The 72,089-nt window shown below is 41.7% G+C and overlaps 4 protein-coding genes across 4 annotated transcripts; all 4 read right to left on the bottom strand.

Annotated features, from left to right (window-relative positions):
• Positions 1 to 17,205: 17,205 nt before the first annotated feature.
• On the bottom strand, positions 17,206 to 24,464 carry LOC139445812 (uncharacterized). Its single transcript, XM_071227038.1, has 5 exons — positions 24,371 to 24,464; positions 21,863 to 21,917; positions 19,850 to 19,882; positions 18,220 to 18,273; positions 17,206 to 17,716 (listed from the first exon to the last, which is right to left on the bottom strand). Exons 1-5 carry the CDS (start codon positions 24,416 to 24,418, stop codon positions 17,517 to 17,519), a joined length of 390 nt encoding a protein of 129 aa, XP_071083139.1. The 5' UTR covers positions 24,419 to 24,464; the 3' UTR covers positions 17,206 to 17,516.
• A 9,018-nt stretch (positions 24,465 to 33,482) lies between these two features.
• On the bottom strand, positions 33,483 to 44,283 carry LOC139445516 (ADP-ribosyl-[dinitrogen reductase] glycohydrolase-like). The gene is made up of 9 exons (XM_071226656.1): positions 43,950 to 44,283; positions 42,914 to 43,039; positions 42,542 to 42,691; positions 40,484 to 40,627; positions 39,674 to 39,825; positions 37,525 to 37,678; positions 35,554 to 35,712; positions 34,453 to 34,583; positions 33,483 to 33,556 (listed from the first exon to the last, which is right to left on the bottom strand). Exons 1-9 carry the CDS (start codon positions 43,959 to 43,961, stop codon positions 33,517 to 33,519), a joined length of 1,068 nt encoding a protein of 355 aa, XP_071082757.1. The 5' UTR covers positions 43,962 to 44,283; the 3' UTR covers positions 33,483 to 33,516.
• Positions 44,284 to 45,404: 1,121 nt separating this feature from the next.
• LOC139446558 (uncharacterized) lies at positions 45,405 to 50,443 on the bottom strand. The gene is made up of 7 exons (XM_071227855.1): positions 50,411 to 50,443; positions 49,480 to 49,623; positions 48,728 to 48,882; positions 47,923 to 48,079; positions 47,459 to 47,617; positions 46,152 to 46,282; positions 45,405 to 45,567 (listed from the first exon to the last, which is right to left on the bottom strand). The coding sequence occupies exons 1-7, from the start codon at positions 50,441 to 50,443 to the stop codon at positions 45,483 to 45,485; spliced, it is 864 nt and encodes a 287-aa protein (XP_071083956.1). The 3' UTR covers positions 45,405 to 45,482.
• Positions 50,444 to 54,897: 4,454 nt separating this feature from the next.
• On the bottom strand, positions 54,898 to 66,506 carry LOC139445202 (uncharacterized protein YegU-like). The gene is made up of 9 exons (XM_071226333.1): positions 66,239 to 66,506; positions 65,328 to 65,453; positions 63,306 to 63,455; positions 62,281 to 62,424; positions 61,070 to 61,224; positions 59,285 to 59,441; positions 57,189 to 57,347; positions 56,939 to 57,069; positions 54,898 to 56,283 (listed from the first exon to the last, which is right to left on the bottom strand). Exons 1-9 carry the CDS (start codon positions 66,248 to 66,250, stop codon positions 56,193 to 56,195), a joined length of 1,125 nt encoding a protein of 374 aa, XP_071082434.1. The 5' UTR covers positions 66,251 to 66,506; the 3' UTR covers positions 54,898 to 56,192.
• Positions 66,507 to 72,089: the final 5,583 nt, after the last annotated feature.

The following is a 72,089-nucleotide window of genomic DNA, read 5'->3' as shown; positions in this document are numbered from 1 at the left end:
ATTGGCAAATGAAAATCTGGAATTGAAATATCAACAGTAGATATGCCGCCATGCAGCCAAGTTACGGTTAAGCAAATAATATCGAATGAATGAAATTCAGTGCAGAGTTGATCTACCTTGTCCTTTAAACTCCTTACATTAAGATGAACAATCTTTAAATTGCCATATTTTACTGGCCCAGGGTTTTGGTGAACATCACCGCAACATAAGACAAGTATCACCCCTATAATAGACTTCTTAGCTTATAGGGGCGGTCGGGTAGCCTAGTGGTTAAAGCGTTGGCTCGTCACACCGAAGACCCAGGTTCGATTCCCGACATGGGTACAATGTGTGAAGCCCATTTCTGGTGTCCCCCGCCGTGATATTGCTGGAATATTGCTAAAAGCGGCGTAAAACCATACTCACTCACTCACTCTTAGCTTATAGATACAACAGGAAGAGAGGAACAGCAAGTAATTTGTAAATTAGCAGGATGCTTTGCTATATAGACGAGAAGCAAATAATCCCACCGCCTGTCTATAATGCGCTATGTCAACCGGCACATTATTTCACAGAATATGTTTGTTTTCAACAGAGGCCGGCGGGGAGGTTACGCGCGAATTACATATTTGCAATGTTGAAGTGAACCAGATATAACCAAAATCTGACAACAGAAAGCTGAGTGAACACTACAGAGAGAAAGAATGTCACAACACTCGCAGACAAAACATGACAAACACGAAATGAATTTTCGAAACATAAACAAAATCTATATACACCACATCACATAACTGAAAAATAATAATAAAAAAGCAGATTATTTGGGTAATCTACATTAGTGGTGTTTTTGTTTCGGTGGACAAACCATCTGGCAACAAACCAGGTGGTACGATCGTGACGGTATTGATTGAGGTCGGTCCGTGTATACCGAGATACACGTGCATGAACCGGCGAGGTTGCAACAGGACAGCCCGTGGATAGCTTAATGACATGTATTACAAACAATGGATATGGATACCCTGACATACACAGGCTTCTGGCAAGGAGACTGTTATGGGTGTAAGTATATTGTAGTACCTGTCATTAAGGTGATAATACTCGTGAATATGTAGAAGATCTGAAATACTGTGTTGAATTACGGCATACATACACACACTGCCTGCCCCTCTAATTCACACTATCATACCGACCAACACACATTTACACAAGCGCACACACGCACACCCGGGGGCACGGGTGGCCCAGTCGTCTAAGGCATCGCGATTCGCTGTGCAGAGTTGCGTCCCTTGGACACGTCAGAAACCTATGATTGTCGGTTCGAATCCCGGTTCGCCCCGATTATGTTTCTAGGTTTATCAGCACCATACCCGTGCTCGTGGGTTTCACCGAAGTGGTAAACGTCTTAGACCTGCATCACTTCGGGCTTTCCTCCCACATTAAGCTGACACGCCGCGATATAACTGGAATACTGTTAAAAGCGGCGTTAAACCTAACTCACTCACTCACTCACATGCACACCCATTCATACATGCATACATACACCCATACATACTTACATACATACATTGTATTTCCCCGCACAATCTTTTTAATTTATTTTCTTTCTTTTTTCTTTTTTTTATCGATCTTAATTTTAAGGAAATAATATTCGAGTAGCCACAGTGTATTAGTCATAACTATTACAGTTTGGAATTTAAACGAAAAATAAATCAAAATCCAAGTTTGTGCAAAATATTCTACTCTGTTGGTTCTGGTCCACTTCTAGGTAGATCACCACCCACCATTTACAACCACCCTCTCCACCCCCACCCACCATTTACCCCCACCCCCACCCCCACCCACCATTTACCCCCACCCCCATCCCCACCCACCATTTACCACCACCCCCTCCACCACCCCCACCCCCACCATATACCACCCCACCCCCCACCCACCCACCATTTACACATTTACAACCACCCCCTCCACCACCCCAACCCCCACCATATACCACCCCACCCCCACCCCCCACCCACACACCATTTACAACCACCCCCTCCACCCCCCCCCCCCCATTTACCCCCCCCCCCCCATTTACCACCAACCCCTCCCCCCCCCACACACACACACCATTTGCCAACCCCCTCACGCCCCCCCCCCCCCCCCCACACACACACACACCATTTACCACCACCCCTCCACCCCCCCACACACCATATACCACCATGTTAAAAATAATCTAAACGCTAAAATAATGAGAAATTTAGATCTTGCCGAGCTTGAGGCGATATGGATAGAGGTTAAATGTAAAACTCGAAATTACTTAATTGGTACATTTTATCGTGCCGATAAATGTCTCCATTATTGGAATTTAATTGATGAATCATTTGGCAATGCTGTTGATCTTGATATGTTTACTATTGTTACTTGTGACTTCAACTTAGATATTCTACGCGAAACCGCTAAAAAGATTGAATATTTACAATCTATGTACGGTTTAAAACAAATAATTACAGATCCTACAAGAATAACCTCTAATTCTAGAACTTTGATCGATTTAATATTCGTATCCTTAGTAAACAATGTGAGGTCTTCTGGTGTACTTGATCCAATCTGTAGCGATCACTGCCCTATCTTTGTTCATATAAAAGAAACTATACCCAGAAACTACGCGTTTAAGAGAAAAATATATAACTATCCCTTGGCAGATGCAGATGGTATAAATCAAGGTATTAATGAGATTGACCTGGATAGCCTATTCTCATCTGATAATATTAACATTATCACTAAACATCTGACTTGTAGCTTTAAACACATATTTGATAAATACATTCAAACTTAGACTGTCACAATACAAACAAAGGATCCTCTATGGATAAATAACGAGATACGCTCTCTTATTACAAAACGTAATCGTATTCACAAAATTGCTTAAAACAGAAATCGACCTTCAGATTGGGTAAAATTTAGGCTTTGCAGGAATAAAGTAATATCATCAGTCAGAATAGCCACAAGAGATCATGAATTAAAAATAGATAACATCATAAATACTTCATATGGTACTAAGATCTGGTGGCGACTAGTTAAAAAATATGTCAAAACGCACACTGAAAATTCGTCGTTTCCGTCAATAGTATCAAATAAGGTTTTATATGATGATATTGAAGATATTACAAATGTCCTAAATGAATTTTTCACTGATCAAGCAAGAGTAAGAAACCCCGATTCTGACCTTCCATCTATTGGACCATTTACAATCGACGATCCATTACTCTCTGTGAATTTCAATCAAGAAGAAGTTCAAGATATTCTTCTTTCTGTAGATACAACTAAGGCAACAGGGCTAGATGGTATAGGTAACAAGTTACATAAATTAACAGCGACTCGTCTAGCTCCGATACTGACAAAATTATTTAACTTATCGCTCAAAAACAAAACCTTCCCGTTAGTTTGGAAACAAGCATCAGTAACACCAATTCACAAAAAGGCGATGTTCATGAATGCTCAAACTATGGACCTGTACCGCTTACATGTTGCTTAGCCAAAAAAAATGAAAAGTGTATATTCAAATATGAGTTTAACTTTTTCAGAGAAAACGAATTGTTGACAAATTAACAGTCGGGATTCGTGCCTGGCGATTCCACATCTTATCAACTCACTTAGCTATATAATTTTATTGCTAGGGCATTAGACGAAGGTAAAGAAATCAGAGCTGTTTTTTGTGATTTCAGCAAAGCCTTTGATAGAGTATGGCACAAATGAATTATTCATAAACCCAATGCTTACGGTATCCAAGGTGATCTTTTGAAATGGTTTAAAAGCTACTTAGAACACATAAAGTCCAAAAAGTCATTAATGGTTATACCTCAGAATCAAAATTTGTACAAGCTGGGGTCCCCCAAGGGTCAGTCCTTGGACCACTGCTTTTTATTGTTTATATAAATGACATTGTCGAAGGTATCGATAGTAATATACGCCTGTTCGCAGACGATACATCTATATATGTCATCATTGATGATCAAATCTCTGCAGCAAATTGTATCAACAATGATTAGGCAAAAATCTCAAACTGGGCCCAAAAATGGCAAGTAGGTTTCAATCCCGATAAGACCAAAACTATAACATTCAGTCGCAAAGTCAATTCTGGTTTTAGACCAAACTTATACATGGAGAGTACTGTTATTGAAGAAGTACAAAGTCATAAACATTTAGGAATTACACTTCAATCTGATTGTTCATGGAAAATACACATTAACGAAATTATTAGAAAAATCAGTCCAATGATCAACTGCCTAAGGAGCTTTAAATACAGACTAACAAGAAATACGCTTGAAACTATGTAAACATCTTTTATCCTACCAAACTTCGACTACTGCTGTCATATTTGGGACAACTGTGCAAATGAAAAATCATTGTTACTCCAGAATGTACATTTGGACGCATTGAGAACTATTTGTGGGGCGGTTCAGGGTACCAGTCATGTTAAAATTTATAACGAAACAAACTTTCAGTCCTTAAAAGAACGACGACACCGCCTCAAACTGATTACATTTTACAAAATGAAAAACAGTATTTCACCTGTATATCTCAACGATCTCATTCAAAGTCCAGTCTCTGATAATAGCAATTATAACCTTAGAAATAGATCTAACATACAAACAATTAAATGTAGAACCCAGACCTATGCTAAATCATTTCTTCCGGATACGATTAATCTGTGGAACGCTCTACCCAATGAAGTTACTAATTCTTGCTCATTAAAAGAATTCAAATCCTTAATTAATCGTTCTGATACAATTATTAATAATTTTGACCTAAAATACTGTCATAGATCATGCCAAATTGTCCACTGTCGCCCTAGGCTCGGCTGCAGTGACCTAAACGCTGATAAGTTTAGACGACATGTATCAGACATATCAGACTGCACTTGTGGGTATCACTTTGAAGACGCAATTCACTTTTTCTATACCTGTCAAAAATAACATAATATCAGAAACACTATGTACATCTACACACATGGGTATGATTTAAAAACAATATTACACGGCAATAGTTCAGCTAGCAGTTCTACAAACATGACTATTCTTAAATCAGTTCACGATTTCATTGTCAAAAGCAAAAGATTCGAGTAGCTTAATTATATGCATGTAGTAATGGAAAACTGCTATATCTTATTTCACAGACGCCACTTATATCGGCTTCATATATTTCATTTGTGCATTTAGTATGTTTATGTTTAGCACTATCTTACATATAATCTGATATATAACCAGTTGTTGTAAAGTTATTACCTGGAGATGTATTTACATAAGCAAGTTTTGCTTGTTTACCGATCCAGATTTCTTTTGAAATAAAAATATATCTAAACCATAACGTTAAACTCATTGAATTTCGTACAGTTGACACTACCAATACCCATAAGAAGATAAAACTGTGTGTTGTCGCATGCATGCCAGATGTTTACGCAGCAGGATATGTGCAAACAGTGAACATTACTATATTCATAAATGTTTAATTATGAATCAGATCACCTGCCTATTTTCTTTAAAGAAATCCTAATGAAGCGCCTGACGAGCACGCTAAACCATTGAAAGAAAAGGTAAACAAGTCGTTCTCATAGTGTACTTTACCTACTGACATGCTGAGTAAACCTTATTATTGAGTCTAACTCAATGTCACACATCGTGCTGACTGAACAGATTACAAATCCAATCAAGGCTTCTTTGAAGTGATGGGCACTTTAATCAAAGTACATCCACTGTTCTTCATCTATTCCGAATTGTTGTTTTAAGGTGTTGTTACAAGATCGCATCCTGAACAACCCAATGACACCTTTTCTAAGCCCAAGCCGAACATCCAGTCACTTGAGTGGCAGATTGCCGGATTAGTTGTCATCTCTCAGAGATTATCTCCCGACAAAGACCCTGATGCAATCACACTGATTACCTTACCTGTGTATATCAATTGTTTTTAGTAGAGGTGAATTTGAGACGGGTATAAATTGGGCATCGAGACCTGTGTTCGTCACATTCACCTCTGAATCACCTGCTTGTACACAAGTATCTGACTGAAAAGGATCCTAAGCTTAAAACAACCATGGAAAACAAGGTAAGTCAGACATATGAAGTCATACGGATCGCGATTTGAATTGTTTTTCATGAACAATTGTCATCGTTGGAGATTGTGTTATCCAATTGATATATTAACTGAATTGATGATTCCTGTCTTTGTCATTCTTTAACTGCCATTATATCTCCATCGTAAACTTTACCTTTTATGTTTTTGTGGCAGATTACTTCTGAGCCAGCCTCAAGGTCAGCAAGATGTCTGTTCCCTGATGATCTAGGGACAGGTCCAGTGCCCGCACAACGTCCCATCAAGCAGGAGCCCATGACACCAGAGAAACGCGTCTCTGGCTTCAACGTGAGCGACATCATCAAGAAGGAGCAGATCGACGAGAGTGTCAGCTCAGATGACAGCGGCACTGATGCACTTCATATTGCTTTTGATGATACAGAGGACAACATCACATCAACTTCTTGTGACACACCCAAAAGTGACGCCATCGAGAACATTGCCAAACAAGCATCCTTATCCGAAGCAAAGATAGTTCCTACACCCCTCATCAGCGAGTATCCACCACCCTCAATGCCTGGCTACCCCTATGGATTTATCCCACCCCATGCCTTGTACCCTATGCTCAGCTCGGGGATGTATCCATCTGTCTACCCAGGATTCATGCCGTATCATCCTCCAGCTCTTCATCACATGATGCCACAGATCCCTTCAGTACCACAAACCACAGCATCCCCTATCCCTGGCGCGCATAGTATGCAAGAATACTACAACAAAGGTATTTACATAATTGTACATATAAAAATATTATATTAATAATCAATATAAGAGACGTCTTATAATCAGTAATTAATAACTAATCATTAACTATGATATAATGATAAGTTCAATAGTTCAAATCTCCACAATCGTATATATTACTAAACATGTTAATATAATTATAAACTAAATTCTGTCTATCGCTTTCAGTTGAGGACAACATGCACTCGCATCGCAGCCCCAGCCCTGCCTCTAGCCATGCTTCCAGTGGTGTGTACAGTGATCCTAGTCCAGCGCCCAGTCCCACCAGATCAAACCCCAGTGTCCCGTCTCCTGAGATGAGCCCTGTCGCACCTCAGAGAATGCGAGCCCCGGGTGGACGCACCTGTTACAACCAGGCACAGGTCCGGGCAATGGAGAAAGCTTTCTCCGAGTGCAAATACCCCGACTACGAAGTGTTTGAGGAGATGTCATTGAAACTCAATATCCCCGCCAAGAAAATAAAGGTAAGCCAATATTGATAAGCTGTAGTAGGATAATATTCCATCATTCACTGACCAGAAGACGTTGGATTCTTATATCAAATGAATAGAATTTATAGATTCGTTTTGCCGTATGACGTCTCTTGTCAGTCTCCATTGATTTTACTCATTTTATTTTTCGTTTCTTCCAGGTCTGGTTCCAGAACAAACGTGCTCGCAGCAAATCCCGTACCCATACGCCTAGTGTATTGACACCCGGGTATGGCTATATGGCACCAAGTCCCATGATGACGTTCCCATACCCAGTCCCCCAAGCTTCCATGATGCCAATGTACCCTGGGTATCCCTACCCATCTGTGTTCGCATCGCCCATGTGCTGAATGAGTTATGTCATTTATCAATGACCATGAAGTGCTACATGTACACATCTACGATTTGTATATTTATTATTATTTATTTGTCTGTGAATATGTGAACATATTGTGTCGAATATGGCTGCTAAGAATGAATTCTAGATGCATAGTCAATTGCAACGATCATCAGTTAAGTGCTACAACTGTTCATGCCTGTACCTAATCTGTATGTGATGAACTGTCTGAAATAAAATATATGAAATATTAAACATTTTGTGAATCTTAGAAACCCTCGATGTCATTATACCCATACAGCAATATGCTGTCTGATTGGTTTGGATGGATCGACTATCATGTGGCGTGTATTTGACCATGTGGCTACTTGAATCACATAGCACTACGAATGATCGCTTGTTTGTTTACACGCTCCCTGAAAGTAATATAGTACATAGTAGGACAACCGTGTACAATGAGTACTTCACATCGATGCGTGGTATTCCTTCTTCTTACATTGTGTGTGGGATAGGATTACACCCTTAAGATTGATATTTCAGCGGCATTAACAGGAAGTTATTCGCGAGGTATGGTGCTGATCCTACCACTGTCAAGGGACGCAACTCTGCAGAGCATGTAGAGCGTATGCCCTCAGGCACCCGGTCGCTCCATCGCTTCCACCGCTCCACCTCCTCTCCCCACTAGCATGAAAGCAATGCCTTAAGTGTCTGTGTCGTTACTGTGTCTGTTGTGAGGTGTTGCGAGGTGAAATGTGGTTTCATTGGCGGTCAAGGGTGTTGTATGTATAAGCGGTGTGTGTATGCTTATACTAGTCCACTGAGATACCATGCCTGACTCATACCAATTATACTCACGCCGAGCCCACCAGACCTTGTCGACGCCAGGAAGAGGACCCAACAAATACCATTTTGGACTGCGGGTATGACGCGGCTGGAGATCGAATCACTGGCCTTCCACCGTCCAGACAGACTCTCTACCACTAGACCACGGATGCGGACCTTTGTACAGATAACACTATAAACACTGACCAAACGTCAGTACCACTGTGTACATACAGTCATGTGAGAACAACTCTCTAAGTACAACAATATAACTACAGCCATGTAAGTACAACCACGTCAGTACCACTGTGTACATACAGTCATGTGAGAACAACCCTCTAAGTACAACAATATAACTACAGCCATGTAAGTACAACCACGTCAGTACCACTGTGTACATACAGCCATGTGAGAACAACCCTCTAAGTACAACAATATAACTACAGCCATGTAAGTACAACCACGTCAGTACCACTGTGTACATACAGCCATATGAGAACAACTCTCTAAGTACAACAATGTAACTACAGCCATGTAAGTACAACCACGTCAGTACCACTGTGTACATACAGCCATGTGAGAACAACCCTCTAAGTACAACAATATAACTACAGCCATGTAAGTACAACCACGTCAGTACCACTGTGTACATACAGTCATGTGAGAACAACCCTCTAAGTACAACAATGTAACTACAGCCATGTAAGTACAACCACGTCAGTATCACTGTGTACATACAGCCATGTGAGAACAACCCTCTAAGTACAACAATGTAACTACAGCCATGTAAGTACAACCACGTCAGTACCACTGTGCATACAGCCATGTGAGAACAACTCTCTAAGTACAACAATGTAACTACAGCCATGTAAGTACAACCACGTCAGTATCACTGTACATACAGCCATGTGAGAACAACTCTCTAAGTACAACAATGTAACTACAGCCATGTAAGTACAACCACGTCAGTACCACTGTACATACAGTCATGTGAGAACAACTCTCTAAGTACAACAATGTAACTACAGCCATGTAAGTACAACCACGTCAGTACCACTGTACATACAGTCATGTGAGAACAGCTCTCTAAGTACAACAATGTAACTACAGCCATGTAAGTACAACCACGTCAGTGTCACTGTGTACATAGTCATGTGAGAACAACTCTCTAAGTACAACAATGTAACTACAGCCATGTAAGTACAACCACGTCAGTACCACTGTGTACATACAGTCATGTGAGAACAGCCCTCTAAGTACAACAATGTAACTACAGCCATGTAAGTACAACCACGTCAGTACCACTGTGTACATACAGTCATGTGAGAACAGCTCTCTAAGTACAACAATATAACTACAGCCATGTAAGTACAACCATGTAAATAAAAGCACATTTCTCTTACTAAATTTCTGTAATTATTACCCTGTAAGTACAATCACATAAACACAACCACGTAAGCACAACAATGTACAGTAAACTACGTTTATAGCGAACACGCTTATAACTAACTGGCGGATATAACGAACTAAAATTAGTACTCCCTTTGAGTTCGTAATAACCGTAGGTTACTGTAAATACTACCATCTAAATACAATCGTGTTACCACAACACAGCAAGTACAACCATTCAGTAAAACCAGGTGAGTTCAGCCAGGTGCATACTACCATATAGTTACACACATGAAAGTATAACCATGTCAGTACAACCAGGTAGGTACAACCATGTAAGTTCATCATGTTAGTATAACCATATAACTACAACGACGTATGTACAGTCATATAAGTGAGTGAGGATGGTTTTACGCCGCTATTAGCAATATTCCAGCAATATCACGGCGGGGGACACCAGAAATGGGCTTCACACATTGTACCCATGTCGGGAATCGAACCCGGGTCTTCGGCGTGACGAGCGAACGCTTTAACCACTAGGCTACCCGACCGCCCCTACAGTCATATATAAAACACAACCTCTTAAAACCACCGATGTAAAACACAGCCCTGTAAGTACACGCATGTACGTAAAACCAGGTAAGTTTAACCATGTGAGTACAATCATGTCAATGCAACTGTATAAAACGGTCACGAGAGTACACTCATGAAACTACATTTATGTTAGTGCAACCATGTAACTACAACCTTATAACTTCATCTTTGTAGCAACAGGTGGGGTGAAACTGGGTTTAACGTCGCGTCCAAGATTATTGCACTTATATAGCGACGTGCATGCACGTGTGTGTGTGTGGCTGCTTGTTCTAGTCCGGACTGATGCCGATTTATAACATGAATACCCCACTCAGACACAGTATACTGACTCCGAGCCGACCAGTCCTTGTTTTAGCCCCTTAATGCCGAGCGCCAGACAACAAGTACCATCTTTGAACGTCTTTTGGTATGACGCGGGGGGATCGAAGCCCGGACCTTCCGCTCTCCGGCCTTTGACATCGCGCCTTTTACGACAAGCATAGTCGCCTTTTACGGCGGGTTGCTGAAGACCTATTCTACCGCGGATTTTCTCGGGTCGCCTTCAAAACGCATTATGTCAGTATGTTAGTTTTGAGATGCACGCGTCTATATATCTCTGGTGTTTTGTGAGAAAAGAGTGGTGTCATCGAGAGTAGATTATCTTTATGTGAATTTGTTTCAAAATTGTAAATCGTAGTTTGCGATCGCTGTTCATGACATGAGGTTTATTTGTTGTGTAAGGCCACACTAAGCAATATTCCATCTATGTGACGGTGATCTGTAAATATTCGAGTCTGGACCAGACAATCAAGTTATTGATATCATAAGCATCGATCCACGCAATTAGGATACGATAACATACATCAACCAAGTCAGCGAGCCTGACCACCCTATATCCCGTTAGTTTTACGACAAGGTTGCTGAAGACTTATTCTATTCACGGGTCTTATCACATGAGACAACAGTGCTGTTGTACTATATCGGGTTAACCTGCTGGCAATTATATTGTCATCCATTCTGTGTGGCTATACACCCAGTGAACCTCGTGCTTCCTGTCGACAATTACACCAGCATCGCTCTTCTGGCTTGACATGCTGACCTCATTGTCTGGTCACAGGATGCAGACACTCAGGATGACGGCGCACTCACCTTTAACTACTATGATCTCTTGTCTAATGAGTTCATGTATTGGCTATTTATAGGCCTAAATGCTGATTATCTGTGGTGTTTGATGTGCACTCGGTGAAACCCAGTAACCATGGCTTCGATGTAGATTCGCTAATGCGGTAATCAGCATGTATAGAACCCTCCCTCAATAACCCCACCCGCTTACCACAATGTTGAAGGTCCAGGGAACAGAGTGGGTTAGAACAGCCTCCAGAACTCTGCTGCTTGTAAGAGGTGGCTTGATTGAATCGGGTGTTGGTCAGCGTCATTGACGTGTCTGCTTGTTCTAAGAGGTGACTGGATCCAATTCATGCTCACACCACGTGTCTGTTAATGGATTCGTTTGATGAATATGTGACACTTGTTTATAAATAACAACCACTTTATTCCTTACATCGACTTTTCAGTGTGCCATATTTAGATTACCAGTATATATATATATATATATATATATATATATATATATATATATATATATATATATATATAGAAGAGAGAAGAATGAATCGTCACCGTTCACAAATAAAGCAGCCACACAACCGCACGATTCCACTCAGTGAACAGAACATGTGGAAACGGCAACCTTTTTGTTATCCCGCTGTATAAGCTAAATTTTGATCATGAATCTACATTGTTTCAAAAAGAGCAACATTTCATTCATAAATAATTTTACAGAATTAATTGTCTCTACTTGCGTTAGTAGTATTGAAAGATAGCCATTCCGCATCCAATTCACCGTAAGAGGACAATCCAGCTAGACGACATTAAACACCAGAACCAAAGCATTTATTTGTTTATAAGTCAGATGACTGTTCCAAGACCAGGCAAAAATACTAAATTAATTATATTGCTGATAAATGCAGGGATTAAAAAGAAAATAGAAAAAAACGAGTTGATCGTAAACACCGATCGGGAATTCGGGGAAACTCCGGAAAGTAGTTCCGGCAAAAGTTCACACGATCAATTTCACAAAAAAATGTTCACATGTTTTGAACTTTTTTGTCCGTTCATAGGTGTGTGAACTCCAAATATCAGATCACGCGATCACGTTAAATGTAAAGGCGTAAGTTATTTGTCCATTCACTCTCCTACCCAGAGTTCCATGCGGCCGGCAGCCAGCCAGCATAGTACCTCTGCCACAGGCCAGCGCCATGTGACGATTCGTCACATCTTTCACAGTCCATTCAAGATATTGCATATGCTTTTCATCCGTTTTATGTTTCACAAGTCTACACATTTTCATAAACAACTGTCAAAGAATGGTTACGGTTCATTAAGAAAGTATCATAATACGTGAAAATCTATTTGTTTTTGCGTAGTTATCCTTTGTTTACATTGGCACGTGCTGTCTTCGAAGCCCAACGGAGAGCTAGCGACACGGTCACTTTGATGTATAAATATATATTGTCCTGAAATTCACTGTCGCAGTGGTAGTAGCATATCTATATAATTATGCAAAACAATATGTTAAGCGCCCCCAAATACTTGACGTCATGTGACGTCATAGTTTTCCTAAATGTTATGACGTCCCGTAACTATATGTTACTACTTCATGTCCGTTATTCAGTTATGACCTGATGAGACTCGTAGCCAATTAAAACTGTGTTCAATCTTACTCCACTTATTTAATTATTACTCTGTTTGTGTGTGTGTGTGTGTGTGTGTGTGTGTGTGTGTGTGTGTGTGTGTGTGTGTGTGTGTGTGTGTGTTTACAGAAGGTTGGATTCATGTACAAAAATAACAATATTATGGCCAAGTTGACTACGATATATACTGGCAACAAACCCAAATTATCCATACCAACATGATATAAATATATTTATTTCCATAAAGTGGAGGGATTAGCAAACAATTGCAAGCACATTTTGCTCATGTGAATGTCTCTCCCTAACATGATACATATACAAGTTACAATGTATTGAAGGTGACATGAAAAATAGCATACATCATATAATTGACTTTAAACATAATTCTGTGTTCTGTAAGTGTCTTATTACTCTATAAACTTTTATAAAGTATCATTTGGAAAAAACAACTTTCTGAAAAAACACAAACAAAACTCAGACAAAATCCCTAACTCGGCAAGAGGATAGATTAAAAGTGTGCAATGATTTCAAAATTTCAACATTTGTTATAGTCGTTAAATGTGAATTACCATTAAAAATTCCATTTAAATCGAGGCCTTTTACGAAATACTAGTGATACATATTTTGCCTTAGTGTACTGTTTAAGGGACACGTAAGAAAGAAATGAAGTGCATCTTTCGTATGATAGCCACAACAACATCTCGGGCTGTCGGATATAAATCTGGCAAATTTGTCGGCGTTAAGATCACTGCAGCCAAGCCTGAGACGAGACAGAATCTTGATCCATAATTTACATCAATGTATATACCAATCTGATCATTGTCTTTTTATAAAACTTTTAAAATTCCCCAAGCTACTGGCATTTGTGTATTCAATGGGTATTGAGTTCCAAATAATAACTGTATCTGGAATAAATGATTTGGCATAATTATTTGTTTTACACTTTATGTTTTGCAGCTGTGAGCAGTTTCTCAAATTATTACCACTTGCATCAAACACTCTATTTTGAACTAAGGATGAGAGATAGTCAGGTACTAGATTTTACCATTTTATAACAGATATTTAACATTTGAAAAAGCATTCTTTCTTCTAATGACGTTAGATTTGTTTCTTTATAAAGTTTACCGTGACTAGTCCCACAAATAGTTCTGAGTGCATTTAGATCCAGTTTTTCTAGTACTAACACCTGTTCGTTTGTGCAGTTATCCCCTATGTGGCTACCTGATTGAAAATTTAAAATCAAATTAGTATTTCTTAAGTAATCAAAAACGTATTTAAAAGAGCATTTTTCGAATAACTTAGCCACACAACACGTGAGAGCTATAGGTCTATAACTACTGCATTCATTGGTATTACCTTTCTTATAAATACCGTCGGGTCCTGTTGCTTTAGTTACATCAACAGACAGGAGAACATCTTGAACTTCTTCTATTGTTAGAATGACAGTTTGTTTGTTGTTTAACGCTGCACTCAGCAATATTCCAGCTATATGATGGCGGTCTGTAGATAGTCGAGTCTAGACCAGACAATCCAGTGATTGGAATCATCAGTATCGATCCACGCCATTGGGATACGATGACATGTATCAACCAAGTCAGCAAGCCTGACCACCCGATCCCGTTAGTCGCCTCTTACGACAAGCTTAGTCGCCTTTTACGGCAAGCATGGGTTGCTGATGACCTATTCTACCCCGGATCTTCACGGGTCCCAAGTTGATGCTTACAAGTACTTTGCTGCATGACTTCGGGCTTTCCTCCCACATCAAGCAGACACGCTGTGATACAGCTCGAATACCGCTGAAAGCGGCGTTAAACCCAACTCACTCACTCATGTACTTTGAGTTAAAAAAATATTTAAAAATACTCTATCGAAGGATTTGCATTGTCCAGAAATGCACAAAATACCGGTATTCGTTCGAAATAGAAAGCGAATTTTTCAAGAAGAGAAGCAAGCTGTCTCTAACACTGAGTGTTTTCGAAATCTTGTTTATCCACTATTCAATTCCGTGGATCAGGATACGTTCCAGCAGTTTACCGAGAACGCATGTCAGAGTAATACCCTGTAATTACCATGTTCACATTTGCTTTTTGTCCTTTGTGTGTTGGAAGTATTTTACCGATACGTATATATAGATACGAGTATATATCACCTTCGTGTCATTAAATAAGATTGCTAGATGAAAGTGCGACATAACAAATGAAAGGCTGATCTAAAAACAAGATTTAGTGGATTGTTCATGCGCACTGTCGATCCACAAAGTGTCAATTGCAACGCATCCGCTGTCCCTCTGTTTCAAGCAAGTGAATTTCGTGCAGCACGTGCACTACAGTCGCACCAGCTCACTATGGACGAGACAATCTTCGATGAAGCAGGCTGAGCTGCGTTATAAAACTAGGGCCGACTGTAGGGCTGGCCTGCGTGTTCGACTCGGATGATAGATCCTAAAATTGGACACCGAATTTCCACATTTGACTGTCGGGGGGAGCTACTGTCAGATTTGGAACTTGTTATTTTTCGTGCTTTGTTTTTTTATTGTGGTGACGTCAACTCTTGTGTTTTGGAAATGATATGTTTCTGTGAGTTGCACACAAACTGAAATGACCTTGGGGATTTAAAAGTCGTCTAAGGCGCCGCGATTCGCTGTGCAGTGTTGAGTCCCTTTGGCACGCCAGAAACCTATGATTATGGGTACGAATCCCGGTTCACCCCGATTATGTTTCTAGGTTTGTCAGCACCATGGCCGTGCTCGTGGGTTTCACTGAAGTGTTAAACGTCTTAGACCTGCATCACTTCGGGCTTTCCTCCCACATTAAGCTGACACGCCGTGATATAGCTGGAATACTGTTAAAAGCGGCGTTAAACCCAAATCACTCACTCACTGGGTCAATCAATCGTTTTATATTCAACCACAGGCCATAAGTACATAGAGAAACGAGGTGTACCTTTAACTGGAATACTGTTTTAAGCGGCGTTAAACCCAACTCACTCACTCACGCACTCACTCATTCATAATCAGCCGGGGTGGTCGGGTAGCCTAGTGGTTAAAGCGTTCGCTCGTCACGCCGAAGACGAGAGTTCGATTCCCGATATGGGTACAATGTGTGAAGCCCAATTCTGGTGTTCCCCGCCGTGATATTGCTGAAATATTGCTTAAAGTTGCGTGAAACCATACTCACTCACTCACTCATGATCAGCCCAGACAATCAAGTGATCGATGAACCAGAAAACCTGCTACTTTTTATTTAGTCACAGTGTAGTAGCAGTGACAAAACATTTCTTATTACCCCAAGAGGTTTAAAGGTGAGGTTAAATGGTTTAACGTCGCGTCCAAGATTATTGCACTTATATAGCGACGTGCATGTACGTGTGTGTGTGTGGCTGCTTGTACTAGTCCGAACTGATGCCGATTTATAGTGCTAGCTCACTGAGATACCATGCCGCAGTTTAACATGAATACCCCATTCAGGCACAGGATACTGACTCCGAGCCGACCAGTCCTTGTTTAAGCCCCTTAATGCCGAGCGCCAGACAGGGTAACAACAAGTACCATCTTTTAACTTCTTTTGGTATGACGCGGCCGGGGATCGAACCCCGGACCTTACCCTTCCCGGGCGGACGCTCTACCACTAGACCACGGAGGCGGTCCCAAGAGGTTTAAAAGTTGCTGTCAATGCCAAAACACCAAACATCTGAATGCGGATAACATAGTGTATGTATAACTGTGTCAAGCGTACAAATTCCATGTAATAATTTTGGCCTATTCATTTTCAGGGTGTGTTCAAGGCTGTTGAAAGGGACAAGGGTGGCGCAGTCGTCTAAGGCGCCGCGATTCGCTGTGCAGAGTTGCGTCCCTTGGGCACGCAAGAAACCTATGATTGTTGGTACGAATCCCAGTTCACCCCGATTATGTCTCTAGGTTTTGTTGTCTAAGGGACGTAACTCTACACAGTGAAAAACATGTAATGCAAATGTATCCAGTGAAAGTCCTTCAAGAAACACACGATTCCTGTCAAACGTACTATGCAGATAAGGATGCCATGAACAAGACACTTTATTCGTTATAGATTACCAGAAACAAACAAGCGAGAAAGATATATATCATAAACCGAAAATATTCGAGACCCCTGTAGATACATCGAGCTATCCGTAGTTCGAGATAAGCGCAGTGTTGAAAAGGATTGTGCCTGGCATTAGAAGACTGCAGTGCTTTAGACAAGATTTCGCCACGGTCAGAGCAAAAGGGGAACACAGCTTTGGCGTTTAAATGAGAAAGGAAAGTCTCACAAATCCGTTGTCGTGCTGTTGTCGTGCCGTTGTCGTGCCGTTGTCGTGTCGCGTCTACTTCCCTTCTGGTGGTCCTCCGTCGGCGTCCGGGGCTCTGGGCTGGCCGGGGTCGTATCTACTCAAGGTGTTGTAACGGGCGTTGCCGATGACGCTGCGACAGTGCGGCTCTGTGATGATGTGAGTCCACCCAATGCGACAGTACCCGGACCCGTCCACCCACAGGTGACACTGAGTGGGGGAGTCGAGGGGTTGGGCTGCAAGGAAACATTTACCCATCGATAAAACCAAACTCACTCACTCACTCACCCAAATCACTATGCATTATAAAACTGTTAACGCCCTAACACATGCATTATGGCGGTTTAGTCGCCAAGGAGATGCACCATTCCTCAAATACTGCGTGCCATTGTGCATTCCCATATCTTGAATACTAGGTCTTGTATGAAAGAGAGAACTGGATTGATAGAAAATCATCAAATTCCTAGATAATGTGTCATTTCATCGCTCTCTCGGCGGAGCGTAGTTGTACGTTCCTAGGTTGAAGGTGTACTTATGGAAAAGTATGTGCCTTCGATGTCCGTATAATTCATTTTGCTTCCTGAGAAAAAGCAATACATCATGTTATCACATCTCGATATCCTAGACGATCCAAACTGTGTGGTGAAAACAGTTACATAATTTTAAACAGTGATATAACATACATGGTAAAAGCGTGTTTTAAGAATATTTTTAAGAATGCAACCTCGAGAATACTTACTGAACCCGTTAGACCCCGAACGCCCCGATGGCCCACTTGGTGGAAGGCGGCAATCTAAATTAAAGAAAATAACAAGCTTTACAAGACCCTTGTATTAATAATAGTGTCTGACGCTGCAACCATGTGACGGTGGAATGTAAGTAATCGAGCGGGGGACATAAAACAAATGGTTGGCGCCGTCAGCCGTCCACGCCGTCGGACACCTCAACAGACCAGTTTAAACATTGTTTCCACACGATCCTGTGGACTCTTTTGGATCGATAACATGCATCTACCAAGATAGTGAGCCTGACTACCCGATCCCGTTAGTCGCCTTTTACGACAAGCATAGTCGCCTTTTACGGTAAGCATGGGTTGCTGAAGACCTATTCTAAGCCGGATCTTCACGGGTCTGTACACTTGAAAAAAACACGGGAACATATGGTACAAGTCCATATAGGGAATTGCATCGGACATCCTTTTGTCACAATAAGTGCCCCTGGCCATACCCACTTCTTGCCTAAAGGTAACATAGATGTTATCAATGGGGTAGTCCAGCATTTCACGTGTCGTTTTTTTTCATTAAACTTCAGATGGTATTTGCTTTCTTTTGGGAACTTATCTCCCGAACTTTATCCTCTACTTCTCCAGCTTCTTCAACTTGGTTCTTGATAGCAAAAAGTCAAGTAAATCCTTTGAGGTTTTGAGAATCCACATGGTATTAATTCCACTTGTCGCCAATAAGTTCTGTGAATATCAAGAACGTCATTCCTTGATTGTATTCAGGATTATGGCTTATCTTTGAGACAGGGCTCGGGTGGAACATTTGCTGGATCCAACTATATATATTATGATAATATATATGACCATGAGTCAAGCCAAAAGTTGACAGTACTGATGCGTTGTTCTGGCAGATTAACATACTGACCTTATGTGTGGCATTATTTGAGATGTCACTCATACCAAGTTCTTTGATCAAACAATGAATGTGGTGATGCTTATATATTATGGTTGTGTTATTTGAGGCCTTGTCAATGACAACAACTACAAACTTTTCATGTAGGGCAGCCAGACTTTGGATGACAGCTGGTCGGGACAGAATTGGTTTATTCCAATTCTGTTTCACTTTTTTCTATTCCTTTTTTCTATTCATATCAGGCTATGTTGGCCGTATTACCAAGACGGCGGTCGACGTATCTTGTCTCTTTATAATATGGATCCCGTATTGACCCATATCACTATGGGGGCGGTCGGGTAGCCTAGTGGTTAAAGCGTTCGCGCGTCACGCCGAAGACCCCGGTTCGATTCCCGACATGGGTACAATGTGTGAAACCCATTTCTGGTGTCCTCCGCCGTGATATTGCTGGAATATTGCTAAAAGCTGCGTAAAACCATACCATTGACTTAACTCACTGACTTAACTCAGCCTGAAAGACAGTCAACAGGTTTCTCTTTTCTTTTAGCCCATTCTGTTGCAAATGGTATCCAAATGGTAAGAAGCATACCGCAATGATGTGTTTGTTTATTTGTTGACAAGCATAGTCGCCCCTTGCGCAAGCATGGGTTGTTGAAGAACTATTTCCTCCCCGAATCTTCACAGGTTAATACCACAATGGCACGAATATTCCAAATGCAAATATGAAACACTCACCGACGTTCAAAAGACGAGGAAGAAGATCGTAACCTGGAAACAAACAATTCGGCTTAGAACCTATCACCATAAACATCGATGTACACATAAACATCGATGTATACATAAACAGAGATGTATGGATATGTGCGCCATCCTCTCAACGTTGATAAAGTTTGAGTTTTCAGCTGAACGCTAATATAAGTAGTGTATATTTCCTGACAGTTTCATCGTTGACTAATGATAATGCCAGTATGAACAGAGTTGCTTTCATCACAACATCTGTATTGTTTATTAATTCCGATGATAACAGGATAAGGGATGATTATTAATAGTTTCACAGTTCAGATGTTCACTCAATGAGGATAATTTATGACATGGATTTTTGTTCGTTCAACAATTCTAAAGTTTAATTAAATCACCTTGACAAGGTTCCCTCAGTACACTGTTAATATAAACTAGTGTCCAAAAAAAAATTGTTTTTTACTAAGTGAATTGTCTAGTATGAAAACATGCCAATTCGTATTGCACATCCCAAACACAGCATAGTCGATAAAAAATACCGGGAACACGTGATCACTTCCGGGAAAAAACGTAAATTTCGTGAAAGTGACATTTCCCTCTCTAGCATGTTCTGCACGTGCACAAAAACTGTATAAAACGGCTGATCAGACACGTTGATATCACAGCAACAAAAAAGAACACAAGATATGCCACGTTTGACAGCCATCGAGAGAGAGAGAGCCGTTGGAATGGTCCAACTAGGAGCGTCACACGTCGACGTCGCCAGAAGGTTGGGCTGCGCACGCATCACTATCACCAGGTTGATGCAGCGGTTACGTCAGACAGGTCAGACGTCAGACAGGCCCAGGAGTGGAAGACCACGAGTAACCACGCCCCGTGAAGATCGTTACATCCGGGTATTACACCTGAGGAACCGCACCGTAACAGCGACGTCCACGGCGGCTACAGCACTGGGACACAGGATCAGTCGACAGACCGTCTACAGGAGACTACGGCAGTATGGTATCCGGCCACGTCATCCCTACCGCGGACCGCTCCTGACGCCTCGACACCGGAACAACAGACTGATCTGGGCCAAGCGAGTTCGACGTTGGTAACGGCGGGACTGGGCACGTGTTATGTTCTCTGATGAGAGCAGATTCCTCATCTTCAGAAACGATGGACGGCAGCTTGTATACCGACGATTTGGTGAACGTTTGGCGCCTAACTGTATCCAACAGGTCCGGCCGTTTGGAGGTGGAGGGTTAATGGTTTGGGGTGGCATATGTGGTGACGTCAAAACGATGCTTGTCATAATTCGTGGAAACCTGAATGCACAGCGTTATCTTGATGACATCCTACGGCCTGTTGTGGTGGCCTTTATTCAGCAACAGCATCGTGGACTCCTTTTCCAACATGACAATGCAAGGCCACACACAGCAAGATTGACACAGAACTTCCTTGCCAACGCCAACGTACAGGTTTTGCCATGGCCCGCATGTTCACCGGACATGAATCCCATCGAGCACTTATGGGACCACCTCGATCGGCAAATCCGACGTCGCTGTGTGCCTCCAGTCAACGTCCAGGACTTGGATCGATGTCTCCTCGAGGAATGGCAACGCATCACTCCCAACGTCATCAGACGTTTGACGTCATCAGTCCGTAGGCGTGTTCTGGCATGTATTGATGCTCACGGTGGACATACCCGCTACTGACTTGACTTTGAGACGTGTGGTGTGACATTTCCCGTTGTTTCTGTGATCAGTGCTCTAACGAAATGTTCATTTTTCGACCCCACCCATCTTTAAAGGCTTGTCATATTGGTTGTACAGATTTTATTGAAATGAAATTTTTGTACAGATGTTGTGAAAGGATTTCTCAAAAGCATAACACCAATCCTAAACTTCTGCATTGTTCAGTTTTTCTTTTATGTCGTTGCAAACAGGTGGTATCGTTTCTTTTGGACACTAGTTTATGTTAATTTTGTAGCTATTTATAGCCACATGTATGTCAGAAAAAAACTCTTACCGTTTCCATATTGTCTCCATCTCGTATTCGCGATGCTCTGTCCCTTGACCATGACCTACATTTAGATATACAGTAAACTACGGTTATAACGAACACGCTTATAACAAACTGGCGGATATAACGAACTTACTTTTTTGGTCCCGACTATTTGCTGTAGTTATGCTGTATATATGCGTATAACGAACTACGGTTATAACGAACTAAAATTAGTAGTCCCTTTGAGTTCGTTATAACCGTACTTTACTGTATGAGTATCAACAAAAGGAGACATCTTCAATCAAATACATGTAGTGCTGCTATACAATGTACGTGTGTTATTTTTATCGTTTGATGTAGAACAAAGGCCCTTTGATCATTCTAGATAAATGCACACTGTACACATTCCATGGCATTTATGTATCCATCATGGTATTGATATGATAAACTGGACGACTTTTGTTGCGCAAGGTTCTACACCAGGTGGGAAAAGGTCGAAACGTCTGACGTGATTACCCGAGTCAACGGATCAGTGTGCTGTCCTTTTCATCTACCTGGGAGTAGAAACCCCTGCATGGAGATGTGAGTGAGCGTGGTTTGACGCCGTTATTAGCAATATTACAGACAGATCACAGCGTGGGGAACCCAGCAACGGCTTCATTGAACCCGTCTTCAAGCAATCCAGAACGCGCGTCTTTAAACAACCCGCCACTTCACGCAATCCGGGACTCCACATAAGCCCTGTCTTCACGCAATCCGGGGCTCCAGATAACCCCTGTCTTCACACAACCCGCGACTTCACGGAGTTCGGGACTCCAGATAACCCCTGTCTTCACACAATACGGGACCCCAGATAACCCCTGTCTTCACACAATACAGGACTCCAGATAACCCCTGTCTTCACACAATACGGGACCCCAGATAAGCCATGTCTTCACACAATACAGGACTCCAGATAACCCCTGTCTTCACACAATACGGGACCCCAGATAACCCCTGTCTTCACACAATACGGAACCCCAGATAAGCCATGTCTTCACACAATACAGGACTCCAGATAACCCCTGTCCTCACACAACCTGCGACTTCACGGAGTTCGGGACCCCAGATGACCCCTGTCTTCACACAACCCGCTACTTCACGGAGTTCGGGACCCCAGATAACCCCTGTCTTCACACAACCCGCGTCTTCACACAATCCGGGACTCCACATAACCTTCGTCTTCACACAACCCGCCACTTCACGGAGTTCGGGACTCCACATAACCCCTGTCTTCACACAACCCGCGTCTTCACACAATACGGGACTCCACATAACCTTCGTCTTCACACAACCCGCGACTTCACGGAGTTCGGGACTCCACATAACCCCTGTCTTCACACAACCCGCGTCTTCACACAATCCGGGACTCCACATAACCTTCGTCTTCACACAACCCGCGACTTCACGGAGTTCGGGACTCCACATCACCTTCGTCTTCACACAACCCCTGTCTTCACACAACTCGCGACTTCAAACAATCCGGGACACCACATAACCTTCGTCTTCCCACAACCCGCGTCTTCACACAATACGGGACACCACATAACCTTCGTCTTCCCACAACCCGCGTCTTCACACAATACGGGACTCCACTTAACCTTCGTCTACACACAACCTAGGGCATAACACAATTCGGGACTCCACACAACCCGCGTTTCACCCAACCCTCGACTTCAGCGTCATGAGCTAACGCTTCATCCACGAGGGTATAAGTTCCCCCAGCTCAACACAAGGAAATGAATAAGAATAGCGCCCCTTTTCCCTCGACTGATTCATATGTTGCACGATAGTGAATTCAAAAAGTCAGTGCCAGAGAACTATCAGTCTCAAATATCTGCCGAAACAGATTTCATATGAATTGCTTTATATGCATTATGACAAAGCAGACAATATATTGATAACAACTTCTTTATTTTACTGTACTGGCGACTTTCTGGTATGGATCCTTATAGTGTCGCCATTACAGATTTGATATGATATAATGGGCAAAAGAGTGAGTGAGTGAGTGAGTTGGGTTTAACGCCGCTTTTAACAGTATTCTAGTTATATCGCGGCGTGTCAGCTTAATGTGGGAGGAAAGCCCGAAGTGATGCAGGTCTCAGACGTTTACCACTTCGGTAAAACCCACGAGCACGGGTATAATGCTGACAAAACCTAGAAACATAATCGGGGCGAACAGGGATTCGAACCCACAATCATAGGTTTCTGGCGTGCCCAAGGGACGCAACTCTGCACAGCGAATGGCGGCGCCTTAGACGACTGGGCCACCCATGCCCCCATTGGCAATAGAGTGATGAAAATATTATGAATGGATCACTGACAAACAGTGGTGTTCGCCAAAAGTGTAAGCATGTGCTGCTAAACTGCTAGCCCCGACTACACAATTTACATTAAGAAAGTGAGTAATAGGGGAATAATTTGGAAATAATTACTAAGCATATATATTAAAATGATGACATAAACTATTTTCAAAGATGGACTAATACTCACAGTGTATGTTAAAACAAGGCACAGAAGGCAGACGACTGTTTTCGCCATGTTGAATATCTGACTGCTTCTTGACAATGCTCCCTAAATACATCTGCCGTCCACATCCGTAATGTGTCAGATTTCAGTTTAATCACAACATATATGAATAAACTGTGTAACACTTAGAACATCGTCCGGCCGGATATAACACACAATTACGCAAACAAAGGAAGTCAGTCATACACGCTGTGTTCGCCCTGATTATGTTTCTAGGTTTGTCAGCACCATACCCGTGCTCGTGGGTTTCACCGAAGTGGTAAACGTCTGAGACCTGCATCACTTCGGACTGTCCTTCAACATTAAGCGGGCGGACGGGTAGCCTAGTGGTTAAAGCGTTCGCTCGTCACGCCGAAGACCCGGGTTCGATTCCCGACATGGGTACATTGTGTGAAGCCCATTTCTGGTGTCCCCTGCCGTGATATTGCTGGAATATTGCTAAAAGCGGCGTAAAACCATACTCACTCACTCACTCAACATTAAGCTGACACGCTGCAATATAACTGGAATACTGTTAAAAGCGGCAATAAACCCAATTCACTCACTCACTGTGACAAAACGTGTTCAGGAAAAAACGATCAGGCTGTCGGTTTATGTAGGTTTCATAATAATGTTATTTTTTACTCTGAACTTTTGAGAGAACCATCTCTGCAATTTGTATGATATGTTTATTGTTTCAGTGGAAATGAGAGTTCATCAGGACGTATTTGGGTAATAGGAGAATATTACTTCATTACATGATATTAACCGGTTATCGCGGAGCCCTTGGGTCCTTATTTCGTCAAAACCCGGACAAGGACATATCCATTCTTCCATGCCATTCTCCCACAAAGCTAGTCTTACAGTAACCAACGACCTCTGAGCTATATCCTCGTTGTGTAAAGACCATTGCGGCAGTCTTCTGCTGGATTTTGGAAACAAAATCACATATCCTTTTGCTTTGTTAAAATATAATATATTGTGTTTATGAATCACTATCAAATAGTTATAATACCATGTGTTGGCGAAAAAGTGAGCGTATCCTGCCCCACCGGTGGCATCCGTCACAAACACACGCAAAGGCATGTCAATTGTTCACCTAAAAAAACACAGGAACATATGGTACAAGTCAAAATAGGGAATTGCATTGGACATTATTTTTGACACTAATGTGTAAATTTGAAAATATGTTGGCTCGTATCCCCATTGCTTAGACCGATGCTCCTGAAATCAATCACTGGATTGCCGAGTGCGGCGGTAAAAAACAAACACTGATTAAATTGTGTCTAATGTATGTGCTTTGTAGACACGTGACAGTTCATTGGTGCTGCTTACAACATTATCGTGCGATCTTGCAATTGTACAGTGCGTAAACCTACTTTCGCCAATTGCAGATTTCCGGACACTATTCAAAGAGTTTTCAAAGCGCCAAAATCCTTTGAAAGTTGACTCGAACGAAGATCCGCTTTGATTATGTTTCTGTCTGTTGATGATGTCGGATTTGTTTTGTTTGTTTGTTGTTTAGCGCCGCACTCAGCAATATTTCAGCTATATGACGGCGGTCTGTAGATAGTCGAGTCTGGACCAGACAATCCAGTGATTGACATCATGAGCATCGATCTACGCAATTGGGATCGATGACATCCATCAACCAAGTCAGCTAAACTGACCACCCGATCCCGTTAGTCGCCTTTTACGACAAGCATTGGTTGCTGAAGACCTATTCTACCCCGGATCTTCACGGGTCTGATGATGTCGGATATCAACATGTGTTTTAAATTACGCCCGTTAAGAAAGGCAAAGCGCTTGGATCATTCTGTGGAGAAGGGTCCTGATTTTGAGTGACTGGTTGAGCGAGTTGGCTTCCTGAAACGGGAGAAATCTTGTCACGTATTGAAGACTTGCCTGGGCTTTTGAGGATATTCTTATTTTGGAGGCAGTATGAGAAATAAGAGCACAGGCAAATACTTTCTTCCTATGGTTCACTATTTTGGTTACGTGGGGTACATTTATGCTGATAAAGTACTGTATACAGTTTACAGAGACGGGACACTCGTGCTACGTGAAACTTGTATATTTCAGCATGACAAGCCTCAAACAACAAACACCTGCACGAACTGTATGGTTTATATGAAATCGTGCAATCTGCTTCGAATGTGAATGGTGAAGTTTGCGCGAGCTTCAGTGAACAGTTCGTGGAACGCAGAGTATTTGCGTGTGCTGTAAGACACTATGAAACCTTCGAAGATTCGAATTTTACCAGAGAATAGTTGATATCAATTAGTGTACTTCTCCGCCTTTTAAAAATTTTAAAAATCTTTCCATGAGACACAAAATTGATTCGGGGGACACGGGTGGCCCAGTCGTCTAAGGCTCCGCGATTCACTGAGCAGAGTTGCGTCCCTTGGGCACGCCAGAAACCTATGATTGTGGGTTCGAATCCAGTTTCGCCCCGAGTATGTTTCTAGGTTTGTCAGCACCATACCCGTGCTCGTGGGTTTCACCGAAGTGGTAAACATCTGAGACCTGCATCACTTCGGGCTTTCCTCCCACATTAAGCTGACACGCCGCGATATAACTGGAATATTGTTAAAAGCGGCGTTAAACCCAACTCACTCACTCAAAATTGATTCTCATTATAAGTGTATAAATAAATAAATAATATAAATTGAATAACATGTCTGATTATCCTTATCAAAAGTTGAGTGGTATACTCTGACATACAATCTTCAGAATATAGGACTATTGACCTCGAAATAAACAATGTTTTATGAATGGCTTTGCAAAGGGTGAACTATTATAGAAGTTCAGCACGTATACGCACTAAAGACAGCATGGCATGACCAAAACCAATAACCTTTATATAGTTTCCTTTTATGTCAGAGACCAAACGATTCATGAACAATCGTAGCGTTCAACCGACTGTCTTGACAACGTGGCATGCTCTCCTTTCAATCTGGATTTTGGTCTGTTTTGTCTTTTTGACTACATTACCTTGCAGGCAAAGGCCACATGCACTTTTATGATGGTCAGGACAAGAAACAGGTAGGTTACTTAGGATTTATAAAACAACGTATCTCAAATGGGGATTCCGGATTAGAGTTTTGACGGGCCTCCGGCATCATTGGCTTGTAAAAATCAAGTCAAAGTCAAAGATATTTATTGCATGTAAGGCCTCCGGTCCATATACAAGAGAGTAACAAATACGTAGTTTACATATTTTGATATATACTCATGTTTAACAATTTGTTTCTGAGGGAAATTGCATTTTTAACATATATAGCCAGTTTAAATGATGCTCATGATGTCGATCACTGGATTGTCTGGTCCAGACTCCATTATTGTACAGACCGCCGTCATATAGCTGGAATATTGCTGAGTGCGGCGTTAAACAACAAACAAACAAACAAAACATGACAGCAGCATCTTTTGAAGAAAGAAGAGAAATAAAAGCAGGTTACAGGATAATTTGACAGATAGCGTTCTGGAATAAACTTTCTTCTTAGATCGCAATAATAAGGACAGACAAAAGCAAAATGAATTTCATTTTCTATAGATGAATGACATAATGGGCACAGCCTCTTCGAATATTCAGTGGACATTTTTCTTCCTTCATTTATCATGAGATCTAACAATCCGAGCCTAAATTGAATAAATGGACGTCGAAGGGTTCTTGATGTTAATGTAGATAAGTATTTTCTGGTTGAATAGGACGTTTTGTACAAGTCATACCTTGAACTGTTTTCTAGAGTGGAATGCCATTCCTGATAAAAAAATATAAATAGATTGTTCACAATCATCAACTGTTTGGTTTAACCATACAAAGCCGTAGCCATGAGAAAACAAAAAGTTTCTAATATGTGATGCCCGTGTTAATTTGCCCATGTCGTCTTAATGTACAAGCATATTATAAGCACGTTTGGGGATTCGGCGTTCATGCATTCCAAGAATGTTAAACCAGTTTTTCAAGCATCTAATTTGGGAGTTGATATATAATGGGTATCTGCCACATTTTTATCGGAAATGGATGGATTGAGTGGTCAGGTCCCCGTTCTTTAAAGCGATCTTAGCACTAGGGCGATCGAAGCTCCCATACTTTAACACAGATTGACGACAGTCGCAGCGGTAAGAGGTGAGGCGAGGTGAAATGCATATATGGGGTTTAACGTCTCGTCAAAGATTATTGCACTTATATAGCGACGTGCATGTACGTGTGTGTGTTTGTGTGGCTGCTTGTACTAGTCCTGACTAATGCCGATTTATAGTTCTAGCTCACTGAGATAACATGACGCAGTTTAACATGAATACCACTCTCAGACACAGTATACTGACTCCGAGCCGACCAGTCCTTGTTTTAGCCCCTTAATGCCGAGCGCCAGACAGGGTAAAAACAAGTACCATCTTACCGTCTTTTGGTATGACGCGGTCGGGGATCGAACCCTGGACCTTCCGCTCTCCGGGCGGACGCTCTACCACTAGATCACGGAGGCGGTCCCCGCAGCGCTAAGATCATTTGTGGAACGGGGCCCAGATTCAGTGATCTGGTTGAATGCGCGTTATCGAACATCGACGGAGTGGATCGTTGCTCATTATATCAATCAAGGGATTGCCTGGTCCAGACTCCATAAATAACAGGCCGCCGTCCTATAGCTGGAATGTTGCTGTGGGTTAAACAACAAACACGGGCACACACATAAAGAGGAAGAGCACACACAAAATTCACTTTCTTTCTTATTTGAAACTCAACGCATTTTTAGAATTAGTTAATATCATTGTTTGAAAATATACACTCATTTTTTATCACAAGTGGGAAGCTCACAATGAGTAAGTAAGTTAGATATTGCTTTTAACAGTATTTCAGTTACATCACGACATATCAATCTGATGCAAGGAAAGCCCGAAGTAGTGTAGGGGGCGGTCGGGTAGCCTAGTGGTTAAAGCGTTCGCTCGTCACGCCGAAGACCCGGGTTCGTTTCCCGACATGGGTACAATGTGTGAAGCCCATTTCTGGTGTCCCCCGCTGTGATATTGCTGGAATATTGCTAAAAGCGGCGTAAAACCATACTCACTGACACTGACCGAAGTAGTGTAAGTCCTGGTTGATGACACAATGACGAAAACCTAGAAACAGATCTATTAACACCAATACGTAAATACGGTACACTCGGTAAGTCTTTCTGCGGAGGATTAAGACCCGTGAAGATCCGGAGTAGAATAGGTCTTCAGCAACCCATGCTTGCCGTAAAAGGCGACTATGCTTGTCGTAAGGGGCGACTAACGGGATAGAGCGGTCAGGCTCGCTGACTTGTCATTGTATCCCAGTTGCGTGGATCGATGCTCATGATGTCAATCAGTGGATTGCTTGTTCCAGACTCGATTATTTACCGACCGCCGTCATATAGCTTGAATATTGCTGAGTGCGACGTTAAACAATAAATAAACATATGCAAAGGATTGCAATTTCGCTTTAAAAAACGTGTAATTGCTGCGGAGCTTGAATAATTCATCAGCCGCTTGTGATATAAACTACGAGGGCGATATATCAGTTGGTGACCTTTTCGTAAAAGGCGACTAAAGGGGTCGGGTGATCAAGCTCGCTGACTTGGTTGATGCACGTCAACGATCCCAATTGCGTGGATTGATGCTCATGATATTAATCACTGGATTGTCTGGTCCAGACTCGATTAATTACAGACCGCCGTCATATAGCTGGAATATTGCTGAGTGCGGCGTTAAACAACAAACCGAAGAACCAACCATAGGTGTACGGCCTGATTAGGTTCTCCTCTCCTGCCTGCCTAAATATTTACACCGCGTATTAGGGATAACATATTTTGTTTTCATTCCCTTCGACATATTCATAATACATCCAAATTACCGATAATCCGATTGTTAGAAGAAAAAGAGAACACCGTTATATACCTGCAGTCAACGATGTTAATATTTTTCCAAGGGGCATTAACCGACGACCGCTCATAATGTGGGGTTATTGTGTTGACGTCGGAAGAATGCATGGTTATATAACACCCGTGACAAAGTCGGAGCCTCGTACCTTGTGTTACAAATACATCTGAGCATATTCGCAAAACCACGGGGGAAACAACGACACAATCAGAGGTAAAAATTTGACATTTTCTTTCCACATAAACACACTTCCTACAGGAAAATATATACGTATTGATGAAATGATATACCTACATCGGTGACCCTTGAAGATCCGGGGTCGAACAGGTCTTCAGCAACCCATGCTTGTCGTAAGATAGACTAGTCCAATTATAATGCGTATGGTGAAAAAGTCTGGTGAAGATCCGGGGTAGAATAGGTCTTCAGCAATCCATTCTTGCCGTAAAAGGCGACTATGCTTGTCGTAAGAGGCGACTAACGGGATCGGGTGGTCAGGCTCGCTGATACATGTCATCGATCCCAATTGTGTGGACGGATGCTCATGATGCCAATCACTGGATTGTCTGGTCCAGACTCGATTATTTACAGACCGCTGTCTTAAAGCTGGAATATTGCCGAGTGCGGCTTTAAACAACAAACCAACAAACACACCAACATGGGAGTTTCGCCTTCGTTGACTTTATGTTTTAGGTTCACAAAATTCCCAGTATTAATTGTGTATGTTTAAAACGCTGTCCCTGACCGCCTCCGTGGTGTAGTGGATAGAGTGTCTGCCCGGGCAGCGGACGGTCGGTCATACCAAAAGACGTTAAACGATGGCGCTCGGCATTACCTGGATGAAACAAGGCCTCGAGTAGGCAAACTGTGCATGGGTGGGGTGTTAAACTGCGGCATGGTCTCTCTCTCTCTCTCTCTCTCTCTCTCTCTCTCTCTCTCTCTCTCTCTCTCTCTCTCTCTCTCTCACACACACACACACACACGGACACACACGACCACCGACCCGGTACAGATTTTAAGTTTTAATATATATTCTTGCTCATGTACACAGTTGGCTATGATTTTCAAATCTACTAAGGTTCTACCCAACATGTACCGGCCTGTAATGTTTATTAAATTTCAAATTTATCTAGCGCCAGATAATATATATAATTTTACTACATGGACCTGAGATGTGGGGTATGGAATTATATGATTCAGTGGAGAAACATCTCTATGCTGTATCTGTTGTGGTTCGGGTACGATATGCCGATGGAATGTGTTTACGAGATGATAATATACCTTTGGAAGCCTTTTGTTTGTTTCACTTGAAAGAGAAGGTTCCATCCACCGATACTGTCATCTGGTTGTGGTCACAGGTTTCTGCCACGCCGTAGACGCAATTTTGAACAGCGAACTGCTGCGCATCAGATCACAATAACATGCGTGCCCCTAGTTATAACCATCCGGTTGGCGAATGGCGCAGTCGTCTAAGGCGCCGCGAATCCCTGTGGAGAGTTGCGTCCTTTGGGCACGCCAGAAACCTATGATTGTCGGTTCGAATACCGCTTCGCCCCGATTATGTTTCTAGGTTTGTCAGCACCATACCCGTGCTCGTGGGTTTCACCGAAGTGGTAAACGTCTGAGACCTGCATCACTTCGGGCTTTCCTTCCACATTAAGCTGACACGCAGTGATGTAACTGGAATACTGTTAAAAGCGGCGTTAAACCCAACTCACTCACTCACTATAACCATCATTAAGATCACTTAAGTCATAGATAATTAGGTTCACATACTAATCTCATTATGAAAGGGATAACTATTGATCATTCAATAAATTGTATTGTAATTGTAATATCAATTCATAACCACATTAGCAGGGTTTTTTTTGTAATAAGCAATAAGTATTGATCAGACAATACCTTTTAGAAAGTGTTCAAATGTAACGTATGTTATATTTGGGATGACACTTTCGGAGTTATGTACAAATTCTAGTAATTTTTAGTGGAGTCCCATCAGGGATTCCAACAGGTACAATTATCAAAAGTTGGCATTTCTGTTTAGAGGACAACAGCTGTACAGGCCCTGTTACCGTTATCCCTGACGTGAACCCGAGGACGATGCCACGAAAACTAGTGTCAGATCCATATAGGGGATGGTATTCTTGGGAATCTCACTTCAATTCTGCCATGCGTATGAGTTCACAGTCTATGTGGGCTCTAAAGATGAAGAACGAAAAGGAAGACCTTTCCTGCAAGAGGCACCTGGACAAAATCATCTTTGACCAAAGGATAGAAACATCCGAGCATTCAAAGATTGTGAAGACCCTCAACCGTGAATACAATAGACTGATCGCCTTCAAGAAGGTGTCCGACATGTATAACTTCCAACAACACGAGAAGCTGAAAGAAAACAAACCAGTCTCTAGTCCTATGAAGGAGTCGAACAATGTGTCAACGTGTAAACCTTCTAGGGAGAGTAAGTGGAAGAAGATACTCCAGCCTCATTTAGATGGAGCCAAACAAGATACCCACGCTGATGAAACCAAGAAAGATGGGTACCGTTACTCGTACGATCTCTTCCCCAGCATCACTATGTACAAGGCTAAGGCGAGCTGCTATCCAGGACATCTACCACAAACTGGTACAAATTTTCGGAGGTTACTGTCAAAGGAGAATGGACTTGTGGTTTCAGAGAAGATACGCTCTGAAACAGCTGATCAAAATTGGTCACAGACATTAGCTAGCGTCAAGGGTATTGTGAGGTGGCAGACTCTTATGCAAAGATCGAAAGATGAATCGGCTCAAAAGGATGTTGCAGTGGGTCCAAACGTTAAAACTCGTGCCATCAAGAGATCGGTTTTACCAGGAGATTGCAAGAATATCTATGCCCTGAAGAAACTGATGAAGAAAGAGCTAAAAGAAGCAGTGGAATATGAAAATAAGAAGAGAATATTATTTCCATCTGTATCAAGGAAGACGCCATTTAAAGCGAACTGTTGCAGCAAATTTGGAGACGTGACCACCATGAAACTCTTTCCAATGATATAAAGTAACTTCCAGTTGCACATACATTGTAACCACGTTGACATTTCAAACATGACATCACCCAGAATCCATGTACACTGTGTTTTAGTGCAAGTCATTGGCTGTACAAAACTAGTCTTTTACAACAGATTTAGCAAAACTCCAAAGCATCAGTTCGATAATTTTTATTCCTGAGTAAAGATTCACAGTCTTTCTGGTTGTATTTATTTCTTTGCCATCATTTTCTCGCTCAGGACGAAATACCTGTAACATAAAAACGTAGGATTTCATTCTTATGTTAAGAGTATCTCAAACCATCCTTCTCTCAAAAAAAAGCCAGTACACGTTAAAGGAGAGTAAGTGTGTTTGTGTGTTTGTTTGTTGTTTAATGCCGCACTGAGCAATATTCCAGCTATATGACGCCGGTCTGTAAATAATCGAGTCTTGACCAGACAATCCAGTGATTGGTATCATGAGCATCGATCCACGCATTTGGGATGACATGCATCAACAAAGTCAGCGAGCCTGACCTCCTGATCCCGGTAACTGCCGCTTACGTCAAGCATAGTCGCCTCTTACGGCAAACGTGGCGTACTGAAGACCTATTCTGACCCGGATTTTCACGTGTCATGATAGAGAGAGTATGTTGTTTTACACCCCAGTCAAATATGTGACGGCGACCTGTGAATAAACGGGTCTGGGAAAGACAACCCTCTGGTTGATATCATGGGCATCGTCCCACGCCGTGGGGGTACGATGTTATGCAATCTACCAAGTCACTGAGCCTGACCAACCGATCCACGTTGTCACCTCTTAGGAAAAGAAATAACCAGTATACGTGGGACAGCAAGCATGGACCCTTGCCAAAAGCCGAACTCACGTTTCCTTGGTTAAAGTAAAACCATCAGAGCTCCCGATGCGGGTTCCGGGTCTGAAAGTTCCCAAATCTGGCTCCGTGGCCTAGCTAAAGGCCTGTCATCGTACCCCAACAGCACTGATCGTTCCTTACAAAATCGGTCACAGGATTGTCTGGTCCAGACTCGATTATTTACAAGCCGCCGTCCTTTGGTTGAACGTTTGCTGAGTGGGGGGTTGAACAAGAAGCAAACAAACAACGGAGATACCTTTGCGTCAAACATATCCCATGGTGAAAATCTTACTTTTCAATCTTATCGTCCAACCATGCTTTGTGTTTGAGATTCGCTACCCATGATGCCGGAAGTGCAGACATTCCTAGTTTACACCCCAGAAGAGCTCCCGCCACAGCGCCATTTGTGTCCGCATCACCACCCTGGCAATAATACATAAAGCGTCACGTCAACGTTTATTATGTTCACATGTTCATCTTCCCGAAGCAAGGGTGTTAACTAACTAAAGGTCGAGTTTCCACCCTTGCCAAACTAGGCTGGAATTTCCAAGCTCGATCGTAGCGCCACCATATTGACCAATCAGATTCCATCTTTCACATCACTTGCATTTGCTTCAAACAAAATGGCCGTGTCCAGTCGAGACAATCTGATCGATAATTAAGAACTATATGTGTATTAAAACGGGGCTTAACCCGCAAAGTGCATCAAATCACCAAAACACCTTGATTAAAAACATGAAAAGATTTGGAAAATGTCCGTGACACCCAGTTGACGGAACACATGTTTTGCAAATCCTGCAGTCAATCAAGACCTGCACTTTGAAATCCATGTTGTTTACGAACCTAGTCTCGTTCGTTTAATTGGACTATGCATTTAGTTTAGTGTTTTAGAGTGAGTGAGTGAGTTGGGTTTAACGCCGCTTTTTAACAGTATTCCAGTTATATCGCGGCGTGTCAACTTAATGTGGGAGGAAAGCTCGAAGTGATTCAGGTCTCAGACGTTTACCGCTTCGGTGAAATACACGAGCACGGGTACGGTGCTGACAAATCTAGACGCATAATTGGGGCGAACCGGGATTCGAACCCACAATCATAGGTTTCTGGCATGCCTAAGGGACAGCGAATCGCGGCACCTTAGACGACTGGGCAGCCCGTGCCCCCTAGTGTTTTAGAGATGTACCCAAGAGAAGACTATGCGATAACATGGAATAATGTTCGAAATTATAGGCGTGTAACTACATAAACATACCTCTGAGTATCAGAATCTGTCTAACCCTCAAAGAACCCCACTTTCAATACAACATGCAGTGTCAGTAATGCAAATGATATACATGAGAATATAATCACCCACGGCAAATTTCAAAGATTATGACCAGTAGTTATAATGTCTCACCTCCATGACGATTTTCTGCAGTGCCTTCCTGAAGTCCTTCTGTTTGAGAGCCCAGAAGCCTGCACCCAGACATTTGTAAGTGTAGCCAATCTTGCCGGACTCCGACAACCTCAGGTTCCGGATGTTCTTCATCTCCAGGAATGACTTCAGTTCCTTTTTCTGGACCAAGTCAAAAGTAAATACAAGTGTGCTTCTAAAGCCATCTCAATTTTATTTCTCATATTATGAAACGTTTTTCAAGATCTGCTCCGGAAACGAAGACTACCGCCGTTTTCAGTGTAAATCAAAGTCGTTGCCATGGAAAACCCAAACTATCAAAAGACTGTTCATGAAATCCCCCCAATTTCACATTCGTTGTTGCTGGGAATGTTTGGATAAAGTCGGATTATACCTCATATTCCAGATACATGTTAGGCTTAGGTCAAGCCGGTATGATGATATAAATTGAAATATTGCATTAAATCAATGAATCAATATTTGAGTTGGTAATCAGTTGAGAATTTGTAAACAGGAAAATATATTCGATCATCGGTTTTGTAATGAATCATTTTCCAGAGGCAAGAGTGTCCACTAGCCTACATCAAAGCTTAGTTTATAAATAGCTCAAACATGTTTGTTTGTTTGTTTGTTGTTTAACGCCGCACCCAGCAATATTCCAGCTATATGACGGCAGTCTGTAAATAATCGAGTCTGGACCAGGCAATCCAGTGATTTACATCATGAACATCGATCCACTCAATTGGGATCAATGACATGAATCAACCAAGTCAGCGAGCCTGACCACCCGATCCGTTCGTCGCCTTTTACGACAAGCATAGTCGCCTTTTACGGCAAGCATGGGTTGCTGAAGACCTATTCTACCCCGGATCTTCACGGGTCTTAAACATGTCATCCCTCAGAACCAATAAAAGCGGTGTCAGCTTTCTGCAAATTCAATGGACTAAAGCATTTTATCCGACAGAATATAATAACTGTGAGGGCTCGATGTCCCATATTCGTCCTGGTAGTGCTGAAACGTTTTTAACGCCTCACACAGCAATATTCGCGCAATACGGCGGTGACCAGACAAACTGGTGATTGGTATGATGAGCAACGTTCCAAGCCGTCCAAGGGTACGTTGACACGCAAGCGACAATATGTCACACAGCTTGACCATCTGATTAATTAAGTCCGCCTATAACAAGCATTGGTTGCTGGTGACCCATTTTAATCGGGAATCCCCACCGGTTGTCCTGATTGTGACGGCTGGATCGTTCGATCAGCACCATACCCGTCCGACAGTCCTTTAGCCATTTGGTTGTCTACGCTACAAGGTCTAACATACCAATCAGAGTGAGTATGGTTTTACGCCGCTTTTAGCAATATCACAGTAATATCACGGCGGGGGACACCAGAAATGGGCTTCACACATTGTACCCATGTCGGGAATCGAACCCCAGGTCTTCGGCGTGACGAGCGAACGCTTTAACGATTAGGCTACCCGACCGCCCCCTACCAATCAGAATGCAGTTACAAATTAGCCTCAATGTTGGGTTGGTCATATAACAACATAGCAGCCTGTCCAACTGATAGTGTTAGCGAGAAATTCAAAGTTGAAAAACTCACTGACAGGCAAAAGAAAACCCTCAGAAATCGTTGTGATGGGGAGGATGTGTTCAGGTCCATTCAAACTAGCTAAGGGGGGTAACTCGTATTCCCTTAAAACCAATCTAGGCAATACGAGTTACCTCCCTTATCCATTTTCTTTATCTCGACGTATGATTGGTCGGTAAAATGTTGATGAAAATCAAGGAGAGTGAATTTAAGATTGCTAGAACCACGGGGTTGGGTGTACGTTTACCGAATACCTAGCCCTGGAGATAAGAGGATGGGACAGTCCTCCCACGTGAAACTGACACCTCCTGATGTAGGTGAGATGCTGTCAAAGTCGCAGCAGCGTCACTCACTAACAAGTTGCCAATGGATGCCTACCTGTTCCTGTGTTTCTAGGCACGCAGCGGCCTTCTGAAAGCTGTCCTGTATTATTTTATTCACTCTGTATTTGCCGCTGCGCTTCAGGTGTTGTGGCGCTCTCATCAACATCAGGCTTATTGCCACCGACACAGCAACTGTCGATGCCTGACACCTGAAACAACAGAAAGAAGACAGATTCAGTTAATATTTTACACGACATCACTTATGTCACTATAACAGCTATATAGAGAAATGTACGTGAGACATCGTACAATATAGTTTAGTAAATCTCCATGTCAGTATGTTTGTTTGTTTGTTTGTTTGTTTGTTGTTGTTTAACGCCGCACTCAGCAATATTCAAGCTATATGACGGCGGTCTGTTAATAATCGAGTCTGGACCACACAATCCAGTGATTGACATCATGAGCATCGATCCACGCAACTAGGATTCGATGACATGCCTTTGACGCCAAGCATGGAGTGCTGAAGACCTCTTCTACCCCTGATCTTCACGGATCCCATGTCAGAATGATGAGATCTGATTGGTCCACGTGATCTTGATAAAATACTATGTATACAGCCTTGGAGGGAAATTTCCCATTGAACCCCGCTTCGGGTCAGTGAAAGTCGCATGACATAGCACACGTTAACCTCTGCTCAATCGTACAGCTGTTGTGTATCAGTTTTGAATTTGTTTTAATTCTTTCAAATGTCATATTAAAACTACAATGTCATATTAGAAGTACAATGTCATATTAAAACTACAATGTCATATTAAAAGTACAATGTCATATTAAAAGTACAATGTCATATCAAAACTACAATGTCATATTAAAACTACAATGTCATATTAAAAGTACAATGTCATATCAAAACCACAATGTCATAATAAAACTACAATGTCCTATTAAAACTACAATGTCATATTAAAACCACAATGTCATAATAAAACTACAATGTCATATTAAAACTACAATGTCCTATTAAAACTACAATGTCATATTAAAACTACAATGTCCTATTAAAACTACAATGTCATATCAAAACTACAACGTCATATTAAAACTGCATTGTCATATGAAGACTACAATGTCATAGTAAAACTTCAATGTCATATTAAAACCTCAATGTCATATTAAAACTACAACGTCATATTAAAACTACAATGCCATATTAAAACTTCAATGTCATATTAAGACTGCAATGTCATATTAAAACTACAATGTCATATGAACACATGCCGGTAAGATAAATGCGTTGCAGAAGGATCACTCGGGTGTGTTGTGTTTAACGCCGCTTTTAACAGTATTCCAGTTATATCACGGGTGCCAGCTTAATGTGGGAGGAAAGCCCGAAGTGACGCAGGTCTAAGACGTTTACTACTTCGGTGAAACCCACGAGCAGGGGTATGGTGCTGATAAACCTAGAAACATAATTGGGGCGAACCGGGATTCGAACCCACAATCATAGGTTTCTGGCGTGCCAAAGGGGTGCAGCTCTGCACAGCAAATGGCGGCGCCTTAGACGACTGGGCCACCCGTGCCCCCGTACTGTGTAGGTGCCTCACTGATGGTTAAGTCGCCTGAATGTGCCAAAAGGATGATCATTGTGAACCGTTTCTTTGAGCATGTCGACAAATCTACAGTCTCTTTTACTGGGACGGGTACCATGCAGATAAACGGGGCTTACGGTACGTAGCTTACGGTAGCCATCGAAGCCGAAGAACGAGCCTTCGTTATTTTTGCTATTTATAGCATCACTGGATTTTAGTACACTGTCTCATTTGATAGTTCAAATATTGTTACCTTGAGGCTTTGAGTATAGCTCGATCGTTTCCTATGCTCAGTACTGACAGGAAGCAGCGACATTATAACAGACAGTATGTGATGACATCTTTTAATCCTATGATTTAACGAGGTTTTTGTCAAACACTAAATTTGGGTATGTTGATAAATTGTAAAATATTGTGTTGTTCAATATAAATTTATTTTACCTGGCATAACGGTGTTTGGGCCATTCGGTTTTATCTGATTAAATAGTGGGTGGGACTTTATCGAGAAATAAATTGCTTATATGGTAATTTTATTTTTGCAAGATGGGTTGTTGTTTTTTTAAATAATTCCAACTCGTGGCAATATGTATTTACATTCTGCAGAGCAACGATTACCTCGGGTCGTAATGCGTAGTTCTGCATATATCCAGGGCATTGTGAGCCACAGCCTCCGTATCCCAAAACTGCTGAACGCCAAGAATGCAGGTTCTCATCACAGCTCCGTTTGATGCCGCCATTTTCCCACTTTCCCACCACTCGCGCGCAGCCTGTTCGAAATAACCAATATTGTTACCCAGAAGGGAGCGGGGTAGGTGTTATAAACTTTTGGTAATTTATTAGTAATTTTTTTTTTCTAGCAATGTCCTAAATAATAAATTAAGTAATTTGATTGGCTGAGAAGTTTTCATTCATTCATTCATTCATTCAAAGACCTACAACCAGCCACGCGATTACAATGTCCAGGGACATATGTGGTCTCTGCAATAAAGAGACTATAAACGCCATTAATTTCACCCGGGACACGGAGTCCGTGATTCCTCGCAGCTCGTATGTTACAGTGTGTTATCGAACTCATTTACTTTTTCAAAAGGTCCGTGCTCACTACTTGGAACATGACGAGGACCCACAATTCGATCTTAGCGCTAAGATGATCTTAACTCCCATACTTTAACATAGGCTTACAATAGTCTCAGTGCTAAGATCGCTTTGTGAGAGTGGCCCCTGGTGTTTGCGTCATTTCGATCATTACACACCCTCGGCTGTTTTCATATTGAAAAGCATTGTAGCAGCGTGGGTGCAATGGCGCAAGATCACATTCGAATATATGACACGTTTCTTGTGCTGGAAGGTGACCAATAAGTTGAAAATCTATTCTGATAATTCCATAACTCAAGATGAAAGACACCTTAATCACTCATGTTTTACCTTGTGTGGCTCTGTGACAAATTCGGGGTTGGCAATAACCTTCGCTGTTGTAGTACCGATTCCCATGCCAACGCGATCGCCAAGTTCGGGAAAGCCATTCCGAGACCAAAACTTCAACCTTTCTGCAAAATCCTCGGGTTTCACCTGCAGTGGGTAATGTAGCATGATACTGTTTACTGTACAAAGAAGTGTGGGTGAGTGTTGGCGTGTGTTGCCGTTAGCCGCAGCCAGGAATAATAGTGAGTGAGTGAGTGAGTGAGTTGGGTTTAACGCCGCTTTTAACAGTATTCCAGTTATACCACGGCGTGTCAGCTTAATGTGGGAGGAAAGCCCGAAGTGATGCAGGTCTCAGACGTTTACCACTTCGGTGAAACCAACGAGCACGGGTATGGTGCTGACAAACCTAGAAACATAATCGGGGCGAACCGGGATTCGAACCCACAATCATAGGTTTCTCTGCACAGCGAATCGCGGCGCCTTAGACGACTGGGCCACCCGTGCCCCCTGCCAGGAATAATACTTTAGATTAAATAGAAATTGTAAGAATCAGTCGAATGAGAAAGTGGACAACCGGTTTGATTCCGTTTTGATCAGTATTTCAGTTACAGAGCGGCATGTCAGCTAACTTGGGAGGAAAGGTTGAAAAGAGCTTTATAGCTTTTTTGTGAACACCACAAGTAAGGATGCGGTGCTGACAAATCCGTAAACATAATCACGAACCAATGTTCATAGGATCCTGGCACACCTAATGGACGCAACTCTGCACAGTCGCCTCAGACGCATGGACCCTATAATAAATGGTCTTATTTGTCCATCGCCATATACATATCATACAGACATATTATCATACCTCCATGTCACAATGGTGAAATATGATTGGTGCACGTGATCTTGATAAAGTACTTTTTCACTCCTCCTTGTCAGAATGATGAAATCTGATTGCACCACGTGACCCTGGAACTCGTGAAGATCCGGGTTAGAATAGGTCTTCAGCAACCCATACTTGCCGTAAAAGGCGACTATGCTTGTCGTTAAAGGCGGGTGGTCAGGCTCGCTAACTTGGTTGATGCATGTCATCGATCCCAATTTTGCGGATCGATGCTCATGATATTAATCACTGGATTGTGATGCGACGTTAAACAACAAACAAACAAAACATGGCCTTGGAGGGAAATAAATTTCTCAGCGGGGGAATATATCTCTTATACCCCGCCACGAGCAATGCAGGCTGAACGTGGACATCTGTGAGGCACAATAAATCCCTTATACCTCGCTTCAATGCAAAAGGCCGCACGCTTTTCCCCCCGAGTCAGTGGAAGTCACGTGACATAGCACAAGTTAACCCCAGCTCAATCGAATAGCTGATTTCTATCAATTTTGAATTCGTGTTAATTTTTTTTACAGTGTCACATTACAAAATGTCGGTAAGATAAATTCGTTGTAGCAGGATCACGAGGGGTACATGGGGTTTTACGCGTCACTCATTAGTATTTATACTTCTCGCCTCTCGCCTCCGGTTCGTGGTGGACCGCTTCCGTGGTCTAGTGGTAAAATGTCCGCCCGGGGAGCGGAAGGTCCTGGGTTCGATCCCCGGTCGCGTCATACCAGTGGGGTAGCACTATAAATCGGCATCAACCCTGACTCGTACAAGCAGCCACACACACTTGCACGCTATATAAGTGCAATAATCTTGGACGCGACCTTCAACCCCATTTCACCTCACCTCCTCAACCCCCGCTCGTGGTGTAGAACCTTAAACGGGACGCATAAACCCCATTTACTCCTCGTGATCCTGCTACAACTCATATTATGTCAGACTCTCACCTGTCCATCATTATCTTTAACAGACAGTAGAGATCGAGAAATACTAACATGAATAAATTGAATTAAATTTGTTGTAACTTCAAATACAAACTTTTGAAATTTGTGCCATAGCATTTACACAATGTTATTCCAACAAATCATCCGTCATATAAAGGGAGATAACACACTACACCATACATTTGGTTTTCATGCATATCTGTTACACAGACTACTCTTATCCTTAAGAGGCAGTACCTGTCCATCATTATCTATAAGAGACTGTAGAATGAGTATCATCTGGTCCGTGTCATCCGTCCAGTCGCCCTCTTCCCATCGTGTTCTGTGTACATCAGGCCATAGATGCTTGTGTTCTAATTCAAGCTGTTTCCTAACTTCACCGTATTCCTGGATTAAACAAGTGTATGGGTTAGTGGAAAACAGACAGCTGGGCAACCAGAACTCAAGTGCTAAACATCAAATGCAAATAACTGAAGATTTTAGTCATATTTGATGAGGACACTAAAATAAACGTTATCAATAGCACGTACGCTGTTTGCGTACTCGTTAAGTTGAAATATTCCGTGAAGTTTTCTTAGAAAAAAAAATTTGAATACTTTATATTTGTACCTCCTTAGCCTCCTCCTTGGTGAGGAACTCAGTGAGCAAGCCAATAGCATCCCCCACAGCCTGACCGTATAGAGTCGCCAGAATCTGATCCCGGGGGTAGCCTGCTGTAGCCCCTGGGGTTGAGGCCTAAACGATAAGTATTTTGTTACAAACAATATCGTATTTCACAAAATATGAAATATGGGTTGGAAGGCAGTCAGTTTGACTATAATGACTGCGCCACTACAAAAAAATGTGAGACAATTATGTATACACAACTAAAGGTTCAGTTATAACATATATCATTTAAATTTTAGATTAGTGAGTGAGTGAGTGACGTGTTACGCCGCTTTTAGCAATATTCCAGCAATATCACAGCGGGGGACACCAGAAATGGGCTTCATACATTGTACCCATGTCGGGAATCGAACCCGGGTCTTCGGCGTGACGAGCGAACGCATTAACCACTAGGCTACCACTAGGCTTAAACCCTGTTAAAACAGATCAACGGGGAATGGTGTGTGTGTGGGTGGGCGGGGTGGGGGTGGGGGGGGAGAAGTAACTTCCCCCAATATCCTTATTTTTATAATGTCAGCCGATCCACGCAATATGGTTAATGTCGATAAGATAACTTCAAAGAAACATTTCGAAGTACCTAGACCAAGTACATTTAATTCGAAAAAGTGTTAAGCAAGTTTCATTTACAAATATCCACAAAGATGACCCTAAGATTAGAACAATTCATAAAGTCCCTCTTTAAAAATGCTTATTTACGTTCCTGTTCAAATTAATCATATATCAAATTCGTGAAAAGGAAATAAACGACATTAATTTTTTTTTTTTTTTTTTTTTTTTTTTTATTGTTCCTGGTAAAAGTACATCATGTTTAGATAAGAGTCCAGATACATGACCAGGGTTTTTTGAGAAATATTAATAATAAGTATTATTATTATTACTATTATTTAATTAATTAAATTAAATTAATTCATTATTTAATAAATTCATTAAATATATACCTTAGTAACAAATAATATCAGCGTTTAGAGAACACACTCACCGCTTCGGCCATCGCTATTAATAGACAGGACGCCCTAGATCGTCATCGCTGAACAAGCGCGATGGTTCTCTTCGGGCCGAGCTTGTTTCCTTTGCTTCAGCTATTTCCAGGCGACGCACTTGATAGCTCTCTCGCCGTTTGATGCATGTTGGGTAGCAGTTAACTCTGGATAACCACCCTGTACAGTTATTATTTATATATTGCTATACGACAGTTTCTACACCTCTAAACAGCAACAAGTCTTACATGAATATATCGAACATGGCAAGTACTATTAATAACCATGGGAAGGGAGGTAACTTGCAAGTGAGTATCTGACAAACCTTTAGAAAATGGAAGCACTTGCCTGCTTGCAGATATTATCAGATTGTTCCCTTTGTTTATTTAAATGATGCACTGAAGTACGACTTCAGTATCACTTAAAGTGTAAATTTGTAACATGTGGCGAGTGTTTACCGTTCCGTAATTATAATATTGTAGCGTTCTTATCATCAAATTAATTCCTATACATAAAACACTTGTCATATTAAAATTCCACCGATGTAAACACGTATCTTTTAGTGTCACGCCTTTGTCCTAATTTATAATAATAACAACAAATAATCCTAAACATCATCATAAACTGTTGTATATCACATCGGGACCATAACGTCTTTGATACCCCATCGCAATATTCGCTTTTCTGAACAATGAGACGACCCCTGTAAACGGACGGCACGTGTGTTTTATGCACCTGTTCTCACCTGTCGTCAAGGTGTCATAGGTCATGAACATTCACCTTGATCTACTTACACCTGGTTATGCCCTGTTTCACAAAAGTCTGTTTTATTCACATTTTTACACACTTTTACGTGTAAAAAGGCATAAAACATTTGATACGCTGTATTTGTGCCACGACCCAATTAGTACTAATTTAGTTGTTTGAATATTTATATATTTTGTATATTAACTGCATTTATTTAAGATCTGAGGTCGAAAAAACAGGTGTTTTTCATTTCCGTGGGCTAGAATTGGTCTATATAAGTAACCTTTGCTTGTCGTAAGAGTCGAATAAAATCGATCGGATAGTTAGACTAGGTGACTATACGTTGATCGCAGTCCAACGGCGTGAGACGTGGATCTTTACTATCATACTCGATGATTTGATGATTTTCCTGATTGCCTGCCCTCGTGATGCATTGGAATACGTAACACTCCCTTAAACTGTGTTTATTCCCACATAATAATTGGTTATTCCCACATAATAATTGGTTTTAGTAAGAGCAAATCATGAAGTATTTTGCCATAAATACTGTTATATTCTCCAAGAAAGATTTGGTGAAAAGATAGGTTTTGATTCTTGATCGGAACAAAGTAGGACTGTCAATGTTCCTGATATCCAATGGCAGCCTATTCCATAGCTGAATATATTCTAAGATGTTCCAATTGGAAGATCCCATAAACACGGAGCAATATGTTTTACCGAATACAGATCAGCACAAAACAAGGTCGTGCGTCTCACATACATATTTTCATATACAAGTTCTTCGTTTGTTAACCTTCATGGTCCTCACTTGATTTATCAGCGGTTTCTGAGGTTGCTGTGCCGTCTTTCATTCGCACCAAAATCTTCAGAAATCTGTAATTTCAACTTTAAGCAAACATGTTTTGAGTTAGGACCTGGATAGGTACTTCATATACTCCCGGACAATTACCACAAGGTATATGTGATCTCCTTTGAGCTGGGCAGGACATGCTAACCCTTTTCGCGAGCACCTTGTGTTTTCACTGATTTTCAGCGATCCATTAAATTTATTATATTTGATATAATTTTTACCGAAAAACCAAATATATATCGATCGATTAACTTTATTATATTTTATATAATTTTCACCGCTATTTTGTCTTGTACGCCATACTGGAATTAGTTTTCGTCGGTAATCGTACAAGACAAAATTGCGTAATAACGTAACGATACCGACGAAACTAATTCCAGTATGGCGTACAAGACAAAATAGCGGTGAAAATTATATAAAATGTAATAAATTTAATGGATCGCTATATATTAGGTTTCCGTGTTGGTTCTAACACTGTTATCAAGCAAGATGAACAGTTGTTCCAAAGAAATTGTTTATCCATACGAACTTGCCATCGTTTAATGTTAAGCTATGAATTCAAAGTTCAAAGGCCCCCCTGGTGACGCTTTATATCTTATGTCCTTACTTTTTAATTTTTTCATCCAGCCAATCCTTGTGTATAAGCTTGGACACCCATGACACCGGAAGTGCAGACATTCCTAACTTACAAGCCAGGAGAGCTCCAGCTACAGCACCATTGGTGTCAGCATCACCCCCCTTTAGAGACAGAACAATTTTATTAGAAACGATAAATACGTTCAGATGTGTAGAATACTCTTAATGTACTTATAAACAAGCATGAAATACTCACATCTCCCGCCAATATGACATGTCGGGTGTGTGCAATGCATTAGCTCCTGTGAACTATGTTCACTGGGCCTTTTTGTAAAGAAATATACTACGTTTTTCAAGATCTGCTCCGGAAACAAGGACTACCTCCATTTTCAGTCTAAATCAAAGCTGTTGCCATGGAAACTCGAAAAATAACTTTAGAAAAAATCCATAACTATCCAAAGGCACCAGTTCACCACTAGACCTATCAATGTGCAAAATATGGTGAAGAAAAATGGTACGGTTTTCAGGATCTGCTCCGGAAACGAGGACTACTAGCATTTTCAGTCTAAATCAAAGTCGTTGCCATGGAAACTCAAAAAGTATTGTTTTTAAAAATGCCAAGCTACCAAAAGGCACCAGTTCACCACTAGATCTATCTATGTGCCAAGTTTGGTGAAGAAATATGGTACGGTTTTCAAGATCTGCTCCGGAAACGAGGACTACCGCCATTTTCAGTCTAAATCAAAGTCGTTGCCATGGAAACGCAAAAAATAACTTTTTTTTAAATCCCAAACTATCAAAAGCCACCAGTTCACCACTAGATCTATCTATGTGCCAAATTTGGTGAAGAAATATGGTACGGTTTTCAGGATCTGCTCCGGAAACGAGGACTACTGCCATTTTCAGTCTAAAGCAAAGTCGTTGCCATGGAAACTCAAAAAATAAATTTTATAAAAATCCCAAACTATCAAAAGCCACCAGTTCACCACTAGATCTATCTATGTGCCAAATTTGGTGAAGAAATATGGTACGGTTTTCAAGATCTGCTCCGGAAACGAGGACTACCGCCATTTTCAGTCTAAATCAAAGTCGTTGCCATGGAAACTCAAAAATAAATTTTATAAAAATCCCAAACTATCAAAAGCCACCAGTTCACCACTAGATCTATCTATGTGCCAAGTTTGGAGAAGAAATATGGTACGGTTTTCAAGATCTGCTCCGGAAACGAAATGTGACGGCCGGACGGACGGCACCCATTCCTATATCCCCCTTCCACTTCGTGGCGGGGGATAATAACATGAGCATTGAAAGGAAAGTACTATTATGTCCACAACCAACCTCCATAACATTTGTCTGCAGTGCCTTCCTGAAGTCCTTCTGTTTCAGTGCCCAGAACCCGCAGCCCAGGCACTTGTAGGTGTAGCCGATCTTTCTCTCCTCGCATAGTTTAAGTTTCTGTATTTTCTTACACTCGAGGTATGTCTTCAGCTCTTTTGTCTGGATATTATGAAATAGATGGAACTGCCATTGGTGGAATGATACGACATACGCACGAACATGCATACAGTACATAGTGTCTGTATACGATCTGTAGAGAGTAGAATCTTTACCAGACAAATCAGTGATTATGTATTATATATTATGAGCAATGTCCAACTCCATAGGGTACTATGACACGCGAGTCTGATTCTCTCTACTTAGCTCCCTTTAATAGGACATTCATCGACCACCCGAATACCCACTGGGTCATTTGTTCTATGCTACATCGGGGCTAAAACAACGTAAACAACATTGGTTATAACCTGCTGATCTGTCTCTAGACACTTGGAAGACGCCACCTGGAAGCACTCCTGTATAATCTTGTCTATGTCATAGCTGCCGTTCTTCTTGATGTGCCGAGGCTGCCTCCTCAACATCAGGCTGATGGCGACTGACGCCGCAACTGTCGAGGCCTGACACCTACAACGAAATGTAGATCTCAGTATTCAAGTACACCTCGTTAATGTGTCAGACAATTTCAACCTGCCGATTAAAACACCTCCCAATCGGTCTCGTCTATAACAGGAATACACTGAAAGCAGTCATAATGTCCTTACTCTATGTGAGCGTGTAGAATACTGAAGGCGCCGCGATTCGCTATGCAGAGTTGCGTCCCTTGGGCACGCCAGAAACCTATGATTGTGGGTTCGAATCCCCGTTCGCCCCGATTATGTTTCTAGGTTTGTCAGCACCATACCCGTGCTCGTGGGTTTCACCGAAGTGGTAAACATCTGAGACCTGCATCACTTGGGGCTTTCCTTCCACATTAAGCTGACACACCGCGATATAACTGGAATACTGTTAAAAGCGGCGTTAAACACAAATCACTCACTCACTGGGTCAATCAATCGATTTAAACGTCACAGGCCATAAGTACATAGAGAAACGACGTGTACCATTAACAATTTTTTGACGATGTTCCTCATTTTGCACCTTGATCATAAAGCACACTCTCGCTGAAAAGCTCATGAGAAACACATGAAAAAATTGCCAAAGTGCCTTCCGATATTTCTATATATTCATAACAAACAGAAACATATCAATAATATTAAGCATAAGTATTTTAACCTTGGATCGTAATGGGTCGTCTTACATATAGCAATGGCATTATCAGCCACGGCGTCAGTGTCCCAGTACTGGTGTATCCCCAGAATTGACGTCCTCATGACGGCGCCATTAGAAGCGATGTTCCTATGGTTCCTGTCCCAAAGATCAAACGCTGCCTGAGAACGTATAATGTTAACAGTTGTAAGACGACAGGACACGCGGACGTTCTCATGCTGAAAAGTATTGATTTCAAAGTCTAACGGTGCAAGATTATGTAACAATGTATTGTACAGTCATATATGTTTTTTCTTGAAAAATTACTCTTGCAGTCATGTAATGCCATCTTCCCGAGGCAAGGGAGTTAACTGACTTAAAAAGTCCAGTTTCCACCCTTGCCGAAATAGGCTGGAATAACTGGGCTCGACCGTTGCGCCACCAGTGGCTATTACCAATTATGTCCCTTCTAAACCTCTCCCGTGGACCAATCAGATTCCACCTCTCGTATCACTTGCGTTTGCTTCACACAAAATGGTGGCGCCCAGTCAGGATGATCTGATCGATAATCAAGATCTATATTGTGATAAAAAGGGTCTTACATCGCGAAATGCAAATCCTGCAATCGATCAAAATCTGCACGACACTTAACGAACCTGATTTTGATTTCGGTGCGCGATTTTGATTGGACTATGCATAGACTCGTAGTCAGTTTACTCTCTTGCCTCGGGAAGATGTGTAATGCAAAACGCAGGATACATTATTCCTTTATGTATTACCTTGTGTGGCTGTGTGACAAACTCTGGGTTGGAAATAACCTCCGCTGTTGTGGTACCGATCCCGTGGCCAACGAAATCACCGAGTTCAGGAAAGCCATTCCGAGACCAAAACTTCAACCTTTTTGCAAAATCCTCGGGTTTCACCTGCAACAGGTAAGCACTAAACTGTTTACTATACAATAAATGTTGGTGAGTGTTGCCGTTTGCCGCAGCCAAGAATAATAACCAAAATTTATTTTGAGTGAGTGAGAGAATTGGGTTTAACGCCGCTTTGAACATTCTTCCAGTCATAATACGCTTAGGGGGCGGTCGGATGGCCTAGTGGTTAAAGCGTTGGCTCGTCACGCCGAAGACCCGGGTTCGATTCCCAACATGGGTACAATGTGTGAAGCCCATTTCTGGTGTTCCCCGCCGTGATATTGCTGGAATATTGCAAAAAGCGGCGTAAAACCATACTCACTCACTCACTCACTCATAACACGCTTAATTTGGGGATGACGCAGGTCTCGGGCGTTTACGACTCTGGTGAAACCCATGAGCGCACGTATGAGCTGGCAGACCAGAAAACATCAACTGGATTCAAACCAACGAAAACAGGTTTCTGGCGTGCCCAAGGGACGTAACTCTGAACAGCGAAACAGTCGAATGAGTGAGTGGGTGAGCTGGGGTTGATCTCCCTTTGAACAGAATTCCATGTGTAACATACCGTGTCAGGTAAGGTCGAAAAGACGTCATGTACAGTTTCTCCCACGTCATATAATGGATGACTTTTTTTTTAGGGGGGGGAGTGTCTTGTGAGTTGATCTTCATATATGTATCTAGGTACTGATCGCATCAAAAAGTGGGAGAGATAAGAAAATCGGCATAAGAAGAATGGTACAGATGATCGACCCGAGGATTGTGAGAATATGCGAGAAATACCACACTTTACCCACCTGTTAAACAAAATGGACTTGTCCGACATCGCCGAGGTCGGGACAGCCTGGTTCCCTGGCTATGCTGCGCTGGCGCTAAAGTTCAGCGCCAGCGCAGCTTACCCAGGGAACCAGGCCGAGGTCGGGATTCTCTTCAGGGAGTCATCATTATCAAAATTAAGGTAACTATTTTTGGTGAGTGAGTATGATTTTACGCCGCTTTTAGCAATATTCCAGCAATATCACGTTGACACCAGAAAGGGGCTTCACGCATTTTACCCATGTCGGGAGTCGAAGCAGGTCTTCGGCGTGACGAGCGAACGCTTTAACCACTTTTACGGAAAGGGGCGAGTGGTGACGAATGGAACGGGCAGTAAATCAGGATCGCTGGTCAGGATTCAATATTTTGCAGGTCGGAATATTGCTGAGGTGTTTTTTTTATCATATTTTGTCAGTTACAAAACAAGATATTTTATTTAAGACTATGAGCCTGAATTTAAGATAAAACCCGCATTAATGTAGATAATGTAGATGATATCAAATGGTCGGTCCCTTATTGTTTGTTTGTTTGTTTGTTTGTTTTGTTGCTAAACGCCGCACTCAGCAATATTCCAGTCGTGAATACATACGGGCGATGTATGGTGTAGTGACGCATCTGTTTGTAGTCAAGTTTTGTTGTTGAATTATTGTTTAACCCCCCTGGATGTCACAGGGACATATATGTCCCTCCTGTACAACACTCAATTTGAAATCGAATAAAATTCAAAATACATCACTCACACAAATACACTTCACAGTTTTGAATAGGGTGGGAAATTCCCTGTTCTGTGATATCCACTGGCATTTTAGGCCAAGCAAAAGTACTGAAAATTACCTCTGAAAATTAGGTACATAGTAAATGTCGCTTTTTTTTACATATCACCACTCACGGCGTTATTTACAGCATGTTTTGAAATCTAAATTTCGGATATTTACTCGGAGAAATGAATTTTAAAAAAGCCTATTAGTGATCACGGGTATGTCCTTTATGAAATCACCAATGATCATTCCAAAATCGTTTAGAATGTTTCGGAAAATATGCAAACACGAACGCCGACGTGAACTATCCGACATATTGGATAGTGTTTACAAAATCACGTTTCAGGTACGCCGGTTATGAGACGTCTGTAACATCACGCATATTTCAAACTTAGCTGCCATACACACATCCTTGAATTCCTCATACATTTTAGAATCAAATGACCAATGGTCTTTGTCACCAATACGAAGTGGCTGGATGAAATCAAGCAAAATAAGTTAGGTGTGAAAACGAACGCTGTGCTCGAAAAACTGCGCTTGTTTGAAATGTAAACAAAGCAACACACAGATTTTACACAGTGTAACATTTTCACCTATTTTGAGCTATCCATTCGTCTATTCGTTCACGATATTGGCTCAACATTTTCGGAATATGCATGGGACGAGAATCGTAGGAAGTATTAGGGAATTTAAAATAGATATATTGCAATGATTTGATAATTTCAACAAATTTGGTCGTTAGATACACAGAACACTGATATCTAACGATTCGCCAGGTGCCAGCAATTTACGAATTATTCCTCTCGTTTTGCATAATATAATCAATGGGCTCATTCTGTTTTCAATATTGTGATCACAGGATATTAAACTGTATTAAATTTTAAAAGTATAAAAATTAAACCCATTTTGCCGTCATAGAGAAAAATCAGTTAACGTCATTTACGGCATGCTATTTTTGGCATTTAATGTATGTCGTTAAACATACGCATTTAACTCCATTTGATATGTAGTAATATGTCGTTCAGTCAGATATTAGGCATTATTTTGTTCGCTCACAGTTTCCGTAAATCTTCTAAATAAAAAAAATCGTGGCACAGTACTTTTATCGGTGTACGATAAAAAGCGGAGAAATCTACTGTTTACTATTTTTTTTTTATGTGTACAAACATTTTTTCATTTTCATTTTCATCACTGGGCATGCCACACAAGCTGAAGATGCGATTAACCTCATGCTGACATTTTAGTGAGTGAGTTTGATTTAACGCCGCTGGGACATATTCTAACCCAGAATACCCTCGGGGGTTCAAATGTAACCGCAGTTAAGTTAAGAGTAAGATTGCACTATTGGGGTTACTTTTGCATGTATGGACGGAAAACTACACGTCTACGAATTCAGCAATGAGTGAGTGAGTGAGTATGGTTTTACGCCGTTTTTTAGCAATATTCCGGCAATATCACGGTGGGGGACACCAGAAATGGGCTTCACACATTGTACCCATGTCGGGAATCGAACCCGGGTCTTCGGCGTGACGAGCGAACGCTTTAACCACTAGGCTACCCGACCGCCACCAACAAAAGATGTAAACTAATAATAAATTTGACATTGGCACAAAATGTCACAATCAAATAGTTGAAAACCTGTTTTAAACATTACCATCTGTCATGCTCAAAATATAAAAAAAAAACTTCTTAAAAGCAAAACATTACACCAAATCTGACAAGGATGGCGCGTTCCCCTTTTCTGTTAACTATTTTCAGGCTACATCACGGGGATCTATATGTATTCAAACCAGTGTCTCTTTCCACGAGGCGATCTTTGCGCTAGGATCGTCATAGGATTACGGTGAGGTGAAATGGGGTTTAACGTCGCGTCAAAGATTATTGCACTTATATAGCGACGTGCATGCACGTGTGTGTGTGTGGCTGCTTGTACTAGTCCGGACTGATGCCGATTTATAGTGCTAGCACACTGAGATACCATGCCACAGTTTAACATGAATACCTCAATCAGACACAGTATACTGACTCCGAGCCGATCAGTCCTTGTTTTAGCCCCTTAATGCCGAGCGCCAGACAGGGAAACAACAAGTACTATCTTTTAACGTCTTTTGGTATGACGAGGCCGGGGATCGAACCTCGGACCTTCCACTCTCCGGGCGGACGCTCTACCACTAAATCTAGCTCAGATTCCATTGAGCGTAAAAGGCATAATCGCGGTGAAAAGGATATGAATGGATTATTGAAAATCAGTCAGGAACTAATCCCATGACTTCCAAGTCCGATGGACGCCATCAGTCAACCATAAGACATAAGAGAGACATAAGACTTTAATTCTGTTCTTGGAGCACAGTGTCCCCTGGTACAATAGGCATTCTTGGCATGGTGAGAGGTTATACCATTTAGGCACAAGGTGTCAGTGAGTCACAGAAATAAATAAGCTTGAGCAATAATCACATACTGTGCGGTATTATGGTATGGGAGTCTACATAAATGTTATATGCTTAAACAGATGTAATAAATATGTAGCAGTTCGGTTAAAAGAACCGCCATTGTTTAATATCAATAGGCATAGCAATTCAACCAAACCACGGATTCTGACCACCTAATCTCATTTTGTCACCACCAGCACTGGAGTGTTCGGGACATGTTGTTATTACCACGGACCCCAAGGGTTGTAAAATATGAATCATTTCTAACATAAACACTTTTTGAGTGATATTACACACATCTTTTAGCAGTATCGATTGAAGCACGTGGTCAGTTCTTCACGGGCTCGACCATCCTATGGTCCTCTATCACAGTTTTGCAGCGCCGTCGCTATTTTCACACAGCGAATCAAGGGGAAACCAGCGGATACTGTGTCCAATCAAACAGCAATATCTAGCGTGCAACATGGGCTACAGCCCATTCGTCACCACTCGCCCCTTTCCGTAACCTGCAAGAAGACTCGTCCCCCATTCGTCACCACTCGCCCCTTTCCGTAACCTGCAAGAAGACTCGTCCCCCATTCGTCACCACTCGCCCCTTTCCGTAACCTGCAAGAAGACCCGTCCCCCTATCGATGAATATTATGTGCGAAAATACGACAAACCAATCAGAATGCGCGTATGATTTCAAGTTCTTCGTCAAAGAATCCCTCAGAAATAATTTCTTGCATCTAAAAATATACCCAAGACACAGTTAAATGTTTTCAATCATACTGTATAATTTCGCATGTCCTGATGCTCTTTTAACTGCATCTGAAATATAAATGATATATGGGGAAAAATATGTGAACCATTAGGCAACGAGTTGACAATTGTTTGAGGAATGTCCGTTTGCGCTAAGACGGAACCCGGTTGCAAAAATGGCCACGAGAGGGGCACGAGTCGCTTTTCGGCTTATCCCGAAATAACAGTTGGTCACGAATGTGCTACAGCCATGCGTCAATCTTGCTTCAATATCATTCGTGACCAACTCGTGTTATCCGTGTTATTTTTCCGATTGGTTTGTCGTATTTTCCCACATAACAATCATCGATAGGGGGACGAGTCTTCTTGCATGTTACGGAAAGGGGCGAGTAGTGACGAATGGCTTCACTATCAGGCAATGGAAGAGTTCGCCTACAGGGAGTACAGCTCATTTCACTTCCTTAAATTATACATGACCTCATTTCATTACCTGACTTCAAGACCTTCAGCGACCCGTAAAAGGCGACTTTGCTGGTCGTAAGAGGCGATTAACCGGATCGGATGGTCAGGCTCGCTGACTTGGTTAATGCATGTCATTGATCCCAATTGCGTGGATCGATGCTCATGATGTCAATCACTGGATTGTCTGGTCCAGACGCGATTATTTACAGACCGCCGTCATATAGATTGAATATTGCCGAGTGCGGCGTTAAACAACAAACAAACAAACAAAATCTAATGAATCTAGTAGGCGAGGGAAACAATATATGGCAGTGGTGAAAATGATGCGAAGATGCTGCACTACACAATGCAACGAATAGCGAAAAAATAAGTAAATACAACACGGCAGTGCCAGAGAATGAATGAGTGTGCACTCATGTCAGGGGCGGTCGGGTAGCCTTGTGGTTAAAGCGTTCGCTCGTCACGCCAAAAACCCGGGTTCGATTCCGACATGGGTACAATGTATGAAGCCCATTTCTGGTGTCCCCCGCCATGATATTGCTGGAAGATTGCTAAAAGCGGCGTAAAACCATAGTCACTCACTCACTCACTCATGTCAAGTGGATAGATTTGCTCAAGGAACTCAAACATGGGTGAGCTTCAGAATGCCAGTTATATCACGTCTGGGAGGCACCAGGAACGAGGCACATCAAACCCAGTCTGACGATCCACCACTACTCTCCTCTACCCCTGGTAATGTATAGGGACTGTGCACGAGAATATGCTATGCCATTTACATTAACATACATCATATAAAACTGTAAAAACTACACATCTACTGCGAAACTCAATGTAAATAAAGATTGATGACACAGCACTTCCTTCATCCCACAAACGTATTGACTAAACAGAAAAGAATTGCCACTTTTAGCAAACAAATGCCTCAACCCAGGAAACAAAAAATGTTAAGATGAATATATGAAAAATATTACATGCGTCTTATATCCACAGAACATAATTATAATTAGACAGTGAAACTTGGTATATTCAAAGATTTCCCCACTGGGAAGATCATGTAAGCACAAAAACTTTGTATATTCAAAGATTTCCCCACTGGGAAGATCATGTAAGCACAAAAACTTTGTATATTCAAAGATTTCCCCACTGGGAAGATCATGTAAGCACAAAAACTGTTTTTTACACTGCTCTGAACAGTATTACAGTTAATATCACAGGGTTAGCATAAAACGAAATATCATCACATAACAAATTCGTGATTCTCAGGGTGAATATACAGATCAAATTTGATCATGTGTGTTTGTCATCGATATTAATTTGTCCATAAGTTGATGACAGGACTGATATTTACAAGTGTCATGGTCTTCGTGTGTTAACCTTCTTGGTCCTGACTTGATTGATCAGCAGCTACTGGAGTTGTTGTTGTTTTGCCGTCTTTCATTCGCACCAAAATGTTTAGAAATCTGCAATTTCAAAGCAAACATGCTGCAGAGATGTAGAGAATCTCACCCGAGTGTCTTTTGATATCAAATATATCGGCACGAGTTGATAAAAGTGGGAAAACTCCGAGGCTTGCCGAGGATTTTTTCCACTGTTATCAACGAGTGTTGAGATATTTGATATCAAAAGACACTCGGGTTAGATTTTATTTATCATCCAACATCATTCTTCAAACTTTTTCAGTTTGTAGACAGTAATAAGCATTGTCTTATAAGTGTAAAAAGTACTGCTAACAGCTTCAGTAGCAGGGCCATTAGTGATATCATTTGATTGTGACGTCATCTTAACCAATGAAGTCACAATGGACTGCAAAGCATTGTGATGCAATTTCGAGCAATATGCACCCAAGCGATATCTCCTGTGGGAGCCAGTTTTGGATGATAAATGTTCTGCACATGCACATAAACTTCGGGACTTTTATCAAGATGTTCACATTTCAAGTTCTTTGAGTGGCTTTTGATGTTGATGTGATAAACAATGGCAGTTTTTTTGTGTGGATAAACAAGTCGTAATTACGGTTGAGGCGACGTTTTGGTGTAGACTCAGACATCTGTATCACTTGCTTCAATATTGTTGTTCAATGGCATCATGGTGACGCTTTATATCTTATGTCCTTACCTTTCAATTTTGTCATCCAGCCAATCCTTGTGCTTGAGCTTGGACACCCATGACACCGGAAGTGCAGACATTCCTAACTTACAAGCCAGGAGAGCTCCAGCTACAGCACCATTAGTGTCAGCATCACCTGCCTTTAGGGGCAGAACAGTTTTATCAGAAACAATAAATACGTTCAGATGTGTAGAATACTCTTAATGCACTTAAGTAATATTAGCATTGAAAGGAAAGTAATATTATGTCCACAACCAACCTCCATAACAATTGTCTGCAGTGCCTTCCTGAAGTCCTTCTGTTTCAGGGCCCAGAACCCGCAGCCCAGACACTTGTAAGTGTAGCCGATCTTTCCCAACTCACACAGTTTCAGGTCTTGTATCTTCTCACACAGTAGGTACTTCTTCAGCTCTTTTTTCTGGGTGTGATAAAATAGATGCAACTGTTACAATCTTATTAAAATCATATCTTAGTGTTCCCTACTGCTAAACAAAGATCGGAGGACACCTCAATGAAGGTCACGCCCGAACGACGTTTCACTAACTTTGACCAACCAATGAAATGGCTGACACGAAGTCTACATTAACCAATCAATAAGTAGCTTTCTCAAGCTCTACGGCCAAATTTTCAAACTGGCTAGTTCCAGTGCTTACGACACTTTGAAAAATTTCGATTCAAAATTTGAAAACTGAGCATTCTGGAATGTCTGATAGCTGGCCTAGATTGTCATGGCAGTACTTAACACGGGCTATGTAAAGTCTCTTCTGTTTCACATTTCTACCCCATTGAAGCAAGGGATAGACGATGATTTTGACGGAATCAGATCATATAGACCGTAACTATCGTTCCGAATACCTGGTGTTAAAGAGGTTGCATACAAAAAAAAATATTAAAAAATCAAGAAATGGGTAAATTTGGTATCATTTTGTAGGAAAATATGTCCTGAATCAAATTACGCAATAAAAAAAAAACAAGTCACCACGGCATTTTTTTAATAAGTGGCGCCATCTAGAGGCACCGGGTGATAAAATCATTGTGCCAATAAAATGATCATTTTAAGGTTTGATTATGAAATGAGTGTTTTTAGATAGACATATTACAGTATTGATATGACACAAAACAGAAAAATGAATATTCAAGTCAAAACATTTTTAATTTCACACATCATTTGACTTTAAAAGCACATTTTCGAAAAAAATGGATTCATCAGTCAAAAAAGCATTTTACAAAATCAAGATATTTTTCAAACTGGCTTATTTCAAATGTTTATTCATTGTAAAATATAATTATAAAATAAAAACAACATGTTACCAGAGGATATTCAAATTATTATCAACACAGCATACCCCCAAAATAACGAATCGGGGATGGTAACTCTTGCCCAAATTTACATTTCTATGAGTTCATTTTGGCGGAAGTACAATTTGCCGCGAGCCAAAAGGACGTAACCGCATTACAAATACTCGCCGTTACATGCGCGTCCGGTATGCGCATGAACAATGGTATCCTACGTCTGTAACCTTTTCCACGTTGAACGAATAGAAAGCACATTCCGAGTGCCACTATCCAGATCTGACAAGCATGGAAGTACGTTCCGGCGTGACCCGAAATGGGACGTCCTCGGGTCTTTGTTTAGCGATGTTGAGAACTAAGATCTGATTTTAATGAGATTTGAACTGTTATTGATGGAATATCACGCACGCACGCTCGTATGATTTACATAAAAATGTGTACGTTGTTCGTTTTGATTTGAAATATCCGCATATGCCTTTTGTTTGTTAGAAATGGCAACTAAATTATTGTCAATAATTGGTCTTTATTTTATGTCATAGGCAATGACTACAAGCTACAAGTACATGTTCAACAATGATATGAACAAATGCTGTTGAGATACACAGGTTTCTTAATATATGACCAATGTATAAGACTTAATGTATAGGGTGTCTATGATAGGTGTCTTAGTTGCATTGCTGTTGCGTCCCTTGGGCACGCCAGAAACCTATAATTGTGGGTTCGAATCCCGGTTCGGCCCGATTATGTTTCTAGGTTTGTCAGCACCATACCCGTGCTCGTGGGTTTCAATGAAGTGATAAACGTCTGAGACCTGCATCACTTCGGGCTTTCCTGTCACACTAAGCTGACACGCCGCGATATAACTGTAATACTGTTAAAAGCGGCGTTAAATCCAACTCACTCACCCACTCACTTAGTTGCATTTCGTCGTACCGTAACAGCGTGGATCGTTGCTCATAATATCACCCAATGGATATTGCTGTGTGGGTCTTTAAACGAACATAATGGATGATATAGCTATTGATTGGTCACAATGAAGACTGAAACAACATTGTTTATTACCTGCTGATCTGTCTCCAGACACTTGGAAGACGCCACCTGGAAGCACTCCTGTATAATCCTGTCTATGTCATAGCTGCCGTTCTTCTTGATGTGCCGAGGCTGCCTCCTCAACATCAGGCTGATGGCGACTGAAGCCGCAACTGTCGATGCCTGACACCTACAACGAAATGTAGATCTCAATATTCAAGTACACCTCGTTAATGTGTCAGACAATTTCAACCTGCCGATTAAAACCACCCCAATCGTCCCAGGGATAGCTTGAAAGCAGTCATAATGTCTTTCCTCTGAGTAAGCACGCAGTATATTACTGTCTATATTCAAAAATTAAAAAGAATATCCTATCTTGGGATAAACTTCTTTGTGGAAATGAACAAGTATGGATTAACGCCGTCTCAGCAATATACGGTGATATCACAGTAGGGAAACCAACTTGGCTTTCTGGCTCGACCAACCAACGCTTTAACCTAACCACACATATTTTTGACAAGTTGTGATTCTATGAGCATCACGATTCATCACCTATTCATTACCTCAGGGAACAAAACATGGGACGCTATTGACTAGTGATCCTAATTTCACCTTATGAAAGTAGCATTCAGTTACTGATCTCGGCAGGTGACACAGCTGAGCTTCACACAATGTACCCATGTGGGGAATCAAACCAGGGTTTCCGGCTCGACGAACCAATGCTTTAACACTTTCACTTCCTAACCACACTTATTGATGAAACGTGTGTGTGTATGTGTGGCTGCTTGTACTAGTCCGGACTGATGCCGATTTATAGTGCTAGCTCACTGAGATACCATGCCGCAGTTTAACATGAATACCCCACTCAGACACAGTATACTGACTCCGAGCCGACCAGTCCTTGTTTTAGCCCCTTAATGCCGAGCGCAAGACAGGGTAACAACAAGTACCATCTTTCAACGTCTTTTGATATGACGCGGCCGGGATCGAACCCTGGACCTTCCGCTCTCCGGGCGGACGCTCTACCACTAGACCACGGAGGCGGTCCAATGTTCAGTGACATCATAAGGGGGGACACAACTTGGCTTCACACTTGATACCCAGGTGGGGAGTAGAACCAAGGTTTACGGCTATCAAACCACTCATCTCTATGAATAGTTGTGTTATCATAAACAGAACTTCAGAAGCCTTATCTACTGTGATCCCAATTGTGAATGTGTCCGTGGAATCTTCAATGTATACCTATGCTACGACGACATGTAGAATTCTCGATTCGGACATTGATTAATGAATCGACCCGTGACGATCCAGTGTAGAATAGGTCTTCAGCAATCCATGCTTGCCAGATAAAGCGACTATGCATGTCGTTAGAGGCGACTAACGGGATCGGGTTGTCAGACTCGCTGACTTGGTTGGTGCATGTCATCGTATTCCAATTGCGTGGATGCTCATGATATCAATCACTGGATTGTCTGGTCCAGACCCGATTATTTACAGACTGCCGTCATATAGCTGAAATATGGCTGAGTGCGGCGTTAAACAACAAACAAACAAACAAAACTTGACACTAAACAGACGTGTCAGTACGCCACACATCGCCCGTATGTATTCACGGGTTATGCAGGAACGCAGTGGATACAAACCCGTGTACTGATGGCGAGACTGCCGTCATATAGCTGGAATATGGTGCGGCGTTTAGCAACAAACAAACAAACAAAACCAAATGAATCTAGTATACTACTTTCTGTAGCTTACCGTCATGTCATAGAAAACATAAACGTAAAACGTAATTTAAAATATGCTATTAAGCGTACTGACCTGGGGTCATGATGGCTCGTCTTACATATGGCAACGGCATTATCAGCCACGGCGTCAGTGTCCCAGTACTGGTGTATCCCCAGAATTGACGTCCTCATGACGGCGCCATTAGGGGCGATATTTCTACGGTTCGCTTCCCAAACATCAAACGCTGCCTAAAAAAAGGACAATGTTATCAATTGCTAGTCACAATTCCGTTCAATCCAAAAAATTTTATTCATAATATAATGTGGGCCATCGGCCTATAATTACAATAATAATCACACATGAGGAGTAAGGCGTTTAGTTTGAACAATGAATCTACATCGACAGGTTGAGTGTAACATAAACATTTGTGAATGACATTAACATTTGAAATTAATGTATTGACGGTAGTTTATTGTACTTTTCCCGGGGTAGAATACGTCTTCAGCAACCCATGCTTGCCGTAAAAGCCGACTATGCTTGTCGACTAACTGGATCGGGTGGTCAGGCGCGCTGACTTGGTTGATGCATGTCATCGATCCCAATTGTGTGGATTGATGCTCATGATGTCAATCACTGGATTGTCTGGTCCAGATCCGATTATTTACAGACTGCCGTCATATAGCTGGAATATGGCTAAATGCGGCGTTAAACAACAAACAAACAACAAGATATTTGTTTATGATTTCACAATAGTATTCACATACAAGTAAAATATCGTATTCATTTTCAACACAATGTTTGTCACAATATATAGCAATATATATATATATATTTGTACAACGCCACACTTAACAATACTGTTCCAAAGATTCCAGTTACAGGACGGCGGCCTGTTAAAATCAGGAATGGACCAGACAATCCAGAGACTGATATTACGGTCAACGATTCACGACAACGGGGTACGCTGACACGGGCTTGGTACATCAAGCATATGTTGCTGGGGATCAATTCAAACCCGGAATTCCACAGGAGCGACTGCAGCAAAAGAAACATAAAATACGACTGCCTGTAAAAAGAGAAAAAGGATATCCTACAACACGACCGCCTGTAAAAAGAGGAATAAGATATCCTGCGATACCACCGCCCATAAAAAGAGGATTAAGATATCGTACAATACGACCGTCTGTAAAAGGAGGAATAAGATATCGTACAATACCACCGCCCGTAAGAAGAGAAATAAGTGTCCTACAACACGACCGCCTGTAAAAAGAGGTATAAGGAAGCCGCCCGCTCTCATCACATACCTTATGTGCCTCTTGGGGGTACTCGGGGTGAGACAGGACTGCCTTGGTGGTTCTCCCAAGTCCTATGCCCCTCTCATCATTCAGTTCAGGAAAACCTTTCTTTGACCAAGTCTTTAACTTCCCACCAAAATCCGCAGGTATCACCTGAATAAGGAAAGAATTATTATTAGTTATGGTGTCTTTAGTTGCCGTATATGGTGTCATATTAGGTTAGCAGAAAAATATTGGGCGAGGCGTCAGTCGTACGCGGCAACTAAAGACACCATAACGAATTTATTATGCCGAAAAGTTTACACTATTTGGTATCTTTGTCGCACATGTCATGTCAAAACTTAAAACTCAAAACTTAACACTTACAAGCTAAGACGTTAAGGGTCAAAGTGAGACTACTCTTCAAACCTCAGAGGCCAAACCTTGACGATAATTTTAACTTTATATAATCTTTTATTAAAGTCTCGATCGTGATCCAAAAAACATAAACGTCCTAGCACATCAAAATTAATGATATTAAAACACAAAACAGTGTCGAATAACGAATTTCTGTACCAGAATTTCCATGTGAAATTTGTGAGGTGGATGTTGAAAAATCCAAGATGGCTGTTACTGACGGTACACAGGCTTATGTGGGGTCAGCAGTTCTGCTCTCTCATTGGTCAATCTCACTTTGAGGCATAATAAAATCATGTATGTGCGTGGTTCCATTTGGTACGTTGTCAAGGGCTAGATTCCGACAGAAATGTTGCCACCTTTGCATATGGTAGCATCTATATGTCCTTAAGTTACAAAAAATGTCATTGTTTCTATTGTATCATACTTGCCCCTCATTATCAGACTGCAAGAATGGTGCACCTCAACAGTCCTTGTCTTATAGAAAATAGAATGCGTATATTCCACCTGACCATCATTATCTATTAGAGACTGTAGAGGGAAAATCTCTCACCTGTCTATCATTATCTATAACAGAGTGTTGAGGGAGTATGTATCTCATCTGTCCATTATCATCTACAAGAGGGAATATACCTCACCTGTCCATCATTATCTATTAGAGACTGTAGAATCAGTATCATCTGGTCCGTGTCATCCGTCCAGTCGCCCTCCTCCCACGCCTTCCTGTGCGAGTCTACACACAGATCCTTGTGCTCCAACTCCAGCTGCTTCTTCACCTTGCCGAAGTGCTGCAAGATAAAAAACATGTAACACTAATGAATCCATTGAAGACAGCATCATCCAATAAACGCAAAAGAGGGATGAATGGGATATCCGGCTTCAATAGTCAGCTGCAGCAACCAGTAGTTCATTTGTGGATAAAGACCAAGACGATGGCTCATATTTTCTCATTTAGTAGGATACACAACTTCAGACATTACCATTATTCTCAACGCACAAATATTTCGTTGAGCCTACAACTACAATTCAATACATAGGTAACTCGTCACTGTTACAGAGCCTTTAACAATGCATCTTCCCGAGGCAAGTGAGTTAACTGACTATAAAAGTCCAGTTTCCACCCTTGCCGAACTAGGCTGGTATTATAGAGTTACATTTTGGCTGGACTAACGAGTCTATGCATAGTCCAATCAAAATCGCGCACCAAAATCGACATCCGGTTCCTTAAGTGTAATGCATAGATCGGTCAACTGCAGGATTTGCAAAGCATGTGCACCGCTAACTCGTTGTCAACAAATATTTTCTGTATCTTTTCATGTTTTTAATCAAGGTGCTCACGTGATTTGATGCACTTCGCGATGTAAGACTCGTTTTATCACAATATAGATCTTGATTATCGATCAGATCGTCTTGTCTGGGCGCCACCGTTTTGTTTGAAGCAAATGCAAGTGATACGAGAGGTTGAATCTGATTGGCCAATAGGAGAGGCTTAGAAGGGACATTCCTCGTAATAGCCACTGGTGGCGCTACGAGCCAAGGAATTCCAGCCTAGTTCGGCAAGGGTGGAAACTGGACTTTTAAAGTCAGTTAACTCCCTTGCCTCGGGAAGATGTTAACAATGACAATGAGATTGCCCTTAGACGACAGGGGACTTTTACATGTAAGGACTGTGTTTCACGGTTTAAAGTAAAAGAGAAAGTGCGTTCAGGTTAATTATGAAGGTTCGATTTGTCCTTACCCGTTCATTAGTTAGACGCAGTACAATATCACCGACAGGTACAATGTGTGAAGCCCATTTCTGGTGTCCCAAGCGAAATATTGCTGGATTAATGGTTGGTTGGTTTGTTGTTTAACGCCGCACTCAGCAATTTTCAAGCTATATGACGGCGGTCTGTAAATAATCGAGTCTGGACAAGACACTCCAGTGATTAATATCATGAACATCGATCCACGCAATTGGGATCAATGACATGTATCAACCAAGTCAGCGAGCCTGACCACCCGATCCCGTTAGTCGCCTTTTACGACAAGCATAGTCACCTTTTACGGCAAGTATGGGTTGCTGAAGACCTATTCTAACCCGGAATCTTCAGGGGTCGCTGGATTATTGCGAAAAGCGGCGAAAAACCATACTCACTCACTCATTCCAAACTGTGTACCTAGTTTTTATTTACTATTTAAACAATATTGTTGGACGAACTACATATATATGCGGAGGCGATTGTTATGTACCGTAAACTACGGTTATAGCGAACTCAGATGTAATGTATATATACAGCAAATGGCAGGGACCTCAAAACCAGTTCGTTATATCCGCCAGTTCGTTATAAGCGTGTTCGTTATAACCGTAGTTTACTGTATATATTTTACAGCGACTTAATACAATATCAAAACGCTATTTCTGCCCGCGGTATCAATGCAGGTAAGAGAATACAGTAAACTACTGTTATAGCGAACTCAAAGGGACCACAAATTCTAGTTCGTTATAGCCGTAATTCGTTATAAGCATATATATACAGCATATATACAGCAAATGGCAGGGACATCAAAACCAGTTCGTTATATCCGCCAGTTCGTTATAAGCGTGTTCGTTATAACCGTAGTTTACTGTATTGAGAAAAAGTTGAAGCGGCTGCTAAATGAAGCAGATCAGTGCTCACCTCCTTTGCCTCCTGTTTTGTGAGGAACTCTGTCAACAGCCCGATAGCATCCCCCACAGCCTGGCCGTACAGAGTCGCTAGGATCTGTTCCCGGGGGTAGCTGGCTGTGGCGTCGGGGATTGGTTCCTGTAATACATTAACGTCAATTCCGTTACAATGGATAAATGTCACTGGTGGATTCAGCGGAGTGGCCCACACAGGTTGGGTTTAACGCCGCTTTTAACAGTATTCCAGTCGATATATCACGGCGTGTCAGCTTAATGTGGGAGGAAAGCCCGAAGTGATGCAGGCCTCAGACGTTTACCACTTCGGTGAAACCCACGACCACGGGTATGGTGCTGACAAACCTAGAAACATAATCGGAGAGAAACGAGATTCGAACCCACAATCGACCCGTGAATATCCGGGGTAGAATAGGTCTTCAGCAAACCACGCTTGCCGTAAAAGTTGGTAAACCCAACTCACTCACTCACTCATGCGTGCCGGCAGTAATTTCAAGTTGTTGCCTCTTGTGTACGTCAAGGTCTTGAAGAAACTTTTAGAGCTTCTGCCAAACAATTCACAACTAAGTGAAGACAATCATCTTGACAAGACAATGAATAAATCACATACAACATAACATAATAAAGCGTGTAAATAAAGCACATATACTACCACACAAAGAGTGCTTATCGTTATTAAAAAGGTGCCGTTTTCGCCTGACAAATATAGTAGCCGTTTTCGCCTGACAAATAGTAGCCGTTTTCGTCAAATGAGGTGTTTACGCCCGCGAAATCGATAGCGTTTTACTGATGTGCCGTTTTAGCCTGTACCCCAATAACTCGGGATGGAGCATTACATGTCTTGCAGCGCGATGGTTATTCTCTCAATATATCATAGATCAATCAGGCAGATCATTACAAAATACTTACCGACTCGGCCATGTTTGTAGCCGACTTCCTAACTAACCGTGTTCTGACGATCGGCCAGCGTGGAGCTTATTTATACTAAGTTACTAAAAATAGAACTTCCTCGTTTCACTACTGCCCATACATTTGTCATGGCGTCAACATCGGAGTTCTCCTTCAATGTTAACCATTCCTACATTTGCCGCAACATATACAGAGCAGATGTATATACGATGTTACACTACACACTCGATGCAGGGTTAATACTGAAAATGGCGAATAACAAACAAGACATATGTGTCGGGTGATTGTTTGTCAAAGGGAGATAACTGTGACCCTGCAATGTGAATTCGCTCAGTTTTGAACATTGTGGTTGCACGCATTGGTTCGAAACAACCCTTGTTGAGACTCAAAATACTTTTGACATTTATATCATTCACTTTATATTAACATTTTTGAAAAACAACAATAATATAATGCGAATCAAGAAGTGAAAGTAAACAATGATTGACGCTAAATTATCATATCATCACTTTTCACGGATGCATTTTGTCTAATTAGAAATATTTAATGTTATTAATCGACACCAAACACAGCATTTGGGCAAATAAAAAATATACTGTTTTTATTTTGATTTGGTTCTGCTTGGATTTTCCAAGATCAAAGGATATATCGGCACACGAGCGATACACATAATTCCATAAACGCAAAAAATAGGTGATTTGGCGCCATGATTGTCGCATAGTTATTATACAGATTGTTTGTTGTTTAACGCCGCACTCAGCAATATTCCAGCTATATGACGGCGGTCTGTAAATAATCGAGTCCACGCAATTGGGATCGATGACATGCATCAACCAAGTCAGGGAGCCTGACCACCCGATCCCGTTAGTCGCCTTTTACGACAAGCATAGTCGCCTTTAACGGCAAGCATGGGTTGCTGGAGACCCATTCTACCCCGGAATCTTCACGGTCCCAACAGATGATTGGCGCTCATGATCATCCATATAGTCTCTTCCTTATCGGTAAGTCTGTTGTGAGTTATTGCAGTGATGTGGTTCGATTAACAGCTGCGTAAGTACCGTTGTGTATGCTAATGTCGCAGATATCGACCCACACCCGTGTATATCCTGGTGTCCATTTTGCATGCCGATTCTGGAAACACTGATGACGTGGTCGCAATCTATTGATGCTTGCCAACCGGCCTACCTGATGGAATACTACGACCTCATCGAGTACAGTGAGTGAGTGAGTGAGTTGGGTTTTTAACGCCGCTTTTAACAGTATTCCAGTCATATCACGGCGTGTCAGTTTAATGTGGGAGGAAAGCCCGAAGTGATGCAGGTCTCAGACGTTTACCACTTCGGTGAAACCCACGAGCACGGGTATGGTGCTGACAAACCTAGAAACATAATCGGAGCGAACCGGGATTCGAACCCACAATCATAGGTTTTGGGCGTGCCTAAGTGACGCAACTCTGCACAGCGAATCGCGGCGCCTTTGACGACTGGGCCACCTGTGCCCCCTCGTCGAGTACAGATACATCGTGATGCAGCTCCAGTATCTACGTAAGCGTTCAGAGCATCTGTGTGAATACGTGAGTGAACGATTTCAGTTAATCTTGGTAATGGGGGCCCCGGGCCATAACATAGGTTGTACATGACATATGAATGTCCCACAGTCGAAGGTGTATTGTATAAACGTTTAAGTTCACAACATTATTCAAATATTGATAAGCCCGATAAGTATATAATGATACACTTTTAATCAAATTGTTTGTTTGTTTGTTTGTTGTTTAACGCCGCACCTAGCAATATACCAGCTATATAACGGCAGTTCAAAATAATCGAGCCCTGACCAGACAGTCCACTGATTGATATCATGAACATCGATCCACGGACTTGGGATCGATGACATGCATCAACCAGGACAGTGTTTACGGGAAAAATACGTTTGTCATTTACTTTTCAAAGTATCGCCACTATAAGAAACTTGGAATCATCCTAAATTTTCCCGTAGTGCAATTTTAAACTATATTTCTTTCCTGTAAGCCCAACCCTTTTCCGTTTCATTTGGGAAAGTCTTCGCATCTAAAGTTTCATAAGACAGTCCGATATTTATGTACAATTTATGTACATATATATCACTCTGGTTCGTAAAGAACATTATCTTGTAGCTTTGAAGCTTTGAAGAAAACGGGAAAGGAATACCATTCAGAAACAAACATACCCTTTAATCTCTGTGGGAACTGCATAAAAAAATATGCTTATGGATAAGACCAGAGAGCTTCGAATAGTTATATCTCAGGTTCGAAAATGGTCTTAAAATATGCATACTTTTTTTTATCTTAGAAGCGATGTATTAACATGAATACCCCACTCAGACACAGTATACTCCGAGCCGACCAGTCCTTGTTTTAGCCCCTTAATAATAAAAACTTTATTAAATTTCATTCAATCAAAAGATATAGGAAACAGAATACACGCTGAAATTCAAACAGTTAAAGAGGCAATGCTATCACTGCGTCGCTCCATGACCTTGCCCTTGACAACTAATTCCAAAGCTTGGCCACCCGTGAAGATCCGGGGTAGAATAGGTCTTCAGCTACCCATGATTGCCGTAAAAGGTGACCATGCTTGTGGTAAGAGGCGACTAATGGGATCGGGTTGTCAGGCTCGCTGACTTGGTTGATGCATGTCATCGTGGATCGATGCTCATGATATTAATCCCTGGATTGTCTGGTCCAGACTCGATTATTTACAGACCGCCGGAATAGCTGGAATAATGCTGAGTGTGGCGTAAAACAATAAACAAACCAACCAATTTCCTTGGATAGATCGTTCAGCCAGAGGTGGTTCGATCCACTGGCAGCTTCATACCAAAATATGTTAACAGATATTACTTGTTGTTACCCTGCCTGGCGTTCGTCATTATGGTAATAAATGTAAGGACTAGTCGGCTCGAAGTCGGTATGAGTTGGGTGGCCATGTTAACCTCTGGTTTAGTGTCTAAGTCTGTTGGCACTATAAAACCGGTAGAATTCCGGCGTACTACAAGCAACCATACGCTATATAAGTTCAATAATCTTGAATACGGTGTCAAAACCCATTTTCCCTCCCATTACCTACTGTTAAATATATAAAAGACATATACTAGAAATAGAACATTGTCATGAAATTGAATTGATTTTGTCAGCAACCTTTGTACTCATAAACACATTACCTTTTCAACCGTCAACTTTTGCAAGAAACAATTCTGTTCAAGGTTTTGTTTGGAATTAATGATTAGTTCTTGAATAAAGCGATATGAGTTGGTCAGTTAGTGCCAGGGCTAATGCATTGATAAGAACCAATGACCTTTGTTGTAAAGACCCATTAACTTCAGGAACGGCGAGCCAGGTAAACATTGTTTATTGACTTGGAAACTTCACCTTTGTTTTCATTTACTTTTTTTTAAAAGAATACACAGTAAGCCATTTGGTATATAAGCACCGCGTACCAAGGCGTTCATAGCAGTTCAGATTCCTTTAGTTCAGAATAGGTCCAACATGGTCGTGGTTGCTGTGCAATTGCTCTTGGTATTTGTAACATCAACGATCCAAGCCAAACTTATAGCGGATCATTGGAGGGCAATGGATCCGAGATACGACACGTCATACTTGGACCTGATTCAGGAAGTGGTTAGCGTTAGTAGGGCGACGTGTGCGGCGAAAGGCCTCAGCAGCAACTTCACTGCTTTTGGCTACGTAAAGGACGAGCTACGTTGTCTTCTTCTGAATGTTGACTACAACGTGGAACACACTTGGACGCCTCCACTTGGCACAGCATTCTTTCTAAGAGACGAAGGTAATCATTTGTATTTGTAGTTTTTTCTTACCACTCACTATTGAATGAACGTATGTTTATCGCTGCAGTCTGCAATATATCAGAGATAAGATAATGGCTTGTAAGTCGAAACTAGAACAGATATGTGATTGATGGCATGAACAACGACCGACGTCATCTGTTATGAGGGACGTTGGGGGAAGGGGGGGGGGGGGGGGGGGTTCTTCCCTCCTACTGATCTCCGACAAAAAATATTACTGAAAATACGAGCTGTCAGAAAAATGTAAATAGTGCCAAAGTATTGGAAAGAGATTAACGTGTGACTTATTGCAGATAACTTTTCATGTTCCATCTTCAAATACCGGTATTTTGTGAGTTGTAGTTGTCATGTGTTGCATTAACACTACTATCCTACCATGGTGTATGCTAATGTTGCAGATATCGACCCACACCCGTGTATATCCTGGTGTCCATTTTGCATGCCGATTCTGGAAACACTGATGACGTGGTCGCAATCTATTGATGCTTGCCAACCGGCCTACCTGATGGAATACTACGACCTCGTCGAGTACAGATGTATCGTGCTGCAGCTCCAGTATCTACGTGAGTGTTCAGAGCATCTGTGTGAATACGTGAGTGAACGATTTCAGTCAATCTATGGACCCGTGAAGGTCCGGGGTACAATAGGTCTTCAGCAGCCCATGCTTGCCGTAAAAGGGGACTATGCTTGTCGTAAAAGGCGACTAACAGGATCGGGTGGTCAGGCTCGCTCACTTGGTTGATGCATGTCATCGATCCCAATTTCGTGGGTCGATGTTCATGATATCAATCACTGGATTATCTGGTCCAGACTCGATTATTTACAGACCGCCATCATCTAACTGGAATATTGCTGAGTGCGGCGTTAAACAACAAACCAACCAACCAATCAATCTCTCTCTTTAACATAGATCATATTGACATATAGATGGCGCATATGCGAAGCTATATTGTATAAATGCTCAAGCTCTCATCATGTTCAGACATTATTTAACATTACGTTTCAATATGTAAAAGCACGATAGATACATAACGACGCACTTTTTATCACACCTTTATTATTACTGTACATAAGAGTGATGAAACGCTGGAGCGACCACTATTGTCACTATTTACTGGGTATACACTTATGTCTTATACTTAGGAGAAACATTAATTAGGAGATAAACATACTGTGTTTTCAATGTAGAGCTAGGTTACCTGTAGATTTAACCCCTCTAAATGAATTTGGAACCGAACGCGGAGCGTGAGGTTTCAAGTGTTAAATTTAGCTCGGTTAGCAAATATACTGAGTTAAGCGACATGGGTTGAGTTCAGTTTTTTCAGTGGGTTATCTATCCGAATTACGGAATCGCTGAACAAAAAATATGGTGCTGTATATACTCAAGCAGTTTGTTTACACCGTAATACACTCGAACATATGACAAGGCATTGAAAGCATATAAGCACGGCAACTTGGTAAGCTAACATGAGGTGGGCATCCCTAAAGAAGACAAAGCAAGCTTTGCAAGGCTTTCGCTCCACATCGTGCGTCACCATTATGACGTCATATCGCTCATTGTGACGCAAAAGATATGACATCACAGTCGTATATAGAAAAGCGCCCAAATCCCAAGCTCTCTGTTGTCTCCAAAACGTAAATACATTCCCTTTGTTGATTTCTGTCGTGTTTTTCTGCACGAAATGTATTGACACACATCCTTTGAATATTGTAGTAACCGCATCTGTGGATTTTGTAACCTGTAATTGTAGATATAATTATTTAAACATGCCTACCGACAATGACTGAAAAAAGAACTATTCTATGAATATTAGTTTCCGCGGTGATGCGGCCGTTAAACCAGCTGTTTCAATCAGAGGGGTTTGATTGTGATTAATAGCCTCTAATTGACCAATCAGAATCGGGTAAATTCCAAATTCATGGTAGAATTTTCAATTAATCACAAACTATAAGCATATGGAATTCGTCCCCAATTTGACCCATTTTACAAAATATAAACAGTATTTCATTA

Source organism: Haliotis cracherodii, unplaced genomic scaffold (genome assembly GCF_022045235.1).
Source record: "Haliotis cracherodii isolate W230 unplaced genomic scaffold, xgHalCrac1.p SCAF_6, whole genome shotgun sequence".
NCBI classification, from domain to species: Eukaryota; Metazoa; Mollusca; class Gastropoda; order Lepetellida; family Haliotidae; genus Haliotis; species Haliotis cracherodii.
This window is presented reverse-complemented; position numbering and strand designations above follow the sequence as displayed.

Coding starts and splice junctions, on each gene's coding strand:
- LOC139445516 (XM_071226656.1), bottom strand. Junction 40,628..42,541: donor TTATAGATAATGATGGACAG/GTACTGCCTCTT, acceptor TACCCACTGCAG/GTGAAACCCGAGGATTTTGC. Junction 33,557..34,452: donor TTGGACGATAAGATTGAAAA/GTAAGATTTTCA, acceptor TTTATGTTACAG/GTATTTCGTCCTGAGCGAGA.
- LOC139445812 (XM_071227038.1), bottom strand. CDS start 24,418: ATGGCGAAAACAGTCGTCTGCCTTCTGTGCCTTGTTTTAACATACACT. Junction 19,883..21,862: donor ATGGAGACAATATGGAAACG/GTAAGAGTTTTT, acceptor GTTTGTTTCCAG/GTTACGATCTTCTTCCTCGT. Junction 18,274..19,849: donor TCCTCGTCTTTTGAACGTCG/GTGAGTGTTTCA, acceptor TCTTTAATTTAG/ATTGCCGCCTTCCACCAAGT.
- LOC139446558 (XM_071227855.1), bottom strand. CDS start 50,443: ATGTCGGACAAGTCCATTTTGTTTAACAGGTGG. Junction 47,618..47,922: donor GTCTAGAGACAGATCAGCAG/GTTATAACCAAT, acceptor CATAATATCCAG/ACAAAAGAGCTGAAGACATA. Junction 46,283..47,458: donor TGCAGACAAATGTTATGGAG/GTTGGTTGTGGA, acceptor CTGTCTCTAAAG/GGGGGTGATGCTGACACCAA.
- LOC139445202 (XM_071226333.1), bottom strand. Junction 61,225..62,280: donor ACCCCCAAGAGGCACATAAG/GTATGTGATGAG, acceptor TCCTTTTTTTAG/GCAGCGTTTGATGTTTGGGA. Junction 57,348..59,284: donor GTCTGGAGACAGATCAGCAG/GTAATAAACAAT, acceptor TATCACACCCAG/AAAAAAGAGCTGAAGAAGTA.